General features: G+C 36.2%; 3 protein-coding genes and 1 long non-coding RNA gene across 4 annotated transcripts in view; 2 read left to right on the forward strand and 2 right to left on the reverse strand.

The window, feature by feature from the left end:
• LOC133784487 (uncharacterized) overlaps window positions 1-421 on the forward strand; it is a 798-nt gene extending 377 nt beyond the window's left edge. The window contains exons 2-3 of the mRNA XM_062223813.1: window positions 1-65; window positions 153-421. The exon at window positions 1-65 is cut by the window's left edge and continues 104 nt beyond it. Of these exons, the coding sequence (XP_062079797.1) occupies window positions 1-65; window positions 153-245 (158 nt within the window). The 3' untranslated portion in view covers window positions 246-421. The remainder of the gene's footprint in view (window positions 66-152) is intronic.
• A 133-nt stretch (window positions 422-554) lies between these two features.
• On the reverse strand, window positions 555-7,385 carry LOC133786027 (uncharacterized). The gene is made up of 3 exons (XM_062225240.1): window positions 7,327-7,385; window positions 6,361-6,930; window positions 555-570 (listed from the first exon to the last, which is right to left on the reverse strand). The coding sequence occupies exons 2-3, from the start codon at window positions 6,921-6,923 to the stop codon at window positions 555-557; spliced, it is 579 nt and encodes a 192-aa protein (XP_062081224.1). The 5' UTR covers window positions 6,924-6,930; window positions 7,327-7,385.
• A 32,006-nt stretch (window positions 7,386-39,391) lies between these two features.
• On the forward strand, window positions 39,392-42,664 carry LOC133783204 (cytochrome P450 71D9-like). The gene is made up of 2 exons (XM_062222754.1): window positions 39,392-40,434; window positions 42,039-42,664. The coding sequence occupies exons 1-2, from the start codon at window positions 39,523-39,525 to the stop codon at window positions 42,651-42,653; spliced, it is 1,527 nt and encodes a 508-aa protein (XP_062078738.1). The 5' UTR covers window positions 39,392-39,522; the 3' UTR covers window positions 42,654-42,664.
• A 636-nt stretch (window positions 42,665-43,300) lies between these two features.
• On the reverse strand, window positions 43,301-48,704 carry LOC133783205 (uncharacterized). Its single transcript, XR_009870825.1, has 8 exons — window positions 48,301-48,704; window positions 44,842-45,746; window positions 44,644-44,739; window positions 44,318-44,559; window positions 44,023-44,238; window positions 43,865-43,957; window positions 43,678-43,772; window positions 43,301-43,595 (listed from the first exon to the last, which is right to left on the reverse strand). It is a non-coding gene; the product is annotated as an uncharacterized LOC133783205 (long non-coding RNA).
• Window positions 48,705-72,089: the final 23,385 nt, after the last annotated feature.

Below are 72,089 nucleotides of genomic sequence, written 5' to 3' on the forward strand. Positions count from 1 at the left end.
ATGTTATGAGAATGATGAAGGACTTCGTGACAAATGAATTTTCAATGCGATGGCTAACTAGTAACGTAAGTGAAAATATTCATTATTAAAGTTCTAGCTTTACCTTAAGATTAAGTATATTAATTCAACTCATGCAATGAATTTTGTTTTAGTGTGGCGGGAAGAACTATTACACAAAGGATGAGATCAATGAAGTACGTGAAGAATGGGCACAATGCATCATGGATTTGATGAGTACTACATAGGTCCACCCACTTTTGTTAACTTAGACTTTTAATGAGATATACTTACAATGTTAACTTAAACTTTCTTGAAGATATACACACTTTTGTTGTCCAACTATAGTTTACAATGCTTATATGAGTCATTTTGTAATTAACTTAAGACTCGTTATTTTAGATACTTAGTTCAAATTCTAGTATTTCATATTATTGTGATATATGTTTTCTTTTGTTCAGTTTGTTTGTATAAAAAACATGATTTGTATTGGGCATAATACATTTTTTAAGAAAAAAACACCATAAGTCGGTTCTACTAAAACTGACAATAGATGTCTACACCATAAGTCGGCTATGAACCGACATATCATGTTTTACACCAGAGGTCAGTGTACAACCGACCTACCATGTCTTACACTAGAGGTCGGTTTGTAACCGCGTACCATGTCTTACACCAGATATCGGTTTTCCACCGACGTACCATGTCTTACACCAGATGTCGGTTTGGCGCCAACTGACCTACCACGTTTTTACATCATAAGTCACTGCATGGGAAGTCAGTTCCCAACCGACTTATGAACATTCAGATGTCAGTTTTTAACCGACTTATCATGTAATTTTTGTAGTAGTGTCATTTGGAAAACAATTTCACTTATTACAATCAAAAGTAAATAAAACAAACATTAAAAACTTCTAATCTAAAAATCGGGATCTTCTACATCCGATCCGTCATCTAACATATCATCATCTATTGCCTCATAGTCATCATTATCATGAGCATCAAAACGTCCTATAGGAAGGTTGGTGAGAATCCTATTCTTTTGCTCATTGCTGAATTGAAACTCAGATTTAGCGGTAAACCTAACTAAGAGGAAATAATATCTCATTGCTAAAGGCAATTCATCCTCCTCACGCATTTCTTCCCATATTTCTTCTAAGGATGCTATTACAGAATGAAAATCTTTAAACAACCTAATTACTAATACATATTGCTCGGTTGATCTTAGCATTATTTGTTTAGCCTCTTGAAGGCCACCTATCGCTTGGTGAAACAAAAGCAACCTTCGAGTAATCTTTTCTAGGGCTCCTACGGTGTTTCTTGGCTCCCTTATTCTTTTTAAGGCCTTAATGGCTCGGATATCTTGGTAGGTTAAGGCTCCGTTCATTCTTAACTGAAACATAAACACTAAAGTTGTTAGCTATACACATAGACAAAGTAACTTGTAACTTGTAACTTAAACACTTACTTGGAAGTCCGATTCGGAGCTTTGAGCATGTGTATCGAGGAGAACTTCATGCGAAGGAACCGTTTCTCTGATACCAACTGTAATGACCCACTACTCTAGACTAATTGGACCTGTTATACCTAAAAATTGGAGAATGCATCCTAGGAGGCTAAGGAGAATGCATCTAGGAGAGTGCCTCCTAGGAGGGCTAAGAGGGTGGTCCTAGGAGACCCCAAGGAGGGTGTGGTCCTAGGAGACCCCAAGGAGGGTGTGGTCCTAGGAGACCCCAAGGGTGTGTAGGAGGCAAGCCTCCCAAGGTTTTCTAAGTGTTGGCTCGAACGTGTCCAAGAAAATGAAGGGGAGGTATGAATTTTGGTTCAAGATATAAAAACAGTAGGTCCGATCGGACCTAAGCTTAGGGGACCTCTTGTTAAGCTTGGCTCGAATAAGTTCAAAAAGAATAAGGCTCAATTTTTACTCAAAAGGGGAAAGCCACATAGTGGCCGATCGAGCATACACATAGGAGGTACCTTCGACCATTCAGGTCCAAGGAGGAGTAGATGGTGGCTCGGACCACCTTGGTCCGAGGAGAGAAACCTAATGCCCGATCGAGCATTTGGTTGAGCGAAGGGGTTCAAACCTAGTTGGCCCAAGGAGAAGGGTGTGTGCCCGATCGAACGTGGTCTTGTGGGTACCTTGGACCATTTTGATCCAAGGAGAGGTGGTGGCTCGGACCACCTTGGTCCGAGGAGAGAAGCCTAATGCCCGATCGAGCATTTGGTTGAGCGAAGGGGTTCAAACCTAGTTGGCCCAAGGAGAACGGTGTGTGCCCGATCGAACGTGGTCTTGTGGGTACCTTGGACCATTTTGATCCAAGGAGAGGTGGTGGCTCGGACCACCTAGGTCCGAAGAGAGAGGACCAAGGTCCGATCGGACCTTGGTTAGGCGAAGGAAGCTTGGACCATTTAGGTCCAAGTAAAGGGGCATTATGCCCGATCGCACAAGATCTCCCCCGATCGCACATGACCTCCCCCGATCGTGCAAGACGCCTGCAGGAGCGCTTGGACCATGTTGGTACGAGGATATGCTAGGAAGAAGATGGCTCGGACCATCTTGGTCCGAGGAGCAAAGTGTAAGGTCATTTTGGACCTTGATTGAAGGAGTCAAATAAGGTGGTTTGAACCACCTTAAGCCAAAGAGGACAACCATTGTGTCCGATCGGACACAATGGAGGAGTATACCTCGAGTGTAGTTGACCTTTGGTCCAAGGAGAGCCATGCGTATGCTACCTTTGACCTACGTGAAGCTTGAAGAATAGTCAACATGCATGAGAAGCTACGTCAAACCGCCCGAAAACTACTTCAGTGAGAATTGGTCTAAGCATCCGGGAATCACTCAATCCTCACTCGAAATTAGGGATCAGTTATATTTTGAATGTTTATTTTGTAATATAAATATTAGGTAAATAATAGAATATCCCGATCAAAAGGGGATATCAGTTGAGAACCCAGGTCTATAAATAGGGACTTGGGAGGATCGTAAAAGGACTTTTGGCAAAATCAAGAGTGAATCTGTATTCTAGAGAGAGAAAGTGTGTTGTTCTTGAGAGAAACCCATTTTTGCGTTCTAGAATATCTCACACTGAAGAAACTCAGTTGACACGGTTCATCTGATCTTGAGTGCGAATACAGTAATAAAATCTCTAAGTGGATTAGGCTATTACCGATCATCGGGGCTGAACCACTATAAAAACCTCGTGTTATTTACTTTCGTTCATAAAAAACTGTCTGTTGTCGTTTATAATTCTCTTGAAGGTTGTCGTAGTTGACGTTCTCACGTCGTTGGCTAAATTCACAGTCAACAGGACCATTAACGAAACTACACATAAAATCCTTAAAAGAACTTACATTTGCGAAAATACCATAATTTATTGAGTAACTTGCAAAATAAGAGTTATTTACAAAGTAAATACCAAAACGGATATGGGATCCCATTGTCTTTAAAACAAAAACATACTATAAAATAATAAGACATTACATAATTAGTGCGGAAAATACATGTAAAAAGACATAAAACCGAAATTACATCCTCGAATCGAATAACGCTCGGCCCCTTGACTCCATTCACCATCGATACACATCCTCCAAGCGTCACGAATCTTACCGCCTCTAAGCTTATTTTCCTGCACATAAACAGAAAGGAGTGAGCCTAATGCCCAGCAAGGAAAATCTAACACAAAGTCATATACATAATTTCATAAGAAAACATAAAGACTTAACATAATACATATAACATACACTTATTATAATGGCCATTATTACTTGGGGTCCCATAGACTAAACAAGCATATGCCCATGGGATTAGTGGGGTCCTACTAGCTAAGTAGGTCATATGCCCATAACCCATTTGGGGTCTTGTTAGCCATATGGGTCATATGCCCAAGCCTACAAACATACATACATATCATAACAAATTTAATAACATAAAACATATAGATAACATAAGCACATAACATATTGATTCTAGCCTATTTTCCTTACCAAAGTTACCGGGATATAATGGACTGAGTTGGGACTTTTGGAACACTCCTAAAACCATAATGAAAGAGTGAGTCTAAAGAAAGGAGATGAAATGAAAGAGATGGAAAGACTAAACCATAAAAACATACTTACCAACTTCTATGCTTAAGAACTTGGATTCCCTAACCAAAATAAGAATGAGGTTTGGGGACTGAGTAGAAGGTTTTGAGAAAGGAAATAACATGAAATAAATGAAACAAAGTTTCGGGTTTACCTCAAAGATTTGCAAGATCAATCTAACCTCCACCGAAATACTATAGAACTCCCTTCCCAAAGTGTTTGATAAGCTTATAGTTTTTCCCCAAACCAGGTGTTTACACTCTCACACTCACTTAACACTAGCAACTTCTGAACTTAGAGCAAATGGTGAATAATGGCTGGGTACGAGGTCCTATTTATAGAGTTTGGGAATGAAATTATCTTGATTTTACTTAAATAAAAATAATGGCTTTTTAGGTGAAAATCATTTGAATAATCGTTCAGCAGAGGCTGAAGACTCATTCAAAAGATGCTGGACTGTTGAAGGAGTTTGAATGGCTGAAAGGAAATGAATTCAAAAGAGTTTGAATCCATGCTGAAGGAGGCGATATATCGCCCCCTGTAGGCGATATATCGCCTGGGCCAGTATGCCCGAGGCGACCGTGCATCGTTTCGTGTTTTCCGTATCTACGTGCTGCGACATATCGCCCCCTATAGCTGCGATATATCGGCACATGCTGAATATTTAAACACGAAATTACACATTTTTAGCTAAGTTTGAATGGAGTAAACAGCCTTGACTAAGCCCTCAACGTACTCAAAGCTGCTGACTGACCCTATAATATTCAAACTTTACTCCTTATTATATTTAATCCTAAAAAATCTTTAATCCTTAATCACCATTCATAACATGTGCTTAAAATCCTATTGGTTGATGTCTAAACCTTATAATATAGTAAATATAATCCTTAATATCAGTCACATTAATCAAATCTTAGGTTATACTTAATATTATTAAACTATAGGTTAAACTTAGAAAATCTATAAGTACTACTATGAGTGTCCAAATAATTCCCGGTTTGAACCAAAAATCCATAGTAACAAAGATAACACTAAACATACTATAATACTACTAAACAATTAGCTAAGTAAAGTTCTTGGACTCTTCAAGTGAGTTGAAAGAAGAAGAAGAAATGAAAAGGATGGAAAGACTAAACCATAAAAAAACATACTTACCGACTTATATGCTTAAGAACTTGGATTCCCTAACCAAAATAAGAATGAGGTTAGGGGACTGAGTAGAAGGTTTTGAGAAAGGAAATAACATGAAATAAATGAAGTAGAGTTTCGGGTTTACCTCAAAGATTTGCAAGATCAATCTAACCTCCACCGAAATACTATAGAACTCCCTTCCCAAAGTGTTTGATAAGCTTATGATGTTTAAGCTTATAGTTTTTCCCCAAACCAGGTGTTTACACTCTCACACTCACTTAACACTAGCAACTTCTGAACTTAGAGCAAATGGTGAATAATGGCTGGGTACTAGGTCCTATTTATAGAGTATGGGAATGAAAATATCTTGAATTTACTTGAATAAAAATAATGGCTTTTTAAGTGAAAATCATTTGAATAATCGTTCAGCAGAGGCTGAAGACTCGTTCAAAAGATGCTGGACTGTTGAAGGAGTTTGAATGGCTGAAAGGAAATGAATTCAAAAGAGTTTGAATCCATGCTGAAGGAGGCGATATATCACCCCCTGTAGGCGATATATCGCCTGGGCCAGTATGCCCGAGGCGACCGTGCATCGTTTCGTGTTTTCCGTATCTATGTGCTGCGACATATCGCCCCCTATAGCTGCGATATATCGGCACACGCTGAATATTTAAACACGAAATTACACATTTTTAGCTTAGTTTGAATGGAGTAAACAGCCTTGACTAAGCCCTCAACGTACTCAAAGCTGCTGACTGACCCTATAACATTCAAACTTTACTCCTTATTATATTTAATCCTCAAAAATCTTTAATCCTTAATCACCATTCATAACATGTGCTTAAAATCCTATTGGTTGATGTCTAAACCTTATAATATAGTAAATATAATCCTTAATATCAGTCACATTAATCAAACCTTAGGTTATACTTAATATTCTTAAACTATAGGTTAAACTTAGAAAATCTATAAGTACTACTATGAGTGTCCAAATAATTCTCGGTCTGAACCAAAAATCCATAGTAACAAAGATAACACTAAACATACTATAATACTACTAAACAATTAGCTAAGTAAAGTTCTTGGACTCTACAGCAATCATTAGGACAAGCATGTATTTTTTCATATAGCAAGCCTATTGAGCACATAGTTTTCTTAGCCTCGTAAAATGATACGGGCATCTCGTTTTCTTCAGGCAGTAAATCTTTCAAAAAAACTAACAATTCCGTGAAACTCTTATCACTCCATCCATTTTTGGATTTTATATTGTACAATCTAAGAAGGGCTGACAATTTTGTAAATTTAGTGCAACCAGAGTAAATCGGCTTTTCAGCATCATTAAGAAGATTTTCAAACTTAACGGGATCTACTTCTGATTCATAATATGCATCGTCAATCATTTCATCTAAATTATCCTCACGATCCAATTGCCTATAATTCCGATCTTCATTCATCATAGGAGGGTCCGGAGTAACATGAAGCTCTTCACCATGCCAATACCATAGTTTATAACTTTTGTCTATCCCGTGGAAATATAAGTGCTCTTTTATTATTGTGGCAGTCATCTTTTTCATATTTCCACACTTACTACAAGGACAACAAATATATTTTGGATCTTTGGCATGATCCAAACTAAATTTAAGAAACTCATTGGCCCCTTTTATATATTCTACTGACATCCTATCAGCTGACATCCATTCTTTGTCCATATTGCGCCTATTTGTTTTAATAAAAAATTAAAATTAAGAAAATAAAATAAAATAAACATACAAAACAAAACTAAGTACAAAAAAATCTATAGAAAATCGGGCAGCATATCCTCTAATTTACTAGCCTAGCCATCTGTCCCAATCAACACCAATATGTCAAACAAATCAAACAACACACAGGTTTTCATCCATATATCACCGCAGCGCACAAAATTCTCAGAACCTACTTCACTAAGACATGCAAGTTCTCAATCTTCCGTTATCACCATAGCACACAGAATTCCCAGAACCTACTTCACTACAGATGAATATCTAAGATATTCAAACTCCACTAAAGTAGTACAGTTATCATTCAAAATTGTAAAATATTGAATTTTTAAAAACTAAATCAAATGCAACATACCTCTTGCAATTAGCTACCAATCCAATGCTTTAAAACCAATAAAAATATTAACCTATTCATTTTAATCAACATTATAAAACAAGAAAAAGGTCAGATGTTGACATGCTCTTTTAAAAAAGTTAAAATCAACACAACAAATATATGCATACATACTTGTATATTCTTTTACAAGTCACACTTGTATCACCAGCTATTATTTGTCTAATGAACACTTTAAGAGCTTTTTTTATTTAGTCATAAAAGCAGCATCATCACTTTTATCAATTATACATATACAACACACAGGCAAGACACTTTTATCAGAGCTCTCATAGATTGTTGTTAACAGGAACTCCACTACAGGCAAGACACTTTTTTATTCTTCTCTTATTTTTTTTGTACCTGCAATGTACTAACACATTTAAAAGTTAATTGTCGTTATTATTATTTTCATTATGATGTTGGCTTTTATTGCTGTGATCATTGCTGCTAATATTATTATTTGATAAATCGATGATGATTACTCTTCTAGTTATTATTATTGTGGTGACGATGATAAGTTGATAACAATGTTCACCATTTTTATTGCTCTTCTTTATTTATTTATTTATTATGATAAGGATAATGATGATGTTGGTTTTTATTACTACCGTTTAAGAATGTGCCTTTTTCGGATTTATGTAGAGATTGGCAATGCTTTGTGTAAATATTCTTATACTTAAAGTTCTTAGTTCTGTGTTCTAGGGACTTTATATTTTGTTTTCTGTTTGTTTGATTATATATGGGTAGTAAGGTTCTTGTACTCCCATACCTCTTGTATTTTTTTTTCTATTAATTATAGGAGCACTGATGTTTTGAATAAAAAAAAGGAATCATAATAATTATATTATTATTATTTTTTCTTATGGGAGTTAAGTGATGCTGAAAAAATCTATCTTTCCTCTATTATGCAGAACAATCATGATGAGTTATGGGCACTATTAAACTTCTTTTGTGTAGCAGTACAATTTCCAACTTTATAATCTACACATTCCTTTGTAACTTTAATTAGCATAGAGCTGTATAATATAGTTTAAACTATAGTTAAGACCTTACGGTCCTTACCTAGTTAGTGGTTATCAATGAATTGGTCTTATTTATCAATAGATTTGAAGCATGCTTCTTTCGGAAAGAAGTTTTTGATACTTTAGGTGGTGTTTTCACCTAGCTATTAGGTTTGACTTGTTACGTAGCATTGCATTTTGGTATTTCTGTAATATGTAGCAAACAGCTATTATGAGAATATTATTGTTTTCAATTGCAAGTTTGTACTCAATAAGTTATTGGACTTAAATTACGGAGTTTTGGAAGTCAATTATCTTGTTTGACCACAAAAACTCTTAATTTTTTTGGCAGGTTGAAAATGAGTTGCTTGAGAAGATTGAGAGACTTATAAGATGTGAGGCTTCTGCTTATCAGAAACTTTTGATGAAGAGGGTGGAAGAAAATCTGGGATCTATTGGAAGTACAAAGGTTTTTATTACTCAAACTTATGTTTGTTTTCCTAAAAGAGAAGAATTTATAGTCAAGCTATCTGTGGGATGGCCACTATTCTATTATCTGACCTCAATGGCATGTTTTCAGGCTCACTCAGTGCACAACTCTGTTATGGAACTAGTGTACTATACTGTATATATATATAAGGGATTACGCCAGTATAAAATGGTTCCTTGAGTAATGGCTAAAAGATTGCTATGATATTTATCTCCCATAATGATAAAATGGTTTTTTGAATAATAGCTAAGCAGCTGTGCTTCTACTCACAATGAATTGAACCACATGTAAGACCGCACCAACATGAGACTCAAAACAGAGAGCTTTAACAAACATAGGACTAAACTTTAAGTGACCCAAAATTTATTTTTCCTTGTTTCGAATAGCACTAATATTATATATATATAAACAACTATAATAGATTATATACTACCTCAGCTTTAATACTAATACTCAAATTCCATATATAATTGAAAGAAATTGGTTGTTTCAATCACATGTGTGTCTGAAATTCCGTTTTTAATAATTACCAGATTAATTAAAACAATGAATTAATTAAAATGCGGAATGATAATTAGATGTTTACACAGAAAGCAATTCTGTCGAGACAGAATCCGAACTTGTCACGACAGAACTGAACACAATAAATAGACAGTACAAAAATTAAAGAACACAGCGAATTTTTACAAGGTTCAGAAACCCTTTCGGATAACCTACTCCTTGGGGCCACGCCCAGAGAATAAACCAATTAGTAAAGAAACAAAGTGTACAAAAGCATTGACTTAAACAATGTAAGACTCCCTCTTAAACTATTGTCGCAATCTTGTTGTACTCTTCTCTACAAATCTGGTTTGATGAAACGCTGATTCTCTTGAACTCCCTTCAAAGAATAGCGAGTGCACACTTCCTCCCGAAGTGAGACTTAGATAGAATCATCTCCCGAAGATCCTTATGAACACGTTCAAAATAGACACTATTTGATTACAATGGACTAGATAGATATCCACAAGTACACTCAGCACTCTCACAAAGATTAAGGTGAACAAACTTAATCTCTACAAATAAAGACACTCTTCAAAATAATGTTTACAAATATTGAAAATGGAAGAGGTGTGAAAATCCAAAGGCCTTGGCAAGGTATTTATAGGAAGGGAAATCGTCCAAGGCCATGATTTTCTGGAATCTTTGAAATCAATTTGCGAATTCCTTTGATTTAGGAAAACAGCCAGCCAGATGAATTCTGTGTCGACAGAAAAGGAAATTGATGAGTCAGCAACGTGATCCGTTTGATCTGGCAGAACGAACATGGTCATTTCTCTTGACCATGTTCATTTTCGACACCTTCTTTATTTCCAGGATAACCATAATCCCTGAAAATAATCTCAAGATATTTGCACAAATATATTGTTACCAAAAATTGATTATTTGAGATAAAAAAGGTAACAAATATATTCACATGTAGAGATCTTTTCACATTACAAAATCAGCTGAGAATATTGCCAAATAAAACCGAAAATCAATATGGAGATACTACTGATTTTCCTTAATAACTTTAAAATATTTTGTCTAAAATAAAGTTAGCCAAAAAAGGACTTTACAGTGTCAATCATCACATGTGTGTCAGTTAATATATAAATTCGGTGACATGTATAAACGTTTTCAATATGAAACATTTAGTCTCACCTAACAAGAATAAATGCTTCTCGACCTTATATAAATTGCAGTGGCCATGAAGAGCAAATTATAAGAATATAGAACAAACATATAAGATTTTTATTTCTAAAAAAGGAAGGATAGAATGAAGAAGATATATATATATATATAAGCAAAGATGTTTGTTTGTCGTTGCAAAGATGTGTGGTAAATATATATATATATATATATAAAAGCAAAGAAATATATACTTGGAAACCACCGAAGCACGCCGAGAGACGGAACACCTGCTGGAACCGTGAGTAACCAGCACCCCTCGCCAAGAAGCACGCCGCCGGCGAGACTGCTGAAGCCGAGAACCCAGCTGCCGTTGATGTCGTTAACCACCGTCACTGCCGTTCACCTACAGCCGCCGTTCACCTCTCTACCAGCCCTAAATGTTGTGATTTTGAATAAATCCCCAAATGTATTGCTGATGAGTTCTCTATTTGTTTAACCCGATAATTTCAAAAATTTTGATAGCTTTTTTAAGTGTTTTATATAATAATTTTAAGGACTCCCAAAGCAAGTCTTTAAAATTATTAAGTAGCACACTTATTTTTTAGCCTATATTTTTTTAGGACTCGCATATTCTTTTAGGACACTCATTGCGAGTCCTAAAAGAGTATTAAGGACTCCCAGAGCAAGTCCTCAAAATTATTAAATAAAACAATTATTTTTTTAGCCCAGATTTTTTTAGGACTCTCAATAAGTGTCCTAAAAACTCTATAAATATTTTTAAGGACTTGCATTTAGGTGCGTGTCCTAAAAAAGTGTCCCATAAAGGGTATTTTGTAGTAGTGGTGGATGTATCCCATTGAACATTCGATGGCGGTTTATAAACAGTATGTAAGAAATCGTGCACGTCTGGAAGGTTCAATCGCAGAAGCTTACATGGTGAACGAGGCCTTAACCTTTTGCTCAATGTACCTCCGGGGGGTTGAGACTTGATTCAATCAACCTGAGAGGAATGTCGATCGCGTTAAATCCCAACCAAATCGGGAAAATTCTATTTATAAGGTTGTTGGTCGTCCATTTGGTAAGAAATCAAGTATGCTCCTGAATTCGCAGTTAAAGCAAAAGGTTGAGTGGTATATCTTGAACAATTGTGCCGAAATTAAGGAGTACCTTAGGTGTGTTTTCTAGTCTTTTTTCAATAAATTTGTTTGGTTTATATACCGAGTAAAGACAAAAATCATAATATTGTTGTCCGTTTGTAGTGAGCATATGGATGAATTAAGAAGATGGGGGGCTCGAATCTTGAAGTTCAACAAGAAGCTGATTTTCCTCAGTGGTTCAAAGAAAGAGTATGTATATTAGTCAATTTTTTTCCCAAACCCCACTTAATCAATCCAAAACTAACTTTCAATGTTAATGTTGATAGGTGAACAGTTTGCATGAGTCAACACCTACTGAAGTGAATAATGAATTGTATGCTCTCGCAAGCAAATCAAGTGGCACCGTGTTCTCATATCCAGAGATGATAGTGAATGATGTGAAATTTGTGATTCATGTTGGTGATATGAAGCTTAAAACAAAAAATTGCAGTGTATGGTGCCAAGTGAGGAAGGAGTGAACTACTATGGAGTTCTGGAAGAAGCAATTGAATTGTCCTACTTGATGGGTTATAGTGTTGTTCTATTCAAGTGTAGATGGTTCAATACAAGTAGAATTAAAGTTGCACTACTACAAAATTGTACTTAGACGACATGCATGAGATGACGTTTGTAGTAGAACCGTTGTGTCATGTTAAAAATATACATGATACAACAGTCGCTCACAAACTATTGTGCCATGCAAATTAAAACTCACAAGAAACGACAGTTCGAATGAGACTGTTGTAACATGCGTATTTTTAACATGAGACAACATTTCTACTTAAACTGTTGTCTAATACAATACAAATTTTCTAATCAATACCAATTTTGAGACTATAAAGAAATATTTCCCTCTAAATTTATATGATCATTTATTTGGATAAATAATAATATATATCCAATTGGATGAAAGGTTTATCCTAAAAATTTTTAGATTTAAAATAAATTATGATTTAATTATAATATTTGGGATTAAAAGAAAGAGTTTTGATTAGTCAAGATTATTGGATTAAAATATTATTTAATTAAAAATGGGATTTTTAAAAAATAAAATGAATTTAGTAAAGGACTTAATAGAGATGATTTTTGAAATTTGGGGCCAAAAGGAAATTAAAGAAATTGATTTTATAATAAGATTTTATTTAATAAAAGTAAAAAACTAAAGATATTATTTTATTTTTCCTCTGACCTTGTTTCTCTTTTCTGATTTCTTCTTCTTCTTTTTTCCCCCAATTTCTTTTGCTGCTGCTCGCTGTCCCTGTCAATGAAGCGTTGAACGGGACAAACATTGTTGTCTCTGCATCCGAGCATCTCATTAATTTTCTGAGCACGGCAAAGGCGTAACTTTTGGGCAGATTTGGGGAAGCAAGAACTTCCGGTGTTTGGGAAAATCTGGGTAAGCATCTCTTTCAAACGACATTCTTTTAGATTTGGTGATTTCCGGCATTAGCATATTTGGGGAAGCACGCCAAAGGTGTAATTTTCTGAGCACGACAAAGGCGTAACTTTTGGGCAGATTTGGGGAAGCAAGAACTTCGGGTGTCTGAGAAAATCTGGGTAAGCATCTCTTTCAAACGACATTCTTTCAGATTTGGTGATTTCCGGCATTAGCATATTTGGTTGTTCTTTGTGGTGAATTTATTATATGTGGGAAATAGTTAAGTTCTGTTCTGGGTTTGATAATAGGTTTGGTTATTTGGGGCTTCTTCTCTGTACATGCGAATTTGTAAGGGTATCGACTCATGTTGTACCATTGTATGTCTTTGTATTGTAAAGAAAGAAGAAGAAGAAATTACGGTAAAGCTGTGGACAGAAATCAAGATCGTAATTTCTATTAAGTATCTTCCATTTGTGTTTCTTTCATTCTTTTTTCTTTTTTAGCATCTCTGTATATATCTTTTTGTTATTCTATAAAATTTCAAAGTAAAGTACTAAGGTGCTTACTCTCAAAATTCCCAGATTTTATTTTTGTTCATAGATAATTTGTTCTACTTTTGTCTACAATTTGACTGATTTTAAGATGAATTGTTTTTGGGTATTTCTCTGTTTTGTTATTATTTGTAAGTAGCTTTTTATGGGCTGGTGTGTTGAGTAAGGTTAATAAGACAAATATATGTTATAAAACAAGTATAAATATAGTTTGGTGAAGTTTTAATCTTACCCTTAGTGGAATGAAAGGTAGCCAGTAATGGTTGTAAAACACTGCAAAAACAGGTCATGAAGACACAATATTACCAGTTCAATATATAAGCATATATATAGTACTTACACAGTAATAATGTTGACTAAAAAATTCGTCTTACCATGGGAACAAATAGAGGAATGCAGAGGTGATATACCTGGCAGAGAAAGAAGGAAAGTGCAATGGACAGATACTTGTGGGAGTGAGCTTGCTGAAATCAAGGAATTTGAGCCCAGGTATGGCATTCTTATAATTCACTCAAGGTTTTGATTCTTTCCCTTTATAATTTATGCTTTACATAATAGCAGATGATAAAATTCTGTATTTTTTCTTTTCTCTTTCTCTCCCTTTATTTATTTAGTTTTAATATGTTTGTTTTCGTCCTTGTTTAGTTGATCAGACTTATAATTTATTACTTCTGGATATGAAATAAATTTCTATTAGATTATTTATGTATAATACTTGATTGTATGTGTGACTCGTTGTTGGTTCTCTGAGTATCATTGGACTTTGTTTACCTTTACCAAACTGATGATTGCTTATCTATAATTAAGCATGTTGTGTATGACTTGTAAATATAATGAAGGAAATGATCAAAGCAAGGAAATGAGAATTTAGGACTGAAAGATAATTTCATCTTATATTTCATGGTGGTTATGTGTTTTCATATGTGAGACAAATATAAAATTTCACGAGTTTTTACACAAAAAGGAAAATTGATTGGAATTCTAATACGTGTCTGTCCTTCTATGTTAAGTTTGTCTTTAAATGTTATTGGTAGTTAAGATTTAAGAAAACAAGTTATTAAAACTTGTGAAAATCTGCAAAAGTAAGCTGGGCCAATCAATAATTGGTTTGTTTGTGTTAGAGATTATGCACCAGTGGCTGAGAAATTCATATGCCACCTCAATTAATTAAGTATATTATTTATTGTGTCATATATATATAAGTTGAATATAGTTTTTGTGCATGCTAAACAAAGTATATATATTGTAGTTATCAGTCCCTTTAAGTTGATTAATCTCTTAGACAGCTCTCTAGGCCATTTTCATTGGATTATGACCAATGAGACAATTGAAACTTAATGCTCAGCTGCAACTATGTGTTTTCATCTATACATGCTAGATTATTTCAGTGTTCGATTTCGATTTCATCGTTGACAATTAAATTAATCCTACACACACATATATACATATTATTTAGTTTCACATCCTTTTATTATTATTATTAATTGTATTTTTCTTAACCATGCATATATGTAACCCATGGTGTAAGCTTTTGTACCCTGTTATTCTAGCTAGCTAGTTATAATGTTATTTCTTGCTAATGTACTGAATAATATAAGAGTGTGTATCTATCAATATATAGGAGTAGATTTTGCATCCCGTCCACCCCATAACTGTTAGATCAATGGTTGAGTTAATCCAATGATTATTAATCATTGGAACTCCTCAAAGTTCATCAAATTAAATTTAGAGTACATGCAGTGCATTCTCTGTTTCTTTCCTTTCCTTTTTTGTTTTTGTTTAATTTTTTTTTTTTTTGGATAAGATTCTTTTTTGATCTGATTACTATAAAGATATATATCTAAAATGGTATGCATGATGATACAACTTTGATGTATTGATGCCTGTCAGTTTGTGCTTGCCCTTCCAGAAGAGTATAATATTAATATAGCATATTTAAGAGAGATAATTGGAATTTTGGTGAAGGTGGGGGAAATGATAATAATATATATGATATTGGTCAAGAAATATATCAATCCATATACAAAATAAAAGTATAGTTGAGACATAGTTTTCATATGGAGTGGCCGGACTAGGCCGCTACTTATTGTTCTACAACTTAAAAACTATACAAAGATTCTTAATTGGTGTAACACATCAACTTCCTCAATAGTACTTTCGAATTCCACATCTTTTTCAATTAGGTTTTCCTAATGAGCTCCTCGTGTTTCACACTATCCCTATGTGTGCCCTATATATATATTATAGTTTATAATAATATTTTTCTGTATATATATATATTGATTGATCAATTCAAATAACTTAAAAGCAATCAATAAGACAAAAATCTTCCACTTGTTAACATTTTATTATTAAATTTAAGATCATTCATCCCTATCAAATTATTTTACTTGGTAAAATATTTTGAATTATTGTATACGGATAGAGAAGCTTCTGTTTGACCCCTATACATTTCATTCAGAAAATGACAAAATCATTAGTCCCACGGTAATAAGCAAATAAGTAACTAAGTCATTCTATCACTCGTTTAGTACCTGCATCTACCTTTAGCTATCATAATTGCATTTTTTTTCCTTTTACAATAGTAATACAAAAATTGATTGGATATTAGACCTATTTTGTTATAAATTTCGATTAACATCGCAAGTATAGATAGCTAGGTTTATATAATATGCATGTAATGACCCACTACTCTAGACTAATTGGACCATTAACGAAACTATACATAAAATCCTTAAAAGAACTTACATTTGCGAAAATACCATAATTTATTGAGTAACTTGCAAAATAAGAGTTATTTACAAAGTAAATACCAAAACGGATATGGGATCCCATTGTCTTTAAAACAAAAACATAATTTAAAATAATAAGACATTACATAATTAGTGCGGAAAATACATGTAAAAAGACATAAAACCGAAACTACATCCTCGAATCGAATAACGCTCGGCCCCTTGACTCCATTCACCATCGATACACATCCTCCAAGCGTCACGAATCTTACCGCCTCTAAAGCTTATTTTCCTGCACATAAACAGAAAGGAGTGAGCCTAATGCCCAGCAAGGAAAATCTAACACAAAGTCATATACATAATTTCATAAGAAAACATAAAGACTTAACATAATACATATAACATACACTTATTATAATGGCCATTATTCTTGGGGTCCCATAGACTAAACAAGCATATGCCCATGGAGTTAGTGGGGTCCTACTAGCTAAGTAGGTCATATGCCCATAACCCATTTGGGGTCTTGTTAGCCATATGGGTCATATGCCCAAGCCTACAAACATACATACATATCATAACACATTTAATAACATAAAACATATAGATAACATAAGCACATAACATATTGATTCTAGCCTATTTTCCTTACCAAAGTTACCGTGATATAATGGATTGAGTTGGGACTTTTGGAACACTCCTAAAACCATAATGAAAGAGTGAGTCTAAAGAAAGGAGATGAAATGAAAGAGATGGAAAGACTAAACCATAAAAACATACTTACCAACTTCTATGCTTAAGAACTTGGATTCCCTAACCAAAATAAGAATGAGGTTAGGGGACTGAGTAGAAGGTTTTGAGAAAGGAAATAACATGAAATAAATGAAACAAAGTTTCGGGTTTACCTCAAAGATTTGCAAGATCAATCTAACCTCCACCGAAATACTATAGAACTCCCTTCCCAAAGTGTTTGATAAGCTTATGATGTTTAAGCTTATAGTTTTTTTCCCAAACCAGGTGTTTACACTCTCACACTCACTTAACACTAGCAGCTTCTGAACTTAGAGAAAATGGTGAATAATGGCTGGGTACTAGGTCCTATTTATAGAGTTTGGGAATGAAAATATCTTGATTTTACTTGAATAAAAATAATGGCTTTTTAGGTGAAAGTCATTTGAACAATCGTTCAGCAGAGGCTGAAGACTCGTTCAAAAGATGCTGGACTGTTGAAGGAGTTTGAATGGCTGAAAGGAAATGAATTCAAAAGAGTTTGAATCCATGCTGAAGGAGGCGATATATCGCCCCCTGTAGGCGATATATCGCCTGGGCCAGTATGCCCGAGGCGACCGTGCATCGTTTCGTGTTTTCCGTATCTACGTGCTGCGACATATCGCCCCCTATAGCTGCGATATATCGGCACACGCTGAATATTTAAACACGAAATTACACATTTTTAGCTAAGTTTGAATGGAGTAAACAGCCTTGACTAAGCCCTCAACGTACTCAAAGTTGCTGACTGACCCTATAACATTCAAACTTTACTCCTTATTATATTTAATCCTCAAAAATCTTTAATCCTTAATCACCATTCATAACATGTGCTTAAAATCCTATTGGTTGATGTCTAAACCTTATAATATAGTAAATATAATCCTTAATATCAGTCACGTTAATCAAACCTTAGGTTATACTTAATATTCTTAAACTATAGGTTAAACTTAGAAAATCTATAAGTACTACTATGAGTGTCCAAATAATTCCCGGTCTGAACCAAAAATCCATAGTAACAAAGATAACACTAAACATACTATAATACTACTAAACAATTAGCTAAGTAAAGTTCTTGGACTCTACAATGCATAACATCCTTAGATCTAATCCATTATATTGAAAATTTTCTATTTAAAGCAATTATTCATCACTTGGCAAGCGATGTGTCATCATCATGCGGGCGATTATCAAGTACATTTGTTGGCAGTAGTATTATTATTCTTTTATTCTTGTTAATATTATACATGTGTATTTTAGAGGAGTTTGAATATCTTAAATATTTATCCATAGTGAAGTAGGTTCTGGGATTATAATTGTGTGCTGCAGTGATAACGGAAGGTTGAAAACTTGCATGTATCAATGAAGTAGGTTCTGAAAATTTTGTGTGCTGCCGTGATATATGGATGAAAACATGTGTGTTGTTTGATTTGTTTATGTTGATTGTGATAGATGGCTAGGCTAGTAAATTAGGGTATTTGCTGTCCGATTTTATGTTTGATTTACTTTTATACTTTAATGTTTTCTCTTCAAAATTTTAATGACAATACTCCTATAAATGATATCGCAATGAATATGTTGTCACACTTGGACTGATACATTGGTAGCAAGTTGTAGAGTCCAAGAACTTTACTTAGCTAGTTAGATAGTAGTATTATAGTAATTATAGTATTATCTTTATAACTGTGGATTTTGGTTCAGACCGGGATTTATTTGGACACTCATAGTAGTACTTGTAGATTTTCTAAGTTTAACCTATAGTTTAAGAATATTGATGTTAACCTAAGGTTTGATTAATATGGCTGATATTGAGGATAATATTTATTATACTATAAGGTTTAGATAAGAACCAATAGGATTTTAAGCACATGTTATGTATGGGTGATTAAGGATTAAGTATTTTGAGGATTAAATTTAATAAGGGTAAAATTTGAATGCTCTAAGGTCAGTCAGCAACTTTGAATACGTTTGAGGGCTTAATCAAGGTTGTTTACTCAATTTGAATTAAGCTAAAAATGTGTAATTTCGTGTTTAAATAATCAGCGTATGCCGATATATCGCAGCTATAGGGGGCGATATATCACAACATATAGATATGGAAAACACGAAACGATGCACGGTTGCATCGGGCATAATGGACCAGGCGATATATCGCCTATAGGGGGCGATATATCGCCTTCTTCAGCATATTTTGAATGTTTTTTAAATCATTTTCCATTCAACCCTTCAACCTCTTGATAAGTCCAGCACCTTTCTGAACGAGTCTTCAGCCTCTGCTGAACAATAATGCAAATTAGTTTCACCTAAAAAGCCATTATTTTTATTCAAGTAAAATTAAGATCCTTTCATTCCTAAACTCTATAAATAAGACCTAGTACCCAACCATTATTCATCTTTTTCACTAAGTTCAGAGGCTGCAAGTTGCTAGGTGAGTGTAAACACTTGGGTTGGGAATCATAAGCTTATCAAACACTTGGGGAAGTAAGGTTTTATAGTATTTCGGTTCGAGGTTTAGATTGGTCTTACAAGTCTTCAAGGTATTTCCACACTTTAGTTCATTTGTATTATTTTATTTTAAGTTCTCATAGTCTTCTACTCAGCCTTCTAACCTTAATCTTTATTTTGGTTAGGAAATCTAAGAACTTGCACATAATTTTTTGGTAAGTATTTTCTCAATGGTTTAGTCCTTCCATTCCTTTCATTTCTCTTCTTCACTATACTCACTCTTTTTCAAATGGTTCTTAGGAGTGTTCCAAAGTCCCAATTCTGTCCTCTTATCCCGGTAATTTTGGTAAGGAAAATAGGATAGAATTTATATGTTATATGCTTTTATATGTTATCTTATGTTTTCTTATGTTATGTATGTTTGTAGGCTTGGGCATATGACCCATTTGACTAACAAGCCCCAAATAGATTATGGGCATATGACCTGCTTAGCTAGTAGGACCCCACTAATCTAATGGCCATATGACTTGTTTAGTCTATGGGACCCCAAGTAATAAGGGCCATTATAGTATGTGTATGATATAAGTGTTATGTTATGCTTTTATGTTTCTTATGAAATTTATGTATATGAACTATGTGGTAGATTTTCCTTGCTGGGCATTAGGCTCATTCCTTTTTGTTTATATGTGCAGGAAAATAGCTATAGTGGCGGGTAAGGTTCGTGGATGCTTGGGGAATGTGTATCGGTGATGAATGGATTCAAGGAGTCGAGAGTTTGATTTCGAGGATGTAGTCTTTATTTATGGTTTATGTGTATTTTTCCGCACCTATTTATGTAATCTCTTTTCATTTCAATTAAGATATGTTTTCTTTTTAAAAAAATGGGATCCCATATCCTGCTTTGAGTTATGTAAGTTTAAACATTGGTTTTTACAAGTTTTTAATAAAGTATGATCTTTTTCACTTGTAAATTCTATTAAAGATTAGGGTCTATGTATAGTTTTCGTTAATGGTCCAAAGTCTAGAGTAGTTGGGTCATTACACAAGCAATGTTTAAAATACCGCTAATACGCCTCAAGGCGTTTTGTTTTTGTGAGTGGCGTATGCCTCACATATTTAATTAAAAAAATAATTTTATAACATTTAAAGATATAAAGTAAGATCAATGTGTCTTATAAAACTCAAACATAGAGTAAGAAATGTCATAAAACTCAAACATACCATAAAATGTATCATAAAATGTATATTTTGATCTTGTAATTTTTAGATTTGGAACATACTGAGTTCTATTTCTGCCTGTTGATTCTGTCTAAACTATGTTGTAATTACACAGGAAATTATGAATGAATATAGTGGTTGAAAATAGATAAATGAAAAAATTCTCATATTCTACATGGGACGTCGGTCTCCACAAAACTGTCGTATTATGTATTGCGGGGGACGATGCTTGCACATAAATTGTCATCTCATGTACTGTAGGAGGATGACGCTTGAGTAGGAACTGTTGTCTGATTTACTGCAGTTGATGACGCTTGCACAGAAATTGTCGTCTCATGTACCACAAGAGACAATGCTTGTATAGGAACCATCGTCTCATTTATGACAAGAGATGACGCTTTTATTTAAACCGTCATGTCATGATTTACATGGCATGACATTACATGGGATGATGGTATTAGAACGGACGTACGAGAGTCCATACGACGATTTAAAACCATCGTCCCATGTCAATTTTGTAGTAATGTGGAATCCAATTTTACGAGCGTATATGTGAAGGAAGAATATTATAAAGATGATCCTTTCGTTCTCGCATCTCAAGCGAAGTTGGTGTATTATCTTCGAGATTTGAAAAATGGGGATGATTGGAGGCTCGTTAATGAATACATTCCGAGGAATGTATGGGATTTCTCAAATTCCGATGTTGATGATACTGAGACCACAAATGATATATCAATATTGCAAGAAGTTAATTCTTCCTCATTTCAGTTGTTGGTAGAACTTCCAATTTTTGATAATCTTCAGTATGATCGGGTTGATGTCAATGCCACTGAAGTGTGCAATGTTGATGATTTGGTTGGCGAAGGTTCAGATGAATTTGTTGTCGATGATGAAGTTGAATTTGAAGACGACACGTTGGCCGACTATGAAGACGATGAGGATGACGACAATGTTCTAGTCGATAGTGATAGTGATAGTGATGTTCATAATGATGTTGTAGTTAGTGATGATGAGGACAATGATATGTAATTTAAACAAGTATATGTAACTTTTTATTTAATTCAATGAAAACTTTATTTATTATCATTAATTAATGATAGTATCAGATATAGGTACACATGCACCTATTGGAGGCCTTGGGGATAATCAATGTATTCATGTACTGGTTCTCATTTTTTCAAGTTATTTGATGAAATATCTTGAAGAAATGAGAATTACTACATGACTGCTTACTATCTCCAAGGGATCCACTAGGTCGGAATATGGTAGGTTGGGAAAGACAATAAGAAATAAAATGTTAATTTTATAATAAAAAAACAATAGTGATACACCTAGTGGATGCCTTGAGGATAGCCAATGTATTCATGTACTGTTACTCATTTTTTCAAGATGTTTCAAAAACATTTTGAAAAAATGTGGAGAACTACATGACTGCTTACTATCTCCAAGGGATCCACTAGGTCGGAATAGGGTAGGTTTGGAAATACCATAAGTAATAAAATGTTAATTATATATATATAAAGTAATAGACATGCACCTAGTGTCATGTACTATTCCTCATTTTTTCAAGATGTTTGAGAAACATCTTAAAAAAATGTGGAAAAATACATGACTGCTTACTATCTCCAAGGGATCCACTAGGTTGGAATAGGGTAGGTTGGGAAAGACCATAACGAATAAAATGTTAATTTTATAACAAAAAACAACAGACATACATAATTTGAATTAGTTAATTAATGAATATTTTAATGTAGAATGGCCGAACCAAATAATGACACAGATGGCGGTTCCAAGAGGGGTAGGAGAGCTTATTACGGTGCCAATATCGAGAAGGAGCTGGCCACCAAAAAAGTTAGCCATTTAAAAGTAGAGTTTGATGCACAAACTGGAAAAGCTATTCAAACGTACGGCAAGTGGTTCAACAATTCCATGACTCGTTATTTGCGTAACACCGTACCCCCAACTACTCTAGCTTGGGAACAAGTAAAACCAGCTGATATCCAAGTTATTCGAAAGAGGCTATCTGTAAGCATTTTTTTTAACTTTTAATAACTCACTATTAAATATTTTGTCTATCTTCATAATATTTTAACAAATTCCAAATTTAATTGTGATTTTAGGACAAATTCATTTATCCACAAGACATTCCATTAATCAATGATGCCATGGTAAGACAAATGTAAAAACATCTGACTGATTGGCGCCACGCCATGAAGAAACAATGGGTAGAGGTTGGAGGAGAGGTGGACAACGAGAGAGCAAAGTCAAAACCTTTTGGGTCGATTACTTCTTCTGATTGGGCAATTCTATGCGATTTTTGGGTTTCTGATTCTCAGCAGGTATGCCATAGATTTTACATTAATTTTTAATTATAAAATTACAATCTAGATTAATGAGTACTATTTTCTGTTTGAAGCATATATCGAAGAAAAATAAAGAAGCTCGAGCAAAAATGACCATACCAGTAGGACACGGTTCCAAATCCATCGTTGCCCATGTTTATGATCACGTAAATTATAATAACCTATATCCTTACATTTACGAAAATATTATAAAGGTCACAATATTTAAATAATTTTCTTTTTTAGATGGACCCATCTACTGGCGAGCTCCCGAGCACGATCGACACATTCGAGCACCTCCACAAGAAGAAGGATAAGTGGATTAGTGATGTAGCGGCGACAAAACATGTAAGTTGCATAACCTTAACTAATTTATGATCATTTAACTTTAAAAAGGTTTAGTAAATAATTAATAAATATTAATTATTAATTGGTTTTTGTCAATTAATAATTATTTATTAAATATTAATTAAATTTTTAACGATTAAATCTTTATAATCTATGTGCCAATATTTTTATGATTAATGATTATGGACTAAGATAAAAAAAAAAGAATGTAACTAATGCTGTCCCCGTATTAGGGAGCTTGTGGGCTAAAGTAAATTTGGTCATGAAAATCCATATCTAAATAAAAAACATGCAATTATAGTTGATGTATATGTTTAGAGACGTAAATTCCCCATTAATGGAATAAACTGCACTTACTATATATATCAACAACATCTTCATGATTTTAATTTAGATATGGATTTTCATGATCAAATTTACTTTAGCCCACTTGCTCCCTGATACAGGAACAAAATTAATTACATTCTTTTTCAATCACTGGTCTGCAGTCATTAATGATAGGATGTTGGCAGATAGATAATAAAGTTATATTTTATATGTTGTTATATTAAAAATTTATAAGTTAGATTTTCAAATAATGTTATATTGGAATCCGAGGTACATGCTTTTTATTGTGCAGACTGAGATGACCAAGCATCGAGAATCGAAGATTACGGCCCCTGTATCATCTGCTGCTTCTTGTGTCGGCGATAATGTCGACGGTCAGTTCCCGCCTGATATGGATATTGTCACGGATGTCCTTGGACCTTGCTCGCGTTATAAGAAAGGGTTTGGGGGGTTGCCTAGGTTGAAGACAATTGGCGCAAAGAGGGCAGCATCTTCGTCAACTTCTCAAATGTTCGGGCAATTACCACCTGAAGTGGACACCATTTTGCAGCAAACTCGGGACATTATGCTAGAAAATCATAACCTAAAGAAGTATACAACTAAACTTGAGAGTCGTCAATGGCGTCAAGATGTCCTGCTCAGTACTTTGTTGAAGCAGGTTTGTGAATTTGCTCCTGGTTTTATTGTTGACTTACCAGAACAGAATCCAGACGAGGACGATGATGCTGACGGGGGCGGGGATGATGAGGAGGGTAGTACTCATTTCTAGAACTTTTTATTTATTTATTTAAAGTTTAATTTATTAGACATTTAATTTACTAGACTACTTTTAAATTTTCATGTTTAGTGAAAACAATTAATATTAATAGTTGTAATTTTTTTATTTATTTATACAATTTTAATTTTAATTTTATTTCTAATTAAATGATATTACTAAAAATCTAAATAATTATTAATATATTAAAATCAAAATTTATTAATTAATATTAATATATTGAAAATAAAATTAGTAATATAATCAAAAAAATTATTTAAAAAATACTTTTACCAGCGCAAAATTACGTCGGCAAAAGTCTCAACCCACACTGCATATACACACCTTTCCCGGCGCAAAAACGCCCCACTAAAAGACACATCTTTTACCGGCGCAATTTTCCACCACTAAAAGAGTCATCTTTTGCCGGCGCATTTTTGCGCCTCTAAAAGTGTTTTCCACAACAATGTGACAAAAAAATTTCCCGGCGCATCCTTTTTTTTCCTGGCGCATTTTTTCGTCGCCAAAAGATACCATTGTCGGCGCATTACTTTTGCCGATGCAAATTTGCGTCGGCAAAACCCATAGGGCTTTTGCCGGCGCAAAACCTTACTTTTTCTTTTTGTAGTGTACCAAGAAGAAGCTTACCGAAAAGAAACCTTAAGTTCAAAGAACTTAAATACCTAACCAAGAATTTAAAACAATGAGTTAGGATCTGAATGAAAACTAAGAAAATTAAATAAAACTAAAGAATTAAACTGAAATGAACTTAAGAATAGGAATACCTTTGGATGTACTAGAACCGGACTACACCTCGATATTGAAAACAAACTCTATATCTCACTTCCCAAGTGTTTATAAAGCTTAAGATGATAAAGCTTTTATCCCAACCCAAGTGTTTATCACTCTAAAGTAAACCTAGCAGCTTGAAGGCTCTGAACACAGCTTGAAGAATGAGAAAAATGGCTGGGCACTAGGTCTTATTTATAGAGTTCAAGGAGTGAAACTACCTCCTTTTATCTTGAATAATATAATGAATATTAATTGAAAAATATTTGAATATTCGTTCAACAGATTCTTAAGACTCGGTCAAAACGTTCAGAGGCTAGTCAAGAGGTTAAGGCTATTTTTTTAAAATTGAAAAACCACGCTTTCAAAATAAATAGGTGGGGCCGATATATCGCCCCCTATAGGTGATATATCGCCTCTCCCAGTATTCCCGAGGCTGGTTCGATCGTTCGTGCAAAGTCGACATGTTTTTCGTATCTCCCGTGTGACGATATATCGCCCCTATAGCTGCGATATATCAACCTACGCTGAAATATTAGACACGTAATTGCACTTTTTCAGCTCAATTTGAATTGGATAAACAACTTTGACTGAGTCATAATACGGTTTTAAAGCTGCTGGCAGGTGCTAGAGTTTTTAAATATATCTTTGATAAAACTATTCATTAAAAATACTTAATTCCTTAATAAACATGCACACAACAAGTGTCATGATCTTATTAGTTCTATCTAAACCTTATAGTATAGTAAATGACATTTTTATAATCAGCTATATTAATCAACCCTTATGTTATAATTAATATTCTTAAACAATAGGTTAAACTTATAAAATCTATTGGTGTTGCTACGAGTGTTCAACTAAGTCCCGGTTTGAACCAAAATCCACAATAACTATCATACTATAACTACTACTAGCTACTACTTACTACTACTACTAGTATCTAACTAGCTAAGTAAAATTCAGGGACTCTACAGTGGTACATGCTCCCATATGTTGTACTCTTGGTAGGCGATATCATCCGTTGACTGGCCCTGCTCCAAAAGGTTGTAGGCTCGAAGCTTATCTTCATGAAGAAGGTAAGACAGGGAGCACCTACCATATGGCAGATGGAGTAGAACTTCCTTGTGCTCCTTCATTGCGTGCGTTGGGGTAGAACAATGGTAATTGGCTGAAGAGTCAAATACACAATAATTATTTCGTTCCTAAACGTTAGAGGAGCATGAAAGGAAAGGGGGTCATATACTCAAAAATCTTCTTCTCTGTGGGATAGCTCGACAAGTAATAGAAGCCATCCCCTCCCCGAGCTCGGAAGGGGTAGCTTTTCAAGCAAAAGAGATACATGATCTCCCTCGCCGAAGGTCTTTCCCACTTTAGTTCATGGTATAGTGACCTCATGGCTAACAAGACCCTGTAAGAGTTGGTCTGGAGTTGAAAGGGCGCGAGCCTGACAAAATCTAGATAGTCCTTAAAATAGTACTTCAAGGGCAGTAGGGCCCCTGCCTTCATGTGCTCGCGACTCCAGGCCGCGAGTTTAAGCTTATTGTTAGGGCGACCATCGCCCGGAGCGAAGCAGCTTCGATCGTTGGAGGTAGAAGTTCGACACCTCAGCGAGCCCGATAATCCAAGACCATGTGAATGTATTTATTGTTGTAAAATCCCTATGTTTAAGGGATATGATGTAATTAGTTATCCCATCCCACATTCTATGGGATATTATCATACACGTAGAAAATAATGCATTAAGTGGCATTATATCATTTGATTCACAGAATATTTTCCCGATATATGTGGGAATGAATTCTGAAACATTCTATATAAATAGAGAAGAAAACCCTATTTGTAAAAGACCAAAATCTTGAGATTTGGAGAGAAAAATCTAGGCAACTATTCTTTGAAAGTTTCCAGGAAACTCCAAAGAACTAATAATATAGACTCGTGGACTAGGCAGACTTTTAACTTCTGAACCACGTAAAAAGATCATGTTTTCATCTTCTTATTTCATTTCCTCTGATATATTCTTGTTTAATTGCTCTCCTTTTTAAGTTGACGAAAAACGGCGTCAACATAAATAATAAATTATTTTAAGAAAAATTATTAATTTTTTTATTAAATAATATTATCTAATATTAACTAGTATTAAATTATTTGAATATAGAAATTGATAATTTTATTTAATAAAAGTTTTAAAATTAATAATGATTAATTAAATAAATAATAAATTATTTTAAGAAAAATTATTAATTTGTTTATTAAATAACATTATCTAATATTAACTATTATTAAATTATTTGAATATAGAAATTGATAATTTTATTTAATAAAAGTTTTTAAAATTAATAATGATTAATTAAATAAATAATAAATTATTTTGAAAAAATTATTAATTTTTTTATTAAATAACATTATCTAATAAAACATCATAAAATAACATAAGATATTATAATATTGCATAAGATTTCAAAAATGATGACAAATTTTTTTTTGTTATCCATTCCTATATTCACATTACTAAAACTAAGAGACTCTTATGACACTTTAGATGGCGATCGACAAGACTTGGAAAACATTGAGAAATCGTGCTTGTCAAGGATATTGGAATGGTCTACAATCTTTTTTGATGATGGCCTTGGAACATAAGGATTCTGATGGAATAATTAGGTGTCCGTGTGTCAAATGCGTAAATAATAGGCTTGAAATTTTACCTGTTGTCGAAGCACACATATTCGATAGGGGTTTTTATCAAGGTTATGAGAGGTAATTTATCATGGGGAAGCGGAACTAGGTGTTGTTGATGAGGTGGTTGATGAGGATGGAGTTGATGAGATGATTCCCATAGTGGGGGACTTCCTCTTACCGACAACTGAGCAAGTAGACAATAATTAGGGCGATAGTCATTATTATGACGAGTTGTTTGAGGAGATTGAAGCTCAGTTGTATCCTGGTTGTGATTGGATTTGTTCTCTTAACTTTTTAGCTAAGCTATTACATTTGAAAGTTAGAGGGAAGATCCCTAACAACATATTTGATGAATTATTGAAGTTGTTAAAGCTTTCCTTTCTATCCCTGCAGGATCTCAGATGTCACACCCTAGGCATCGTGACATTGGGGATTCATCGCAGCAGCAACAACCGCAGCAGAGATATGGTCAATTTGTGAGTTCGTCGCAGCATTAGAGGTATAGTCAATGTGAGAGTTTATTGCATCAGTCTCCCTCGGTACTACCACACACTCGAAAATTTGGATCATCTTCGCAGTAGTATCCACAAACTTATTGCCCTTCACCACCAGCACCACAATTTGCTTCACCACCATTGCCACGCCCTAACATTGGTGAAGATATTGACCTGAATGTTAATGAATATTTCTCGCCTGGTTGGCTCGATCCAAACAATAATAATTAGTTTACGTTTTTCAATTAAATTAAGATAATTGATATTTTATGATTAGTTTATATGAAATTAAATTAAGACAATTGATATGTTTATTATGTTAATTTTATGATTAGTTTATATGTAATTTTGTTTGATGAATATTAATTGTGTTATTAATAATTAATTTTAATTTATGTTAAATTTTATTATCTTTAAATAAGTTTTATATGTATATTTATTATTAAATAAAATCAAATTGTTACACACAGATTTCGAGAATGAGAATTTTGATCTTGAAACTCAGGTTCGTAAGGCATATGCTCGAGATTAGCAGTCGTCATGTGACCCGCAAGTCAGGGACAATCTCGCTAAGGCAGCAAGTGGAAACCTCGAATTAGTGAGCTCGGAAACTACGTAGTCTCAGAGGTGCTCCAAGGTTATAAGTTAGGCTCGCAACTCATAGTAGCAATGGTTCAGCACTTGTATAAACTTCTTGATTCATTTCCTACCCTCAGACAAGACGGTTCGAGCTCGAGAGTTGTAAGCTTAAAGAAGATGGTTTCGTCAATAATCACTTGATGGGAGCATAGGTGAACCAAGATAATGAGCTCGTAGTAGGCAAACGGTCTCGAAGGCACGTGAATCTAGCGTCCAAGCTCGTCGGCTTTGTGTGAACATATTTATTGTTATAAATTCCCTATGTGTTAAGGGATCTGATGTAATTTTTTATTAAATCCCACATATTATGGGATATTACCGCGTACGTGACAACTGTATGCATATAATGGAATAATTTTATTTGATTTGTAGAATAACTTCCCGAAATATGTGGGAAGCGATTCAGAAAATCCCTCTATAAATAGAGTGGGATAATTCATTTGTATGGATCGAAACATAGATATTGGTAAAAACTCTGTACAATTGCTTCCAGAAAGCTATCAGAGAATTTCAAAGAGTTAATAACATAGACTCGTGGACTAGGCAGATTTTAACTGCTGAACCATGTAAAAAATCATGTCTATATTTTCTGTTTCCTCTGGTATATTTTGTTTAATTGCTCATCTTCTTTAAGTTGACAAAAAATGGCGTCAATAGTTTGGTGGTTTCATTGAGAGATATTAAACAAGACGTGAGCCTGTTTAGTCAGAGAGCCTCTCAAATCATCAATGGCCGCAGCAAGTAACCCCAATACAGGTGAGCGACCAATGCCCAATATACCTGAAGAGGAAATTCCTCATGCTGAGTGTTGACGCCGTTTTTCGTCAACAGATAAAAGAAGAGAGCACGTAAACAATTAAAGACAATGGCCAAAAGAAACAAACAAATCAAACACACGGTTTTTTACGTGGTTCAGCAGTTAAATCTGCCTAGTCCACGAGTCTCTGTTATTAATCTCAAGATTGTCTCTGAACAATTCTTTAGCATGAATTCTCCAGAGTTTTCTCTCAAGAATCAGAATTTCGATCCTTTACAATGGTGCATCACTTCTCTATTTATAGAGAAGGATGCAGAATACTATCCCACATATTTTGGGTAGTTACTCTTTTGTGAATAAAAATAAATGGCTTTAAATGCCAATAATCAGATATAAAAGGAAACGTCCCCCAAAGATCAGGAAACGCATAACTGACTAAAATAATATCCCACAATTCTTGGGGATTTACATCAATAAATGAGGATTACATCTCATAGTTACAATACTTGTAGATATTCAAGGTGGTCATATCGTATCTCCAAGGCTTCAGCATCTCAGGTTTCATGTCATTGTGCGAGCCACTGACATCTCCCGAGCTAACATTGCTTTCGAGATAGTACATCGAGCTCAATATCCCTGCTCCGAAGTTGTTCCCGAAGATGAGGGGCTCTCAGGGCTATCTTTCGAGATCGAGATCATTTCGAGGTCAGTACATTCGAGGTCATGTATCATACTTTGCAGGCTCGATTTACAATCGTAGAGCATACCCTAACCCTCACGAGACCATTTAATGCGAACTCAGCTTTCGAGGTCATATTTACTATGGCTCGAAATCTGGGTATAACACTGAGGATTACCCATGATGGCCTGGAAAGCAGCCCATGGTCGATCCAGATCCTGAAGAAAGGAGTGATTCATCCAACTCTCGAGGGCCGCCTGCCCCCAGGCCTGACAAGGATATGTATTACAATCCTGAAAGGTATGTTCCAATTGTGGAACTTGAAAATCACAAACTACGCAAACAATTGGCAAAAGCAACGAAACACAATGAAGAGTTAGCCAGACTGGCTGCTGGCACCCAGGCCCCTCGTCGGAGGCATAGGGAACGTCCCTGTGGGAGCATGGCCGCCAGGAGGGCAGAGGAGGTGCCACCACCAACATCCTAGCCTATTCAGTCGAGGCCCCGGAGGAGTAACCGGGCTGCAAATAATCGAGCCCCCTCAGTGGCTCGGAACCCAAATCCTGATGCTACACAAAAGAGCCTGACCAGGCCAATTCGGGACCATCTAGGCCCAATAATGGGAGACAATCTCCCATAAGACACCCATCATCACCAATAAGGCACCCCTCGCCATTCCAGGAAGTTCCACGACCTACACATCGAGATTAAAATTGACGGGCTAGGCATGGACAGGGGAGTGACAGAGAAACTGCCCGAGATCGTAGGGTTCCTCAGCCTACAGGAAGCCAAATGTCATGATCACAAACTGCTGGGACAGGGAGGCCAGCAGGGGTCCCACCTCGTAATAATCGAGCTACGAGCTATGTAAGTGAAAGCTCAGATTACACTAGGCCATGGTGGTCAAGTGGCCGCATATGTACACATCGCCACCTAAGCTCTCCACTCAAGGTTGGTTGAGCTTTTCTTTCCCTTTACTTGTACCACATAGCACCCATGAGCCAAGGCTCAGTAAGAAAACTCATTACTGCATGTATACAATATCAGATGATGATGATGATGATGATGATAATCATACAAAGCTTATAGCCCTAAATAGATGAGTGAATATCACTTCAAGATTCTAGTAACCATGCTGGGGCTTGTAGCCCTAATCAGATGATATCGAGATTCTGATAATAAAGCTAGGGCGTGTAGCCCTAATCAGATGAGTGACTGATGAGCAAGTCACTAACTTAAACCAGATGAGTAACTGATGAGTAAGTCACTAACTTAAACCAGATGAGTGATTAATGAGTAAGTCACTAACTTAAACCAGATGAGTGACTGATGAGTAAGTCACTAACTTAAACAAAATGAGTGAGTCACTAAATTGAACCAAATGAGTGACTGATGAGTGAGTCACTAACTTGGGCTTTGCACCCTTAGCCATGTGATGATGCAGTCATCTGGGCCTTCTGGCCTTGGCTCTAAGTAACTAGCCTTTAGGCTAGACAAGCGCTTTTGTTTTCATCAAACTTAAGGTCGGTCAAGCATTTCATGCTCATGACAATAATGCTTATGTCGATTAGATCTAATCATTTCGACTTGCGTTAAACACACTAATACTGTTCTAATACCATACGACCAATGCTAAGTACTACTGCCCTACTTGACTAACAAGTCACAGCTTCACAGTCAATACTGACACCATTGTCGATTCTGACTAATGAGTCAGTGCCATTCACAAGTAAGCAAGATTTTCTAAGCATTTGATATGCAATCAATGTCCACATATAGAGCACTCAACATGCTTCATTAATAACCATGCATGTCACATATGGGGTGCAGTTTTCTTACCTTTGGTTCTAGGGAGAAACAAGTTAAAAGAGCGACCCTTGACAAAGATCGGTCCTTTGATTCCTTAGCGGTCACCTATTCATAACTAAATATAACTTCCATCAATGAAAATAAGCAATGAAAGGTTCTTGACCTAAACCTCACTCTCGGGACCTCAAATCGTACCCAAACGGTTAGTAGATTCGATCCTGAGCCTTAGGAATTGAAACCCCAAGCCAAAAACCCTCAAAAGTGCCCAAAAAAGGAATCAAGAAAGACAGGGTAGCACTGTGTCGCTTCCCCCTAGCGCCATAGCGCTACAGACAGGGAAGTTTGCCCTGGCTAGCATTGTAGCGCCCTCATTTGGGCGTTGTAGCTTTGCCCTGGTTTTCCCTCAAATTTCTCCACTTTCAACCTTCAAGAATTTATCCCAAACTCCCAAATGAAGCCAAATATTCACTCTACAAGTCCGAGGCATCATAACCCAATCAATCATAGCCAAAAAACTCCCATCAATTCTCAACTATCAAATCTAGAATTCAAGCTGAAAACCAAATGAAATTTGAGCAAAAACCCAGAGTTTCAATGGCTAGAAACTTACCTCAAGCTCAGTATGGAACCTCTTCAATGGTGGAACACAACCCTAGACCCTCAAGGTTCACTTCCTTAGCTTGCTTCCTTAAATGAAGCTAAAAAATTCAAAGAGAAATGGAGAAGAAAAAGTATCGGGAGAAGAAGGAAACTATGCTCAACTTTTGCAAGGTTTCTACAACGTTCAATGGTTTATATCTATCCTTAGGTGAAAAGACCATATTTCCCCTAGACTTGAATAAAACCCTAACAGCCACCAAGGGCAAAATTGTCTTTTACTGCCTATCTCGTTAATCATAATTAACGCCCTCCAATTCCTGTTATTCCCAATATTCTCAAATGCTAATAAATCATATCCCACTACCCTTTAATGTTTGATAATGTTCTAATCATCAAATTACCCCGAGATTCACCCCGAGCCCCGAAATCAACCCCGTTATGACCAAACCGCTCACTTGCATTCAAAGATCGTCTCATGCCGAATGGCTCGAACAAATCAACATTGTAATGTGGCCTCATCACTAGTTCACCAACATGCATCAAAATATACAATTATTCCCTCAACGGGCCAAATTACCAAAATGCCCTTATAATGAAATGTGGACCCACATGCATGCATTTATCATCATATAATAATAACATTCACATAATCATTTAATGGCATAATAAATTAATTATAGCCCTCCCGGCCTACTAATCTGACCATTAAAACTCATTAGGGATTTTGGGGCATTACACTTAACTTTTGGGTTCCCGAGCCAAAAATCTTCAAACAACATATATCTTAAATTTGAGTTGTGACCTAGGCCCTTAAGGGCCGCGACACGCTAAATTCAGAGGCAAAATGTCTCTCTGATGAGGGACACGGGCCACAACGCTCCAAACCTTGGGCTGCAGCGCGCCTGGGCAGGTAGAGGCTTCCAGCCTCTTCGACACACACGGGTTGCGGCGCCTGAAGAACAGGGTCGCAACTCTAGCTTCCAAACCCAAAAAACCACCATTTTTCCTACATTTTCTTCGAGCCTAAACCCCAATTCTCATAATTCAAACATCAATTAAACTCATAATTGAAAATGGATTCCTTATTCACATACCCTAGACAACACAACAAGCCCATAAACAACCCCATATACCCAGAAAACATCCATGATCATACTTTAAAACCCATCCTCATGCAAGCTTATATTTTTAGGAGAATTCAACAACCAAATCAATAAAATAAGTTAGATTAACCCTTACCTCTATGGTATCTCCTCTCCTGAATTGTTTCCCTTAAGCACAGCAAGCAAGATCCCTCAACTCTTCAGCCTAAGACTCCCAAATTCCTTCAAAATTCTTAAACACCAAAGAGTGAGAGTGGGAACCGACTTTGTGAGAGAAAGAGTGAGAGTTTAGTTTATAAGACAGGGGGTTTTGTTTGTGATTGTTGAAAATTTCCATCTCCTGGAGCATGGTAGCTTCGCTCATGGGAGCACGGGGCTCGGCACCTTAGCGAGCCTGATAATCCCATACCATGAAAGGCTAAGATATCAGTTATTTGGCCTAATGACATAATCGAGCTCCAATAATGCTCGGCCTCGAAAAATTCCCTCCTCGGCTGTGAGGTAGAGGGTTCCCCCATCAGTGAAAACAGCAGATCACTTGGCTTGAAGGTGACTGTCACTTTAAGTGAAGGGTCGAGGGGAATCGGTCTAGGCTCGGTATCCAGATTTGGATGAAGGGCGACTCTTAGTCTTTTCCTTTTCCCTTCTTCGACCTCGTCTATCTGACGTTGGAAGTGATCTTGAGTGTCCTCTTGCTCACGCCTCAGTTTGTGTTCCCAAAGTAGACGTTGATTCCGAGTGAAAGGAGATTTCGGGCTCGGCATTACTGGCGAATAGGGAATTGCGAACTTTGACCCCCACCACTTTCCTGAATTTTGCGGCATCTAACAGGAAAGTAAAAGGGTGAGGGCCAAGCAAGCACTACAAAAAATTTGATATACAATGACTCCCTACAATGTCTTACACCATTGGTCTAAGACATTAAAACTTATCAGGGGTTTTAAATGTCTAATGGTGGAAGACATTGAAAGTTTATATTAATAGCTACAACTGGAAGACATTAAAAATGGTGGAAGATGTTGGAAATATGTTGGGGAAGTGGTCATGGGTACATCCAACGTCTCCCACTAGGAGACGTGCCACGTGTCCCACGTCTCCCAGTGGGAGACGTTGGATGTCCCCTGCCCATTTAAACCAAATTTCCTTCTTCTTCCTCTCTCATTCGAACCATTATACACAGATTGCAAACCAGAGAGCAAAACCGAGAAGGAAGGGGGCTGTGTTTTTTAGGGTTTTAAAGGTAAGTTTTTTTAATTTTCTTGCTTTTTAGTTAATTATTTGGTAAAAAAAAATCATAGGTTTAGTATTAGGATGAGTAATATACATGAGTTTGTGTTAATTTTTTATTTTTATGCATTATTTTATATACATTGTAGGATTAGTTTTTCATGGAAGTTTTTTTTTTTATATATATTTATGTCTTTTTAGTTTTTTTTTTTTTAATTTAACCTATCACATTGTATAGATTTCATTAGAGTATATTTGTTCATGATTTTTTTAAATTTTTATAATTTTTTATTTTGAAATTTAGATATATTTTTTTATATATATTTAAACTTTTTATTTTGTAAATTGTAACTATTTTGTTATTAATATAGTTATGTTAAAATACATTTATTAAATAATTTATAAAATATAAATATATGAAATTTTTTATGTTTTTATTGATTATTAAGTTTTTAGGTTATGAAATTTTTTATTGATTTGTTGTTTAGGTTATAATTAGTGGCGCATTGGGTTTTTTTTATTTGTTTACCAATATCATTTACTATTATTAGATATTTAGTGATATTTGTTTAGTAATGTTTAACATAATTAATTAATTTAATTTCATAGGTTGTGATTTTGGTGGTGAGATTTTAGAGAGTATTTTGCATCAAAATTCCTATATCAATCACACATTTGAGGTAATTAAGTTTCTAAAATTACAATAATACGTTATATATTGCTAGATATTTAGTGATATTTTATTTATTATTTATTAATTTAATTTTATTGGTTTGTGGATTTAATAGCGAATTTGATTACTAAATGAAGTTATTTTGCTAGCTTTTGGATTATTAATTGCAAGAGGTACATATATACTCTCTTACTTCTACTTTTAATATTATTAAACAAATGTTAGAGGAGTTTGAATATCTTAAATATTCATCCATAGTGAAGTAGGTTCTGAGATTAAAATTGTGTGTTGCGATGATAATGGAAGGTTGAGAACTTGTGTGTTTTAGTGAAGCAGGTTCTGAGAAATTTGGTTGTGTGCTGCGGAGCTATAAGGAAGAAACTTATTGTATGCTATTTGAATTGTTTGTTTTGCTATTCACATGCAAATGGTTAGCTTACTATTATAGGGGAAATGCTGCCCGATTTTATCTAGGATAATAAATAATTAGTTTAATATAGACATCCTATAAGGAAGAAACTTATTGTATGTTTTTTGAATTGTTTGTTTTGTTATTCACATGCAGATGGTTAGGTCACTATTATAGGGGAAATGCTGCCTGATTTTAACTAGGATAATAAACAATTAGTTTTATATAGACATACAAATTTATCACGTGCTTATTTAGTGTTGTTTCTTTTATTTTCCATAGACATAGGAGAATTTTTGGATAAAAAGTGTATGTCAGCGAATAGGTTATCTGCGGAATATAGGAACGGGGTCGATTTGTTCTTAAGGTTTTGTTCGGAAATGTGAAAGACCCAAATTTTACTTATTGTCCATGTCTTAAGTGTGGAAATGTTAAAAAGATTAATGAACACTTATATTTCAATGGGATGGACAAGAGTTACACAATTTGATATTACCATGGGGAGATAGCTCCGATTGCTCCAACTCTGCCAAGCAGACCAAAAGGAGTGAGGACGAATATAGTGGAGGAGAACTGGGATCCATTAGATTAAATGATTGACGACGCACATTATGGATCAGGAGTAGACCCAAATAAGTTTGAGACACTCCTTAATGATGCCGAGAAACCAATTTACCCTGGTTGTACAAGATTTACAAAATTATCTGCGCTTCTTAGGTTGTACAATCTAAAAGCTAAACATGGCTTGTAGAGTCCAAGAGCTTTACTTAGCTAAGTTAGATAGTAGTATAATAGTAATAATAGTATTATCTTTATGACTGTGGATTTTTGGTTCAGACCGAGATTTATTTGGACACTCATAGTAGTACTTGTAGATTTTCTAAGTTTAACCTATATTTTAGGAATATTAATTTTAACCTAAGGTTTGATTAATATGACTGATATTGAGGATAATATTTATTATACTATAAGGTTTAGATAAGAACCAATTAGATAATAGCACATGTTATGTATGGGTTTATTAATGATTAAGTATTTTGAGGATTTAATTTATTAAGGTTAAAATTTGAATACTCTAAGGTCAGTCAGCAGCTTTGAAAACGTTAGAGGGCTTAGTCAAGGCTGTTTACTCAATTTAAATTAAGCTAAAAATGTGTAATTTCGTGTTTAAATAATCAGCGTATGCCGATATATCGCAGCTATAGGGGGCGATATATCGCAGCACGAAGATACGAAAAACACGAAACGTTGCACGATTGCCTCGCGCATACTGGCCCAGACGATATATAGCCTACAGGGGGCGATATATCGCCCCTCTCAGCATATTTTGAAAGTTTTCAAAAATGTTCTCCATTCAAACCTTCAACCTCTTGATGAGTCTAGCATCTGTTTGAACGAGTCTTCAGCCTCAGCTGAACCATAATTTAAATTATTTTCACTTTCATCCATTTTCTTCAATATACTCACCATATATTACAAATGGTTTTTAGGAGTGTTCCAAGGTCCCTAATCAGCTCTCATATCCCGGTTATTTTGGTAAGGAAAATAGGATAGGATTTATGTGTTATATGCTTTTATATGTTATCTTATGATTTTATGTTATGCAATATGTTATGATAAGTATGATTGTAGACTTGGGCATATGACCTATATAACTAACAAGCCCCAAATAGATTATGGGCATATGACTTGCTTAGTTTAAGGGACCCCAAGTAATAATGGCCATTATAGTATGTATGTGACATAAGTGTTATGGTATGTTTTTATGTTGCATTATGAATTTTTATGTATATGGCTATATGTTAGATTTTTCCTTGCTGGGCATTAGGCTCATTCCTTTTATGTTTATATGTGCAGGAAAATAGCTATAGTGGCGGGAAAGGTTCGTGGATGCTTGGGGAATGTGTATTGAAGCGGAATGGATTCAAGGAGTCGAGAGTTTCGATTTCGAGGATGAAGTCTTTGTTTTATGGTTTATGTGTATTTTTCCGCACCTATTTATGTAATCTCCTTTTTCTTACAATTAAGTTATGTTTTCCTTTTTAAAACAATGGAATCCCATATCTTGCTTTGATTTTATGTAAGTTTAACATTTGTTTTTACAAGTTTTAATAAAGTTATGATCTTTTCACTTGTAAGTTTTGTTAAAGATTAGTGTCTATGTATAGTTTTCGTTAATGGTCCAAGGTCTAGAGTAGTTGGGTCATTACATGGCTGGAGTGATAAAAGCATTACTGATTTATTTAGTTTTTTGAAGGAGTTATTTCTTGAAGATAATGAAATTCCAATTTCATTTTATGAGGCCACATTATTCAATTTAATTATTATTATAGGATATCATCGCTAACCAATTAGAGCGTCACACCTCTTGTATTGTTAGACAACTTAAAATACTAAATAACATCACTATACTATAATAGTAATTTTCTCTATTTCACCGTATAATTATAATTTTTTTAATCAAATTAATTTATCAGGTAAATATCTCTATACATAACTTGTGAATGATGCAAGAAATATTATGACTTCACTGCATATAAAATCTTCCATTCCAATATGTTTATACTTTTGACATATGTCGAAAATATATAATATATATTTATAAAACCAAGCGTCAATTTGTTTTACAAGATTAAAATTATTAGAAGGTCTCAACACAAATTATATAGATAAATGCTGTAGATAAGTTGTCTCCCTCGACTCCGGGAAACGTCGTCCTTATCAGGCGACTGTTTAGCTAGCCTGGGTCGACTTTTTGAAGCCAATCTCCACCATTTTCATCGTTCCTGAAGGTCCCTGCACTGGTTTTTTTCTCAGCTTTTTGGTGGTCGTGAGTCCCTCAGTCTGCTTTTTAGGTTGAAATCAGTAGCTTCATTTTTTTTTTAATGGCTGTAGCTTCTTATTTTTATTTTTTAAAAAAAAATTATATATGCTGCACCCCACCACATAACAATGTGGTCTACTATTAGAACCAATGAGCTTTCAAAATTTATGGGTGCATGTCCAAGAAGTCTCTCGACAATAATATACTGCTCATTTGAGTGCTATGTCTAGCTAACTACGAATCTCCCACATCTCGACAATAGATGAGACGTATTCTTCTATATATACATGTGTAAAGGGAAGAAACTAAGTACAACATACTCTTTCCCAATCCAAGGAAAGCACTAATTAATCTCCATGGAGATCCAACTACCCTCTTTCCCAATCCTCTTGATCTCCTTCCTCTTTTTGTTTATGGTGCTTACCAAACTACTGAAAACAACAAAAACCAGCTCATTAAACCTTCCCCCAGGACCATGGAAATTACCCCTTGTAGGAAACATACCCCACCTTCTTGGCTCTTCACTACTCCATCATAAACTCAGAGACTTAGCCAAGAAACATGGGCCCCCGATGTACCTAAGAGTTGGAGCAGTTCCCACCATAATAGCTTCATCTGCAGACTATGCCAAAGAGATCATGAGAACCCATGACAACGTTTTCGCATCTAGGCCACAGATTCTTTATTCCCAGATCATACTATATGATTACTCAAGCATTGGTTTTGCTCCATATGGTGAATATTGGAGGCAAGTGAGGAAGATGTTTGTGCATGAGATTTTCAGCCCAGCAAGACTTGAGTCCCTTTTCAAGCCTATTAGAAAAGAAGGGTTACTTAGTTTTGTCGAATGGATTGGTTTGAATGATGGGTTGGCTATCAATCTCACTGACAAGGTCAATTTGGCGTTGTGTAGCATCTTTTCTAGGGTTACTTGTGGTCAGTCAAAGGTGGATGATGAAGAGATCTTGTCTGTGTTGATGGGGACTATGGAGGTGTCATTAGGATTTGAGCTTGCAGATTATTTTCCCTCAGTGAGTTTGTTTGGCCATATTAGTCGATCTAAGCCAAAACTCATGAAGCTGCGAGAAAGGTCATCGAGGATATTTGATAAAGTCATTCAAGAACACCAAGAGAAAAAGCTAACGGAGTTAAGTGCTGGTAAGCGTGGCGATGAGGAAGAAGATATGATTGATGTTCTTCTCAAGCATTACAACAATGGTGACCGTGGATATTCCTTGACGTTGGACAATCTTAAAGCACTAATTTGGGTAAGTTACTTGTTTATTTCAAATCTCAGTTCGAAAAGTTATTTTAGAATTAACTTTATTATTAAATGCATTAACTGTTTATTCGTTGATAAATATATATATATCTCTTCTCTATATATCAATAATTTTTTGTTTTAATTTTTTTTTATAACTTTAACCTAATATTCTTATATTTAACAAAATATTCTTATATTTAACTATAAATTATAAAACATAACTTAAACTTAAATAAATAATTAATTAAACAAATTAAAATAAGATATTTTTTAGATTTCTTATACATATATATATATCATGTAGTCATGCAAATATATATATATATATATTGACGACATTGTGCTTAGATATTATATATAGAGAAATTATTGATATAAATATTTATATATATTATAGAATTATAATTCTTCTATTATATATATTTTTTATTAAAATTATAAACAATGTTTATAATGTTGAAACTAAGCAAACGTGCAATGCATGTTACTTCTACCTAGTATATATATTATATACAAGCAACACGCAATTCACGTTTGCTTAGTTTTATTTATATAATTTATTAATTATATTTATTAAATTTGAATCGTTATCATATAAATATTTCAAATAAATAAATAATATTATATATAAAAGAATATCATAAATATATTAAATGAAAAATTAAACCAAAATACTATTTTTTTTAAATATATATAATATGATAATTTTTTTAAACATAAATAATAAGCTTTTAATAAAAGATAAGATTATGTATTATATTATTATTATTATTATATTTTATAATATTAAAATTTATATCGATATAAGTATTAAATATTTAGTCTTGTATTAAATATTATTATAATATATATAATATTTTATAATAATATTTAAATTCATATTAATATAATTAGTAAAAAATTAGGATTATATATTATTATCATAATATTATTTAAATTTATATTAATATAGTTATTAAATATTTACTTTTGTATTATATATTATTATAATAATGATATTTTATAATAAATTTAAATTTATATTAATATAATTATTATATATGTAGTCTTATATTAAATATTATTATAATAATGATGTTTTATAATATTTAAATTTATATAATATAATTTATAAATATTTATTTTTAAATTAATTTTAAAAGTTAATTCCGTAATATTTAACAAAATAGTTAAATCCAATCACTTTTTTTATCCGGACAATTATTATATAAAAGATCGTGCCATTATTGTCTAGTAGTGTACAGTCTTGTCTTTTCAAACTTTCCAAAAGTTAATATATATGTAAATATTTGGTGTTGCCTCTAGTGTTGAAAAATTAATCAATTTCATAGTTACACTGCTATATATTAGAATATAATATTTTTTAAATCCGTTAATTATAAATAAGATATAAATTCTACATATATTATTGTAATGATTTATAAATTTCTTAATTTTCCAAACTAAAAAGAAAATTGTCTTTATTACCTAATAATAATTATTTGAAAATTATAATAATATATTATGTTATATCTTAAAAGTTGTAAGATAATTTGAAATATTTATATATGTAAGATTTAATTCTATAAATAATAATACAGAAGGTTTTAATGTATAATAATCTTTCAGGGCATCTATAGTGCTGGAATTGAGACTTCATCCACAACAATCGAATGGGCAATGTCTGAAATGATGAAGAATGCAACGATAATGAAAAAAGCACAAGATGAGATTAGAGAAGTCTTTAGCAAGAAAGGGTCATCCATTGATGAAACAAGGCTTAGTGAAATGACATACTTGAAATCAATTGTTAAAGAAACCATGAGATTACACCCTTCTCTTCCTTTGTTAGTTCCAAGAGAAAGTCAACATGGGTGTGAAATTAATGGGTTTCAGATACCTACCAAAACCAGAGCCATAGTTAATGTATGGGCAATTGCAAGAGATCCTAAGTATTGGACTGAGCCTGAGAGTTTTATACCAGAAAGGTGGCTAAGTAGCTCAATTGACTCAAAGGGTAACCATTTTGAGTATCTTCCATTCGGTGCTGGGAGGAGAATATGTCCAGGTTTATCAATTGGTCTCGTGAATGTGGAGTTTACTCTTGCATTGTTGCTATACCATTTCAATTGGAAACTCCCAAATGGAATGAAACATGAAGATATTGACATGACTGAGTCGTTTGGTGCAACACTGAAAAGAAAAAATCGTCTAAACTTGATTCCTTTTGCTTATATATCATGAATGTTTTACTAGTTTGATTGTGTTGGTTTTTTATTATTGTTAAATATTTTCTTGCTATTTCTTAGTATATCACCTGTTTAATTAGTAGCAATTGAAAAAGTAGCAATTATCACTACAAAAAATAAGGCCTATACCGAGAACAAATGTCATCGGTATAAGCCTAAATGTTCTCGGTAGAGCTTATACCGAGAATATGTCGTCGGCAGTAAGTCCTCGGTACAGCCGCATTGGTAGAGGTAAACTTTTACCGACGACAATCAACATGTTATCGGTATAGGTTGTACCGAGGACAATGTCATCGGTATAGAGTGCAAAATGTCCTCGGCACAACCAACCCAAATTTGTCATATTAATTGGATATACAGAGGACAATGTCCTCGGTATAGACTAAACCAGAATTTTTTTTATATTTGTAATGTTTATTCACTTATTTATTTAATTATTTAATTTGAATTAAATATAAAACAATAGAATAAAATTAAAACACTTATATTAAACATATAAATAAAAACATAAGAGTATGTTTGCTGAATCAAAATAAAGAGTTGTCCCAAACATGATAATGTAATAGTCCATAGTAATAAAATTCATACATAAGTCCTACTGAGTCGGTGCTCCAACATCGGGATCATCGGATCATGGTGGGGCACATTGAGATCCCGGGGTTATAAAATGAGTCTGGAAATGCTCCTCTAATTGTCGAATACGCTCTCTCATCTCAGACATCTCTTCATCTCTAGTTTGTGAATGATGAAAATCAGATGGAGTTCATTCCCTTATGTTAAGGATACGTCCATATTCTTTCTGGTGGCCCCGTCGTTTTCCGAAGACAGTTTGTACCAAAGATATGTCTTCATCTTCAGGCGCACTCGAAACTAGTGTGGAACTCTCAGTATCAGTTGTCTGTGTCTGCTGTATGTCACGATATGCACACAATTCCTCCTATGATACAAAGTATAATGTAATTATGTATTGTAAACAAACAATTAAAATTTTGAAAAATGTTTAAAAAAACTTAACGTACCCAAGTATTTTTGGCTGTCTCTGTCACCCACCCTTTGCCTGAATTATGGTGAGTATCCATCCAGCTATCCGGGATGGGCTCAAGTTGCCCAGTCTCTAAATTGCGGTGTCACGTACATATATTTTTATAAAATTAATAATTAAACGTAAATAAGAAAAACAAACTAAAAAATAATTAATTAACTAACTTTTTTATAGCGCAACACTAGGATTGACTGAGAACCTCCATAGCTAAGCTCTTTCAGTTTTTTCCTTTTTTCCTTGTTGACCACAGAACGTTTCTGCAAAAAATTATCGTTAGTAATATATTTAATTAGGATAGTTAAGTTTAGCAAGAAATTAATACCGTAATTTCTGGGCGTTGAAAAAATTCAATGGCATTATGCCACTGTGTATCTGTGCAACCACCATAACAATTTTGTGGCCCATTAATCGTTAAATGCTCTTTAATATCATACTTCCAGTCAGAATACTTTTTAGCACACGATGTATCAATGCCTCTCAAGATCTCAGGCATGTGCCCTTGTCCATATCTAGTACGCCCAATATCAAACAAATCATCCTAATTTACAAACATTTATTAGTAAATATGATATATAACATAAAATTAGAATTAACATAAAAATACATAAACTACTTACCTCCAGATGTGCAAGTATTCTTTGTTTCGAGACATTTGGTACTTTTGACCATTGAGGACAGTCCGGATCTGTGTACTGTCGAACAAGTAATCCGAGCTCTCTTGAGAAATTTGAGCTGTAATCTCCGATCTCTTTATATGTTCTCCCTTGCACATCCCACTCGAGAGGGAGAGGACGCCCCAACTGTTCCTTTTTTTCCCGCGTGTTCAATCATTTATGGCGTCCACGTTTGTTTGGAGGCACTATTGTATGCAAATTCAATGTTTTAAAATTAATATGGATTAATTGTTAAAATTTAAGGAGTATATCAATGTGCAAAGTATTACCTCGTTCACAATCAGCTGGGATATCTGATGGTCCACGTGGAGGATTGCATCCTCCACCATCACCCCCGTGAGATTGAGCAATAACATCAGTCATATCTGTCAAATTAATCGATATTAAAATTAGATTTATTGGTTAAAAATAACTATATAAAATTAATTATTGTTAAAAATAATTACTTCAACATATTATAAAATTACCACTTAATAATCACTATAATAATCTTCACTATCATCATCGGTTTCTATGTGTTCATCTTCCTCTTCATCATCTTCATATTCAACTTCCTCCTCCTCCTCCAATCCTCCTCCTCCTCCTCCTCTTCCTCTTCCATTTACTCCTCCCTATCCTCCTAAATTGCAACATTATCTATCTCAACAAATTGTAATGGAGCCCTCGTACGTTCAAAGCAGACACTACTACAAAAAAAGGATTTTTAGGACTAGCATTGCGAGTCCTAAAAAAGATTTTAGGACTCGCGGGGTACGAGTTCTCTATTTGAGAGCCTTAAAAACTAAGGTTTTTTATGACTCGCGTTGCGAGTCCTAAAATATTTGGTTGAGTGCCTTTAATTAAGTTTTTAGGACTCGCATTGCCAGTCCTAAAAGAACATTTTTAGGACTTGCAACACGAGTCCTAAAAAATCTGGTTGAGTGCTTTTAATTAAGTTTTTAGGACTCCCATTGCGAGTCCTAAAAAATCTGGTTGAGTGCTTTAAGTAATTTTTTAGGACTCGCTTTGCATGCCCTTAAAAGTAATTTTTTTTTAAAAAAAAAATGCAGCTACAATTTTCATTTTGATTTAGAAAAAATATATCCCTATGAGTGTCCAAAATGTATTATATATGTTAGATTTCTAAAATTTCAAAAGAAAATACAACAAAATAATTTTTTATTAATTACTCAAAAATATCATTTCAGTATTTAGTTTACTCGGCTTACAAAATCATATTACATGATAGTTTATACTACAATCAAATTTTATCATCACCAAATATTAACACAAGAAATGTATACAATGTTAGTGAAATATATTTTTTATTCTAAAAACTTCAACTGTCAATGTTGTCTAGTATTGCGCCAAAGAAATGCATCTCAATATAGACCTGCACATTATTAAAAAATTATTTAATTATAAATATATTTTAATCCAAACCTATAAATAAGTAGACACACAACAATTATAAATATATATATAATAAATGCGAGAATTAAACTATCATTATCATTATAGGTATTCATATAGTCAAGGAGCAAACAATATCTTGTTAGATAGTACTATTTCATAAAATGTTATTCATCCCGTACATAGATGTATTTCAAAACAGTAGCAAACTACACCAAAATCAGCAACAAAATAGACCATAAATCTACCATATTAATCCATTCAAAACAGTGGCAGTCATCTTTTTCATATTTCCACACAAAACTAAGTACAAGAAAATCTATAGAAAATTGGACAGCATATCCCCTAATTTACTAGCCTAGTCATCTGTCACAATCAACACAAACATGTCAAACAAATCAAACAACACACAGGTTTTCATCCATATATCACCGCAGCACACAAAATTCTCAGAACCTACTTCACTAAGACATGCAAGTTCTCAATCTTCCGTTATCACCGCAGCACACAGAATTCCCAGAACCTACTTCACTACGGATGAATATCTAAGATATTCAAACTCCACTAAAGTGTAATACTAAAGCAATAAGAGAATAAACACATACACATTCCTTCGTTTGATCAAAGAGAAACATAATTACCAAATCAATTACTAGTTCTATTGTTAAGAGACAAACTCAGAATAAGACATTATCCACTCTAAGTTTAAAAATAGATATCAAGAGCTACGTTAGATTTGAATAAATATTTTGATAAATGCCATGTAACTCATAAATCATGGATGATTAACTAGACTAGGGGTCAATTTTTATTGAAATGGTTTTAAAAATCCTTAATGGAAAAAATTGTCTAATAGAAAGCAACACCTCATTTATTTGAACAACATTTCCCTAAACAACTTCTTAATCATATGTAATTGGAACTTATGATGGAAAAAGATATTAAAACTATTATATTGCACATCAAATTCTTTGTTTATTTGTAATAACTGATGTTGGTTTTTTTTTTATCTTTTTATCTTTTAGCTAGGGACATTTTATGAAACAATTTTTTCGCATTGTAAATACGATCAATTTTAACATATAACTTAATCAAAATCCTCCCCACAATGACACCTATTTCACGAAACGGAACCTATAATTACTAATAAGAAGAAACAAACTCAATCCACAAAAACACATTTACATAACCACACTCAGTAACACTGTTATGTCATGTCAAACCTTAACAGGTTTCTAATATCTCAATCTAAGCATTTGCTTCAATTCATAAAAACAATATCAATTTTAATGAGACTCTTGTTTGAAAGTGTTACCACATCAGTTGATCACATTTATCTAATCATGTTTTTAGCTATAATATAAATAAATAGAACATATTTTAGGTAATACATAGATACAATTAAATAAATGATTAGATAGCTACTTCATTAATGCTATAAAATTGATTTGCTAAATTCGATAATATGCACAAAACAGCGGCAATGATCTCTGGCAGAGCTTTGAAAATTCAATAATCCATGGACACTTTAAATATGTACAAGATAAGTAATCTAAATATAACAATATTTCTACTAGGTGCTAAGATCATCAAAACGACATCAAAACGACTGGTGGTGCTACAGATAAAAGCTTGCGCAGGGGCTGCATATAAGTCATGATAATAAAGCAATAATGATATGCATACGTTTTATATACACAAAACATATACATTGATATAACGAAAGGACTATAATGACAAAAGCCACGAGTTAAAGTAATTATCATTCAATAAGTTTGTCCATTGCAAGTTTGCACCTTGTTCAATTTTCCTGCATATGATACAATCATGTTACTAAAATTTAACACAAAATTAAAATTTGTGTCATATAATGCAGATATAGAAAACAAGAAAACAGTCAGTAGCAATGTTTGGGGTTGATGAAAGTTCGAAAGCACTATGAATCTTTCACATCACTTCCTTTCTGAATAGCTTTATCAATCATCTCTATGATTCTCTTTTTTCGCTAGCAATCTATTAGTGAACTCAAGAAGAGAAGCATGCTTAAATATGAATAATAATCATATATATATATATATACATATATAGAATAGAACTCTTCATGAATTTTATTAACGTGACTTTAAGTACTACGTATTTTTTAATAAGGAATGAACTAACTTGATAATAAATGAAAATGTTTAAATGACTACACTGACCATGTGAGGCAGTCTGGCTTCAAATATAGACAACGAAACTGCTTGGAAAAATTAAAATCCATAAATGAAATCAAGCATCCAAACAGAGCAAAATGCTCAAAGCACAAGTTTACTTTCTACCTTGCCTCTGAATATTTTATAGCAGAATTCATTGAAGACTTTTATCAAACATATGGAAGTCACTCTTAGTTTTTTCTTTATATGTATAAATATACACAAGTGTGAGAAAGAGTGTAGAATAAACACTTTGTTCATGTGTTTATACGAACAACACTACATACCAATACACTACAAAATTTTTAGTTTCTTTGATTAGAGAAAAAGAAGAACGCATACCTATCGAGCCTTTGAGTCGTCCAGCCCCAACGAGCCACCAAGCCTCCGCGTCGTCCAGCCCCAACGAGCCCCCAAGCCTCCATGTCGTCCAGCCCCAACGAGCCCCTAAGCCTCCGCGTCGTCCAGCCCCAGAGCCCGCGCCGTCCAGCCCCTCGCAACCCCCGAGCCTCTGTCGATCCAGCCCCTCGTAACCCCCGAGCCTCTGTCGGTCCAGCCCCTCACAACCCCCAAGCCTCCGCATCGTCCAGCCCGTTGCAGACCCGAGCCTTTGTTGATCGGTGAGAGAGAGTGGGGCTAAGGGAGTTCGTTGAGGCTGAGGCTGAGAGAGAAGAGAGATAGGTTGAGGCTAAGAGAGAAGAGAGAAGAAGCGGCTGAGAGAAGTGGGAGTATGTTAATGTTTTAGGGTTTTTAATTTTAAAAATAAAAATTGTCTTTAAAAATATTTAAAAAAATTAATAAGTAGTTTTTTTTACTTGAATAAGTAGTTTTTATTAGTTTAATAGATATATTATATATTTTTGTATTGGTTAATAGATTTTTCAGTTAAAAAAACATTTAATTAATTATATGATATAATAGATATTTTATTAATAGCTAATATTATATAATATTAATAAATTGAGAAAATTATTTAAATAACTTATTGTTAACTTATTACAAATTATTAGGACTCACAAAACAAGTCTTTAAAAGTCTTTTAGGACTCACAAAATGAGTCTTTAAAAGTCACCATTCTTAATTTTTTAGTCCAGGTGTTTTTAGGACTCGCAAAGCTAGTCCTTAAAATTGTTAAGTAAAACACTAATTTTTTTGTCCAGATTATTTTAGGACTCGCATTTTTTTTAGGACACTCATTGCGAGTCCTAAATTGTGTTTTTTCAAGACTCTCAATGAGTGTCCCAAAATCTCCATAAATATTTTTAAGAACTTGCATTTATGTGCGTGTCCTAAAAAAGTGTCCCGTAAAGGGTATTTTGTAGTAGTGAGATTTGTGGCAACGGTCCAAGATCAACGAATAATTGAAAATTAGAGGAACTAGTGTCGTGCATAACATCTACTTCTACATCCTCCGCTTGTTCTTCAACTAGTGGCATGTCCCACACATTTCTGTGATGCACTTCTTGGACGACTTTCCAATGAAATTTATTTTTAAGGTCATCAATGTAGAAAACTTGGTTAGCCTGAGTGGCTAAGATAAATTTATCATCTTTGAAGGCCTCTGAACTGGTTTTGATACTCGTTATGTTTTGCTCAAACTTTAATCTTGAAGACCGATTAGTGTCAAACCATTTGCACTTAAATAATACAACAGAACAACCAAAAAGATATGACATCACTAAAACTTCTTCCAACTGGTCGTAATAAGTATTATTTTCGACTCCCGCTACAGAGACTCCAGTATTTTGAGTTTTGCGATTCTTGTCCCTGTCATAACACAAAAATCTTACTCCATTTACAACACACCCAGGGTACGACGCAACGTGAGTTGAAGAACCGTTTGCTAAAGAGATTAATTCTTCATGTACTTCCAAGAAACCTGTTTGTCGAAGATGATAAATCTTATTATAAAACCAATTAAGAAATTCCTCTCTATGTAATTGGTCTAGGTTTTCAACACCTCTAGTCTGTAGAATTTCCCTATGCTCTCTGCAACAAACAAAAACAACCAATTTAAGAGCTACTAATAAGTGTTATAATAAACATTCAATGAAATGATGAACTACTTTAATTACTTACTGAAAATATGGCAAGATCTCATTGCAGTTATTTAGAATATACTAATCTGTTGTTTTCTTCACTTCATCTTCCAAAATTTTCAAGGATTTCTTACCAATTGGACGACCCTGAGATCGAAAGACCGACATCTTTTTAAGTGATGGACCAACATCTACATTTCGTTGTGGACGATTGAAATTTATCTCAACACCTTTCAAGTCCATGGAGCAAAATGTTAGTGCCTCATCAACCACATATCCTTCTGCTATTGACCCCTCTGAACTTGCTTTATTACAGACTAAACTGTCGCACGCATTTTTCTCAGCATGCATAAAATCTAGATTGTGTCGCAACATTATGTTGGCCCAATATGGGAGCTCAAAAAATATATTTTTTTTCCGCCAACCTACTTGCTCTTTTGTACGCTTTCTTTTTTGGCCGCCATAACTGACATGCTTACCAGGAAGAGAATCGGGTATAAAACCCATTTGTGTGAACATTTCTTGCATGGTTAATGGCTTTGGTGGTAGTCTTTTTTCAACGACACCATATGTCTTCTTGTCCCTTCTAATGGCATGTTTGATTGGTAAAAAATGTCTATGGCCATAAAAAGCAACATTCTTTTGTAAACGAATAGATGGTGTTGCCACATTGCAAGTAGAGCAAGCATGATAACCTTGGCTAGTCCATCCAGAAAGGCTACTCCTTGTTGGGTAATCGTTTATAGTCCACATCAAAGTTGCCCAAAGATTGAAGAAACTACCATCGACTGCATCTCGAGTCTGTACACCGGTCACCCATAATTCTTTTAACTCATAAATCAACGGTCTTAAGAAAACATCAAAATCTAGACACATACGTCGACGACATAATACCGTTAGACAACTGTTCTTAACTGGAGTTATCTCGATTGATTATGTGAAATCAAAAGATAACATTGCGGATCCGCTAACCAAAGGGTTAAACAGAGATCAAGTTGAAAAGACATCAGAAGGAATGGGACTTAAGCCCAAAGGAAATTAAGGTCGATATAAAGGAAACCCAACCTAGTTCACTGGAGATCCCAAGATCTAGGTTCAATGGGACAACCTAGTTATTGAGATCGAGTAGGATCACTGTGGGGGATTACCCCTACCCATTCCAATGCTGAAACAATGATGCCCATTGTAAAAGAGGCTAAGCTCAAGTTTTTAATGATCCTTACACATCGGAAGTCTGAGCAGAGTAATGCGGGATTGCTCTTAGATAAGAGGTCACCTAAGTGAGAGAGAAGTGGGGCCGCTTTGAAGGAGAATTGTGGGGGCTCAGGACTCTAAAACCTCTCACAGAACCAGGCAGATGTTCACAGCCAAAATGAACATAATCATGAGAACCGAAACTATGTCGGAAAGATATCTGTGTGAGATATTTCATCGTTTACACAAATGAAAGAACAATTCAAAGACATCGCGTCTATTGATCAGTTAGTAAAGTAAATATATTCTCACAAGGGAAGGTTCAAAGGCTAACACCCACCTATCCTATGCATGTATCAATCAGAGAACTCTATCACCTTGTTGTGTCGAGTCGGGTCGAGTCTTTGTTTCTTAATGTTGATCAATTTCATTCATGTGGGGGATTGTTGGAAAAAAATGAGTGAATGAGAAATTGATGCCTAAAATGGTAATGATATTATCTGAATATTGTGTGATTTATTCTGATTGATTTTGGAAAATCACTTTGGTCAAAATTAAGATATCAGAATATTGTGTAATTAATTTTGATTGACTGTCAGAAAATCACTTTGGGTAACAACTGATATTACTAGAATAAGTGTGATTAATTCTGATTGATTTTCATATATTAAGATACCAATTTGTTGGATATTTGGGCATTAATGCACTTGATTCACACATTTTTCAACTCTTCATGAAGCCTATAAAAGGTGGCTTCTCCTCTCATTCTAGGACATAGATACAGAATATCACACACTTAGTCTTTTTCTCTCTTTAGTCTCTATAGTATTTTCTGGTAATAGAGGGAAGGATTGTTTCGAGTTTGCCTAAGCAGACGCAGTGGTGCATTCGTCCTGCTTGATAGCTGTTGTATCCTGGGAAGTGGTTGCTCACGAATTCTCTATCACCGTTCAGGTAGAGGGGCAAATCTGCTTTAAGAAAAGCGTGTTTCGCGTGCCTCGGCTTTGGTTTATTCTTCCTATTGTATTGTTTTTCATTTCTACTCTTCAATTAAATATATTAATGTATATTTTGTTCTTCTCCGCTATATTATTTCTAACACTAAATACATAAATATATTAACAAAAAAGTTATTTTAAAGGCTAAAATAGATACAAATTGGGTTTAGATTACCTAAACTTGGAAGAAATGGTCCCAAAATGGACTGTGGAGCGTTGGATCGGCGATGGGGCGGCAGAGGGATTCTAGTTTTGCAGAGAAAGGAGAAGAAAAACTAAAGAAGAAGAAGAAGAAGAAGAAGGCTCGGGTTGAGGGATTTATGCCATGTCTTTGCTATAGGAAATAAGAACGTTGTCGCTGAAGAGGGCACGCATCGTTTCATTTAACTTATAACGATGACATGTCATTGCTGAAGGGTTCCTGGACTTTGGAGGTGCCTGGTGGCGTGATGTTTGCTACCCTACAGCGTTGTAGCTAATTTATTTCAATATATTTTAAAATTAGATTTTTTCGTAGAATTCGACTACAAGTAGCAACGACTTTATTGTCGTTGCAATAGACGTCGTTGTAGAGTCATTTTCTTGTAGTTTATTGAGAAAGCTAAAAAAATAAAAATAATTACACCCTAATGTAATGAAAGATTTTTATTAAAACTAATATTTATTTATTTATATAAAAAACAAAACAAAAGTCCTAAAGCATGTACACAAAACAACAACTTTTATATAACTATATAAAAAACTAATAAAATTGGGAAAAAAAAACCTACAAAACAAAAAAATTAAAAACAAATTACCCTTGAAGTTTGAAATGGCAGGCCAACTTGAAATCCACGGCTGGAAGGAGAAAAATCCCACCAAGAAAACCTTCGAATACAAAATCTCCAAAACAAAATAATGTTATACATATATTAAAATATATATATAAGTGAAAGAAATAGACTTTACCTTCTAAAATAGAGAGAAAAATTGAATTTATTGTGAGATTCGAACCTAGAAATGGAGATTTTAATGAGAGACAGCTGGAGTTTTTTTGGTGTGAGATGGGGATTCCAGAGGAGAGAGAAACATCTCTGTGAAAATGAGGGAAACGGGAAGAAGAAGAAGGGGTTGTGACGCCCCACGTCACTATGGCTGCTTTCGGGAATGACGACTGGCCCTACAAACCAACACAAGTCTGTTCAGCGTGTTTTGTCCTCACTCACATTCTTCCTAGGAAAACTTCACAGGAGGTCACCCATCCCTAGATTACCCCAAGTCAAGCACGCTTAACTTTGGAGTTCTCAAGTGATGGGCCACCGAAAAGAAGATGCATCTTGTTGATATAGGTAGTACCCATCAATCCATTTAAGCCCTCTTCAACTGTGTAGTCCCATACCTACACAGTCTTAGAATCATCACATTTGACCTTCCCCAGGCGGTGTGGGATTGCACTGCTTACCCGGTCTTTCCCCTTACGGATCACGGGATTATGACTATCACAATCACCCCCCTTACGGGCCCGACGTCCCCGTCGGCCATACTTCCGGCTGGGTCAAGGCTCTGATACCATTTGTGACGCCCCACATCACTATGGTTGCTTTCTAGAATGACGACTAGCCCTGCAAACCAAGACAAGTCTTTCCAGCGTGCTTTGTCCTCACTCACACACTTCCTAGGAAAACTTCCCAGGAGGTCACCCATCCCTAGATTACTCCAGGCCAAGCATGCTTAACCATGGAGTTCTCAAGTGATGGGCTACCGAAAAGAAGATGCACCTTCCTGATATAGGTAGTACCCATCAATCCATTTAAGCTATCTTCAACTGTGTAGTCACATACCTACACAGTCTTAGAATCATCACACTTAACATTCCCCAGGCGGTGTGGGATTGCACAGCTTACCCGGTCTTTCCCCTTACGGATCACGGGATTATGACTATCACAGGGGTTGTGCGGCTGGGATATGTAATGACCCTATTTCGAGGACATGTTCTTGGAATAGGAACTTAATAATTTTCAAACCCGCAAATGACTCACACCTTTCCCAAAACACATCTACGAAGAACTTGTTCTCGGTATATAGGGTCCTTGGTACAAACAACATTTTTTGTAGTGGTACGTACAACGACTACAATGGAAAATGAGGGGGAAAATTAAAAAAATCGAGAAAAAAAAACAAAAAAGAAAAATTATTACCAAGAGGAGTTGTGCACCTCTGTTTGCTTTTGTAGACACCAAAGAGAGCAATAAAATCACTACAAACAAACAAAATCACTACGAATTCAGATTCAAATTGAAACAAATTTTTTTAAAAATTCATAGAAAAATAAAAACAAACCATGAAATATGAGGAGAGTCAAAATATGAGAAAGCGAAATATGCGAAATTAGGGGTAAAAGAGTTTTCAGTGAGAAATTAGAGTTTTTTAAAAACACAAATGATGAAAATTGGGGCTATTATAGAATGAGATTGAAGTTTTTTCACGTTTGAAAAAAGAAGAAAGAATTATAGCATTTTAATTAGGGTTTATACATTTTGGATCCTGTGTTTTGACAAATTAATTTTTGAACCCTATGTTTTGTAAAATTGTTAAAATAGAACCCTAAACCCGATTTTGGTCAATGATTTCTCAACTACAATCACAAATAATTTACCAAACTAACAATTCCGAACAAAAATAAAATCATTCTCCTTAAAAACTGTGTTGTTATATTCAATTTTTTCTTCATCAAAATTGAGTTTATGGTTCTATTTTAATCATTTTACAAAACATAGGGTCCAAAAAGTAATTTTTCAAAACACAGGGTCCAAAAAGGTATAAACCCTCTTAATTATCTTGCAGACTTCCAGTAGAAAAAAAAAACGCGAATATTTAGCGCTTTAAAAAAAAAAACCCTTTACAATCAATAATTGATTTCACCTTATTTCTAATCAATTAATCGTTTAGTTTTATATGGACAATAATTCACCATTTGTAATATTGGTTTTTCTATTACTTAATATTATAACCAATGTGACAAAGTTCGTACAATAATTGCAGTTACCTTGTTCAATGGTTATCTTTTCAAATTGATGATTCCATAAGATTTTAATTGTTTTATTAAAATAATACGATTTTCTCTGTCTTATACTTATAACTTTTCTTTGGATAAGTACTCTTACCGAAATCCAAATATATACATTTATATATATTATTCCCACTACTATAACTTTATTATTATTTTACTTAAGGAGAGCTATATAACTTTGTAACTTAATTGAAGTGCGAATCAATATAAGGTTTGGAAAGATAGAAAAAAACTATATAAATATACATGGGAATTCTCCTATAGGGGTTTCACTTTAAGCCCTATCGGTGGGGCTCTCAGTATTCTCGACTCGCAAACAGTTTTTGATGCGACTTTTTTTATGACCGTGTATATTGTAGCTATTTAGAGCATCCTGCCAATTTTCAGAAAATTCCGAATAGTTTACAGTACCGAAAACTAAGTTCATATATGTTGTTGTACGCGTGACTAATTTTTTTTTATGCGCGTGAAAATCAAGATGTTTGAACCTAGTTTTCGGTACTGTAAACTATTCAGAATTTTCTGAAAGTTTGTAGGATACTCTAAACAACTACAATATACACGGTCATAAAAAAAAAAATCTCGCCGAAAACTGTTTACGGGTCGAGAAATACTGAGAGCCCTACCGGTAGTGCTTAAAGTGAAACCCCTATAGAAGAATTGTTCTAAATATATATATAAGAAGTCAGCACACCACGTAAGGGGAAAATGGTCCAACAGAATCACTTTAATGAAAAAATTATTTTGACTTTTGTTTGATAAATATATATTTAGCATTTTAAATGAAATATATATTTTTTGTAATATAAATAAATTCATTTTTGATCTGACATAAAAATATAAATTTAGATACAAAACATGCAAGGACTACATTTATTGTTACAAATGAATTTTTTTTTTTTTTTTGTCAAAAATATGTAATGTGACTCAAATCTGCTCTCAAAATTGGTATCCCAAATTATAGTGTCAAAACAATGATGCATTGAAACTTGTAATTTTAATTATATAATTAGAAATAATTATAATGTTAATCATATTTTTGTTTTTGACCAAATTATTTTAAATTTTTTACATAAGAAAGATGAGACTTTTCCGTTTCTTATATTCTACATATATAATTATTAATTATTTTTTATTTAATAATGTATATTTGCTTAATTATATTTTAAAAAATTATTAATTATTTTTTTAAAGTTTGTATGATTGTCATATAAATTTTAAATAAATAAACAACATTATATATAAAAAAAAATGACATAAACATATTAAAAGAAAAACTAAACCAAAATATTATTTTATGATTTTTTAAAAATAATACGATAACATTTTAGATCACAGATTACCATGTTTAACATACAAAATATTAATGAAATTATTCAAATCAAACCTCAATGATTGGAGAAGAAACTTATTTATTCTTGATAGAAGATAAATGTTAATATAATTTCCTATTTAGTTACATATTCATATTATTTGTATAGACACGACATTTATATATAATGTATTTGTTATATTATATATTATTGTAATAGTAATATTTTATAACATGTGAATTTATATTAATATAATTATTAAATATCTAGTTATATTATTATAATAATATTTAAATTTATATTAATACAATTACTAAATATTTATTCTAGCAAATTTTTTATAAAAATTAGGATTATATATTATAATAATAATAATAATAATTTCTAACATTTGAATTTATATTAATATAACTAATAAATATCTAGTCTAGTATTATATATAATAATTGTTACACCCAGATTTCGAGGATGAATAAACGAGCCTCGAAATGTAGGCTCGTAAAGTATAAGCTCGAAAATAACAAACAGTGGTTGAACACTTGTATGAATATGCATGATCCCTGACCTGTCGGCGATTTAGCACAAGATTAAAGGCTCGAGCTTAGGTTTCAAGCTCGAAAGAAAGAATCTTCTCTGAGGCATGTGGGTATTATTCGAGCCTTAGTTTCCAACTCGAGGGCATTGGACTCCGACGATTAAGTCCGATGAAATCACCATCTAAGGAGGAGGCTGACCGAAATAACAAGCTCGAATTTATGTCGATCTCGAAAGCGCGTTGACCTTGCATTCGAGGTCAGCAACACGTTTCACATACAACAGCTGTTAGGAGATCCCTATTCTTGAGGGATTCGTTGTTATCTGATAATTAATCACAATTATCATGGGATATTATGTATTTAATGGATTTATTTACATTTATTTCAAATTTGAATAATTGGTTGTAACTTCCCTAAATCAAGGAAAGATATTCTCCCAACTAGGTCTATAAATAGTATGGTATTTATCATTTGTAGATAGACACAATCTGGTACGGAGAATACTCTGTTGAATTGCTTTGAAAAAGATTTGAGAGTATATTACGAATCAATAATATTGACTCGTAGACTAGGCAGATTTTAACTGCTGAACCACATAGAAATCATATTGTTCTTTTATTCTAATCTGAATCATTGTTTAGTGCTCTTCAAATTTAAGTTGATGAAAAACAATGTCAACAATAATATTTTATAACATTTGAATTTATATTAATATAATTAATAAATATCTAATGATATTTTATAATATTTGAATTTATATTAATATAATTAATAAAAATTTATTCTTAATTAGTTTTGAAAGTATATTCCGTTAAAATACAAAATAAAAAACCGTTAAAACCAAAAAAGAATTATTATCTACACACTTTTGATATGGAAGAGATATACGATTTTTTCTGAATTTCATATACAATAATTAAAACTAAAAAAAAAATCAAAAGAACTTCCAATCATAAACAAATTCAAAGGAACTTCTCCACATAAATTATCTTTCATTGGCTGTTTCAAATTCAAAGTTAAAATTTTTGTTGACGTCGTTTTTCGTCAAACAATAAAAGAAGAGCACGTAAACAATGAATGACAATAGCCAAATGAAATAAAACAAATCAAACACACGATTTTTACGTGGTTCAGCAGTTAAATCTGCCTAGTCCACGAGTCTCTGTTATTAATCTTAAGATTATCTCTGAAAATTCTTTAGCATGAATTCTTCAGAGTTTTCTCTCAAGGATCAGAATTTCGGTCCCTTACAATTATTTATAGAGAATGCTGTAGAATACTATCCCACATATTTTGGGTAGTTACTCGTTTGTTAATAAAATAAATGGCTTTAAATGCCTATAATCAGATATAAAAGGAAACGTCCCTGAAGACCAGGAAACGCATAACTGACCAAATAATATCCCACGATTCTTGGGGATTTACATTAATAAATGAGGATTACATCTCATATTTATAATACTTGTAGATATTCAAGGTGGTGATCGCGTATCTCTAAGGCTTTAGCATCCCAGGTTCACGTCATCGTGCGAGCTAATGACATCTCCCGAGATCACGTGTCTTTCGAGATCATACGTACATCGAGCTCGAGACCCCTGATCCGAAGTCGTCCCCGAAGATGAGTGTGTTCTCAGGGCTACCTTTCGAGATCGAGACGGTTTCGAGGTCACCATATTCGAGGTCATATATCGTACTTTGCAGGCTCGATATACAATCCTGGAGCATACTCTAATCCTTACGAGACCATTTGTTGCGAATCCAACTTTTGAGGTGACATTTACCATGGCTCGAAATCTGGGTATAACATCTTGCCCCCCTCAAAAGTATTTGTTTGAATATCCTAAGAGAAGGAAACTTTTGAACTACTTTCTTTGGGGATCGTACCGTCATATACTCTTGAAAATGGACACGCGTCAGCTGGGTAGTGCTCACTCTAGGTACTTGAGTACCTTGGAAACACGCCCACGATCGTCCGTCTGACAACTTTTCGGCGCCTTCTTGTCATTGATCCCCATCCGTTCGATCTAGTGAGGATTTCATTCAACGCTCCTGATTAATTCCTTTTTCCCACCTATATGTACAAAACCCCACTCTTCATCTTCTTCTTCACTTTTACCTTCATTCGCCATAAGCAAGAAAAGAAGAAAAACAAACCCAGAGATCTCTTTGCAAAGTTTCTATTATGTGCATGTTTTCTCGACCAAAGAAACAAAGGAATCCTAGTCTGTTCGAGTCAGTGAGTTCTTTCCTGAAACCTCTTCTTCAATCGACAATCTCTCTGCAATCGACATTACTGTGTAAGTATCTCTACAATCTCTCTCTTCATTCGCCATTTTTGTTTTCCATTTTTCCAGTTTTTATTTAAACTGTTCTTGCTGTGTATACTAGTTCACGTTCTTAGCATAATACGATAGGAGGTTTTGATCCGATAGGCTTTTATGCTTTCTAGATTTTCATTCTGGATCTTCGTCTCTGGTTTATACCCACTTTTGACGTTTGAGTGTGGTTCCCATTTTCTGGGTTTTGAAATTTTTAGGCAACGTTTCTTGTACACTAAGTTTTCAGGTAAAAACATGGGCCTTGACAAATGCACGAAACCCAAAGACGCCTTTCCTGGTTAACTGCCATTCTTCTTTCCCTTAAATTTCGGGATTTTCAAAAAATTATCCACGCTCCTTTTCTCTTTCGTGGAATACACGCCCATGACTCTTCAATAAGGGTCTTAGTATTTAGTCTCGTTCCTAAATTTCCGAGCTCATTCCATCGAGCTCGTGATTCTTGCATGCATGGCCCTCACCATTTTTTCTTTCTCGTTAGATGTCACAGAATCTGGAAAGACGGTGGGGGTCATTGCGGGCCAAAATCTCCGAGCCCAGAATCGCTCTTCGCTCAGAACCAACGTCGGATAAGAGAATACGAGCTTGCACGCGAGCAAGAGGACATTCGAGCTCACTACCGCCGCCAGATAGACGAAGTCATAGAAAAGAAGAGAAGAGTTCTTCGGGAGGCCCTCTATCCGGAATCTAATTCAGGCCCTAGGCCGATTCCTCTCGATCCTGTTTTAACGGTTACTGTCGCCTATCTTCCAGGAGAGCTCCAGTTTTCATTAATGGGGGAAACTTCATCCTCGCAGCCGAGGAAGGAGATGTTCGAGGCCGAGCTCTACTGGAGCACGGTTACCACAACCAGTCAAATATCTGAAATCCTGGCTTTCCATGGCCTTAGCTCGTCAGACGCCTTTAAGTGTCGAGTTCCAACCAGCCATGAACGGAGCTGTTTCGCCCCTGGCGGCCACGACGCCACAGTGATATACGCGGCATGGAGCCTGGAGCACATGAGGGCAGGAGCTTTGCTACCCTTGAAGTCTTTTTTCAAAGACTTTACTGATTTCGTTGGGTTGGCACCGTTCCAACTCAACACCAATTCGTACAGGGTGCTGTCTGCCCTGAGGTCCTTGTATCACGAGATGGGGTGGGAAGGACCTTCACCTCAAGAGATTTTATATCTCTTTTGTTTAAAAAGTAACCCCTCCCGAGCTCGGGGAGGGGATGGCTTTTACTACCTCTCGAGCTACCCCAAGGAGACGAAGGTTTTTGGGGACCTTCCCAACCACCCACCTGATTTCAAGAGAGCTTTCTTTTGGACAGATGGTCTGTCCCCGTCTCGACATTATTCGTTCAGGCGGATTCGTAAGTATTCTCGTTACTTTTATTCCTGAGCTCGAGACTTTAGTTCTTAAATCCATATTTAGTTGAAATGTGTTTTGCTTTTCAGCTAATTTTAAGCGTCACACCCCTAATGAAGCGATGACGAGGCACAGAGAGGCCTTGCTCCAACTCCCTTATGGTAAGAGGTCTCTCTCGTACCTATTACATGAGGGCAAGCTCCGAGCTTGTGGGCTGTTGGGAGAGGGTCAGTCAACCTCTGACTGGTCCAGTAACAAATATGAACGCTGGGAGGAAGTGCCACTGCCCACAGGCGCCCTTCGTCCGAGGAGAGAAAGGAGACCATCGCTCCCAGTTCGCCTAAGGAGTCCACGATCTGGGAATGAGGCCAATGACGAAGCCTCGAGCTCGAACTCATATGAAGGTAAAGTCCTCCCTACCTCGAGACTGTGGTCCCCCACTTTACTAAAACACAGGCCCAATAGGTTAGTCTCGTGCCCACAGGATAGATACCACTTCTACATATGGAGTTGGGTAGATGACTGTGTCCATAGTTTCGATAGTGGGCTCGGGAAATACGATACCATGTACACCACAGACGAGGTGTGGAATGGGATAGCTTTGCAGTACGGGACCAACGATTATAGGGACCTTTCGAGGTTATCACCTACCTATAGGGAAGGCACTCCCCCCGCCTCCTCTGAAGACGGGGGAATTTCATGGTCCCCAAGCTCGAGCTCGGGGGAGAGTTCCAGTTAGGTTTCTTCTATCATCACTCTATATGTCTGTGATACTGAAATAACTTGATGTACACTTCTCTTTTACTGACTCACTGTGTTGTGACTTGTGCAGGCGAGATGGACTCCAACCTTGACACCCTTATCGACAATGCAGGCGCCAAGAGGAGAAAACGCCCTAGGGCGGGGTCACTGAAGATCGGCCAGCCGGGCAAAGGCTCCAAGAGATCCAAGAAGACACCTCCCCTTGCCCCGCCGGTTTCGAGCTATGTTGCTGCGTCGGCTGTCCAGGCCAGTGCCTCCACGACAATGCCATCCTCGCAGGCCGTCGTCTCCGCCGTTGCACCGACTTCGCTGGTTGGTGCCCCTGCCATTGTTGAGTCCCAACCTCCTGTGGTGGGTGAAACGTCTTCTGCTCAACTTTCCAGAAGACCTTCTGCTTCTCGAGTTCAGAAGCTAACAATCTCCACCCATATGGACTCATATGTGGTGGACAATGCTGCTGGACCTCACGGATCTACGCTGATCTCGGATGTCATGTCCCGGATCGGCCAGAGCTATGGCAGTTTCGAAGCTCCCCAGTGGCAGTGCTTAACCGGCACCCGAGACCGCACTGTTCTTTACGAGAAGAGTATCGAGCACACTGCTGCGGTAAGTATTCCTCTATATTCCTTTTTCTTACATTCATTCTGACCTGAGGCTAATGGTGGTTTCTTCCTTTTTTCAGGCTCTTGCCTTCACTGCCCAGCTCAATTACGAGCTGAACAACGAGATCCATTCGAGCAGGACTCATGCTCAAGAGGCGAAGGACCTCCACCTTAGAGCGAACGACGATCTGAAGGCGGCGAATGCTAAGCTCGAGGCAGTGGTTAAGGAGCGTGAGGACATGGCCAAGGAGCTCGGAAAGCTGAGAGCTGAACTCGAGGAGCAAAAGAAAGATAACACCCAGCTTCGGGAGACCAATAAGAAGCTCGAAGAGGACAAGGCCACCACCTTCGACATCATAGAGGATGCCAAAACTCGCCTTTTTGCTGAGTACAAAGAAAAAAAGGAAAAGGCGGTCGACTCAGCCATGTACCGGATGTGGGCTTATAATGAAGATCTGGACACCAGCTTCTTAGGTCCCCACGAGGCGCCGCTTCTTGAACGATGGAATGCTCGGCTCGAGAAGGAAGAGGCTGAATAGCTTGAGAAGGAGAAGGCTGAGCAGCTCGAGAAGGAAAAGGCTGCTCCGGGCACCGTTTCGGAGGAAGCTCCGGAGGATAGCTATGCTAGTCGTCCTGGGGGGTCCGGTGCCACTGATGCTGAGAAGGCCAAGGAGACTCCTCTTCCTTGAATCTGACCTCGGGGAGATCAGTTATCGGGGCTGCGTCCCCTTATTTCTGTAATTATTTTAATATATGCCCACGGGGCTGATACAATTTCTTTTCCCATTCTTTTATATGCTTTACATTTCTTGGCTCAAAATATTTTGCATATTTTTATATTGATGAACCAGTTATGTTTATTTATTCATACAAACATAGTTTGGATTTAGGCTCAAAATTCGACGCATTCATGCATAGTTTATTCGAATTATCCGCTTCCGACCTCGTTATTTATCAAGGTCGGATATTACTTTAACCATGAACTCAAAAGTACTTATATGGTATGTAATGTGAATGATCTGGTTATATCTTTTTTGTTTAGTCACTTTTTCTCATCCTCAGTTTTTTGCTCCGAGGTTAAGAGTTCGAAACTATTTTTCTTTAAGATATTCCAGCCTCGATCTCGACTTATTTCGTGATAGGTTTAGGCTCCTACTTATCATCGATCAATTTTTTGGCTGGTTTGTTCCAGACCTGTTAAGTTTGCACATCTGGTTAACTCCAAATATTTTAGGTTTTTGATGATTCGGTTATGTCCGAACTATCTAAGGTCGCGTACTTGGTTACATCCAAAAACTTTATATATATATTTTTTATTTTTTAAGCTGATGGTATGTATACCAATGATGCCCCCTTAATATCCTATGAGTGTGACCATAGGTTATTAAATTAAGAGAGATTGCAAAAATAAAAAGAAATTACATGTTGAACAAAATAGACCTTTTATTTGATGAAATTCAAAAACAAACAAAGTAACACAGATAGAAAATCATGGTTACAGGCAACACTTTTCCTACACTATTGATAGTAAGGTCTAAGGTGTTCGCCATTCCATGCTCGCGGTATCAGGCTCCCGTCTAATCTCGCAAGTTTGTATACGCTAGGTCGGATGACTGACTCTATCTGGTATGGTCCTTCCCAGTTCGGCCCGAGCACTCCAGCTGCTGAATCTCGGGTTGCTAAGAATACGCGTCTCAAAATCAAGTCTCCTACTCCGAACTTTCAATATCGAACCCTCTTGTTGAAATATCTTGTGGTTCGTTGCTGGTAAGCAGCATTTCTCAGCTGAGCCTCTTCTCTTTTTTCTTCGATCAAGTCTAGGGTTTCTTTGAGCTGAGTATGATTTGAATCCTGATCGTAAATTTGAGTTCGGATCGTCGGGATTTCGACCTCGATGGGCAACATTGCCTCGCAGCCGTACGCTAGAGAGAACGGGGTATGTCCTGTTGATGTCCGAGTTGTAGTCCTATATCCCCAAAGGACTTGAGGCAATTCCTCGGGCCATCGTCCCTTTGCCTCCTCCAACTTTTTCTTTAGAGAACTCTTGAGAGTTTTGTTAACGGCTTCAACCTGACCATTCGCTTGAGGGTGAGCCACTGATGAAAAAATATTTATTATGTCGTTCTTTTCACAAAAGTTGGTGAATAAGTCGCAATCGAACTGGGTTCCGTTATCGGATACAATCTTTCTCGGTACTCCGTATCGGCATACGATGTTCTTTACCACGAAATCAAGGATCTTTTTCGAAGTTATGGTTGCCAATGGTTCAGCCTCCGTCCATTTTGTGAAGTAATTAACGGCGACTACAGCATATTTCACTCCGCCTTTTCCAGTTGGGAGAGCCTATGAGGTCGATGCCCCATACTGCGAAAGGCCATGGGGATGTCAACATGGTCAGTTCGGAAGGTGGAGCTCGGGGTATCGTTGTGAATCTCTGGCATTTGTCGCACTTTTTCACATACTCGAAAGAATCTGTTTTAATGGTTGGCCAGAAATATCCTTGGCGTATGATCTTCTTGGACAGGCTATGCCCCCCGGTGTGGTCTCCGCAGAACCCTTCATGAATTTCTTCAATGATCTTCTTTGCCTCGGGAGGGGTTACACATCTAAGCAGCGGCATGGAATACCCTCTCCTGTATAGCTTTCCGTCCAGAATGGTGTAACAAGGAAGTTGATACATCAACTTTCGAGCTTGATTTCAATCTTTTGGAAGAATTCCATTTTCGAGATAGTCGACTATTGGACTCATCCAGGTCGACTCTGTTTCAATCATACACACATCTTCCTCGTCTGGCTCAGTAATGCTGGGTGCTGATAGGTGTTCTACGGGTACAACATTCAGCTCTTCATTTTCGGCGGAAGTGGCGAGTCGAGCTAAGGCATCTGCATTTGAGTTTTGTTCTTAGGGAACCTGTTCGATTGCATAAAATTCGAAATACTCCAATGCGAATTTTGCCTTCTCCAGATAAGCTGCCATTCTTGTGCCATGAGCCTGGTATTCTCCCAAGATTTGATTAACCACGAGCTGGGAGTCGTTGTAGCAATGTATAGCTTTGGCCTTGAGATCTTTTGCTATTCGTAGTCCCACGAGCAGAGCCTCGTACTCAGCTTCATTATTAGATGCTTTAAAGCCAAATCTGAAAGCAGAGTGAAATTTTCTCCCTGCAGGAGTGATCAGAATAACTCCTGCCCCCGCTCCATTTTCATTGGACGAGCCATCGACGTAAAGTTTCCACAGCTCGTGGGCCGTGGTTATTACCTCGTCGTCGGCTATACCAGTGCACTCCACTATAAAGTCCGCCAATGCTTGTGCCTTAATGGTCGTTCTTGGATGGTAGGTGATCTCGAACTGTCCGAGCTCAACAGCCCATTTAAGGAGTCGACCTGACGCCTCTGGTTTAGACAGGACTTGCCTAAGTGGTTGATCTGTCAGTACATGGATGGGATGTGCCTGAAAGTAGGGGCGGAGCTTGCGAGATGAGTGGATTAGACTGAGGGCGAGTTTCTCTATCAATGGATATCTTGACTCTGCCCCCAGTAATCTTTTACTGATGTAGTAGACGGGTTTCTGCACTTTCTTTTCTTCTCGAACGAGACGGGTTACAAGCATGTCATCAACATAAACCTCCATGTTGTTCCCTATTTGCTCTGAAAACATCATGTTTACGAGCCGCTGATATGTAGCTCCAGCATTCTTGAGCCCAAACGGCATAACATTATAGCAGTATAGCCCTTTATCTGTGATGAAGCTCGTATGTTCTTGGTCGGGGGCATGCATGGGAATCTGGTTGTATCCAGAATACGCATCCATGAATGACATCAGGCCATGCCCCGCCATGGCATCCACGAGCTGATCAATTCTTGGCAGCGGAAAACAGTTTTTTGGGCAAGCTTTGTTGAGATCCGAGTAGTCAATATAGGTTCTCCACGTCCCATTGGGCTTTGGGACCAACACTGGATTGGCTACCCAGTCAGGGTAAAAGGCATCCCTAATGAAATGGTTTGCTTTTAACCTGTCAAATTCCTCCTTTAATGCTTTCTTTCTGTCTTCGTCCAGCTGTCTTCGCTTTTGTTGCTTCGGGGGAAAGCTTTTGTCTATGTTCAATGCGTGGCTCGCTACATTCGGGCTTATCCCCACCATGTCTGAGTGTGACCATGCGAAGACATCCTGGTTTTTCTTTAGAAAGCTAATTAATTGCTATTTTGCTTCGTCTTGGAGATGTTTTCTGACCTTCACCTTCTTCGAGGGATCAACTTCCTCAAGTTGAACTTCTTCGAGCTCTTCCAATGGTTCGAGGTCAACTTTCTCCTCAATCCTTGGATCGATTTCCTCGTCAATTTCTAAAACCGTTCCATCTTTATTTTGTATGATAACGAGTGCTTGAGCGCTCGTTTGTTTCTTTCCCCTCAAAGAGATGCTATAGCACTCCCTCCCTGCCAATTGATCTCCTTTTAATGTTCCGACCCCGCTTGGAGTTGGGAACTTAAGGGCCAGATGCCTTACAGATGAAACTGCCCCCGGCCCGACCAGGGCGGGTCTCCCGAGCAGTACATTGTAGGCAGATGGTAAATCTACTACCACGAACTCCATTATCTTGGTCACCGAGACTGGATAGTCTCCCAAGGTCACAGGGAGTTCAATGGATCCCATACAGGCAGTTCCTTCTCCTGAAAAGCCATACAAAGTAGTTGCACAAGCCTTCAGGTCGCGAAGGGAGAGTCCCATTTTCTCGAGTGTTGCTTTATAAAGAATGTTGACTGAGCTCCCATTATCTATGAGAACTCGGCGCACTCTTTTGTTGGCAAGTTGAAGAGTAATGACCAGCGGATCATGATGAGGGAACTGGACATGGGAGGCGTCTTCCTCGGTGAAGGTTATAGGTTGCGATTCAACCCTTTGGCTTTTTGGTGCCCTAGGTTCGGGTTCATAAGGAGACCCGTCCCCTGTCTTCAGCTCGTTAACATATCTCTTTTGGGCATTTCTGCCCCCTTCTGCAAGATGAGGCCCTCCCGAGATGGTTATTACGTCCTCTCCATCTATCGGCGGGGGCCTGTCTTTTTCCCGAGATCGGGAGTTGTTATTTTGTGCCGTCGAAGGCGCGGCTACTCTCTGGCTCGCAGTAGTCTGTCCAGTACTCTGGTTTTTGACATACTGCCGGAAATAACCTCTCGAGATCAACCCTTCGATCTCGTCCTTCAGCTGTCGACATTCATCAGTTGTGTGTCCGGTGTCTCTGTGGAACCGGCAATACTTACTGGAATCCCTCTTGGATTTTTTATTTCTCATTGGGTCCGGACTCCTGAAGGGGACCTGGTTTTCCTTAGCCAGGTATATGTTTTCCCAGGACTCGTTGAGCTCGGTGTGCACTTTATACACGGAGAAATACCTCTCTCCTTTCTTTTTCTTTCCTCCCTCAGCTTCGGGGTTATTTCCCTCGCTCTTTTTCCTCTTGGAGGGATTCTCCGAGGTAGGCTGTGGAGCTGCTGGGTCAGCCAAGGTTGAGGCGGAGTTGATGTTTATCGTTGTAGTTTCGGTCTGGGAGGTCGCCTTGAGCGTTGACCTCGCCTCCTCTACATTGACAAACCTCTGCGCTCGTCTGTTAAACTCGGTTATTGACCTCACCGGTTTCCCTTGCATGTCATCCCAAAGGGAACTTCCGGGTAAAACACCAGCTCGGATAGCCATAAGGTGCCCACTGTCATCCACATCTCGAGCTCGGGCGACCTCTAGATTAAATCTTGTCAGGTATCTTTTCAATGTTTCGCCCGGCTGTTGTCGGACGTTAGTCAAAGTGGATGCCTCTGGTCTGACTCCCATCATAGCTCGGAATTGCTTCTTGAAGTCTCTAGACAACTGATCCCATGAAGTTATCGAGTGTCTCTTGTACTTTTCGAACCAACTCTTGGCAGGTCCTGCCAATGATGTTGGAAACAATATGCACCTGAGCTCGTAACCCACGTTACTAGCTCTCATAATAGTGTTGAATGTACTCAGGTGACTACATGGGTCGATTTTTCCTTCAAACGCTGGGACGTGAGGAATCCGGAACCCTTGAGGAAATTGAGTGTTAGAAATATGTGGAACAAACGGCTCGAGCTCCTCATCAGAGTCCTCATATCGACCATTCCCTCGTTCATTCTTTAAAAGCCTAAAGGCTTTTTCGAACTGATCGATCCTTTCTTGGACTGGGTCCGTAGGAGGTGTTGTCTGGAATTGACAGTCATTGATCATGATTCCAGGCTCGCGTCTCCGTGAGGGATCTCTATGCCCATTCAGGTGATTCCTCAGGTCCGGATTTGTCTGATCTCCCTTCCCCCTACTCTGATTCAGATGATTTCGCAGGTCAGGACGATTCTTGCGGCTTCCAGTACTTTTACGACCTCGGTCATGTTTACTGACGGACCTGGTCTCTCCGGACTCGTCACTGGTGAAACTCATTGATCGGTCATTTCGTGATGGATTCTTCCCATGTCGCCTCGTCTCCGCAGTGCGAGACCGGGACGTCTGACTTTTCTCAGATTGTGCGCCTCTCCGCTCCTAGAAAGTCTCCCTGTGTCCTTGTCTATCCCCCGTACACCCTTGATCCTGATCTCGAACAGGTTGAGCGTTTCTGCGGGGAGGTGAAGGATATCTTATGGGCGACGGAGGGAACCGTATAGGCGACGGTGGCTGCCGTCCTTGCCTCGGCCTTGAGGGTCCAGAATTTGCCCGAGATGGGTTAGTCGCGTTCGGTGCACTACCAGGAACCTGAGTCCGAGCCTCGGCAGGAGTTCAGTTATTCTCAGTTCCTGCAGGCACTTCCACAGGTGGATTAGGCGGGACCCGAGCTCGGGTACTCCTCTAGGGCCTAGGAGGAGCAGATGGCTCTGCTGGTGCTGGAGGCTGAGTCGGCCTCCTTGTGGCAGCATCTTTTCGTGGACATCCACGGGGCCTCCGGGGAGGAACATGCACGTCCCTTGGAGGAGGGACTTGGTTTTCGCGCAGAGGCGGGGGCTGAGCCACCTGCGCCTCTGCGGCCATCCTAGTCAACTCCTCATTCCGTTTGTTGGCCTCTGCCAACAACTGTTTCAGCTGTCGGTTTTCCAGTTCTACGATAGGAACGTAACGCTCAGGATTGTAGTACATATCCTCATTTCTCGGTGGAGGAGGTGGTCCCCGGGAATCAGTGGACCCACTCCTCTCTTCAACATCCGGGTTCTCCATTGGTTGCTTTCCAGGACGTCTTGGGTAATTTTCTTCAGGCGTGTTCTGATTGTTTGTGGCCATGAATCTCTCAGGGATGAATGTTTAAGGCTCTCAATGAAAGCACCAAACTGTTGACACCGTTTTTTCGTCAAATAATAAAAGAAGAGCACGTAAACAATGAATGACAATAGCCAAATGAAATAAAACAAATCAAACACACGATTTTTACGTGGTTCAGCAGTTAAATCTGCCTAGTCCACGAGTCTCTGTTATTAATCTTAAGATTATCTCTAAAAATTCTTTAGCATGAATTCTTCAGAGTTTTCTCTCAAGGATCAGAATTTCGGTCCCTTACAATGGTGCATGGCCTCTCTATTTATAGAAAAGGCTGTAGAATACTATCCCACATATTTTGGGTAGTTACTCGTTTGTGAATAAAATAAATGGCTTTAAATGCCTATAATCAGATATAAAAGGAAACGTCCCTGAAGACCAGGAAACGCATAACTGACCAAATAATATCCCACGATTCTTGGGGATTTACATTAATAAATGAGGATTACATCTCTTATTTATAATACTTGTAGATATTCAAGGTGGTGATCGCGTATCTCTAAGGCTTTAGCATCCCAGGTTCACGTCATCGTGCGAGCTAATGACATCTCCCGAGATCACGTGTCTTTCGAGATCATACGTACATTGAGCTCGAGACCCCTGATCCGAAGTCGTCCCCGAAGATGAGTGTGTTCTCGGGGATACCTTTCGAGATCGAGACGGTTTCGAGGTCACCATATTCGAGGTCATATATCGTACTTTGCAGGCTCGATATACAATCCTGGAGCATACTCTAATCCTTACGAGACCATTTGTTGCGAATCCAACTTTCGAGGTCACATTTACCATGGCTCGAAATCTGGGTATAACAATTTTAAATATTTTTTAACTGCTAATATTATTATTTTTGTGTTAATGTTTTAAATAAAAAATATTATATATTTTAATAATGATGCTTTATTTTTAGTGATCTCAAAATTTCTTATTTGTAATTTTAAGTTTGTTACACCCCAAACTTCGAGAGATAAAAAGCAACATCAAAATATAGGCTCGCAAGCAAGGAAATCAAATATGTAATAGGATATTCAGTGTGATTACTTGCGGAGATAGTTAATCACTTTAAGATGCCATGTCATTGGCACCCGAGCATGCAATGTGAGCTCGAAGGTAAAGGTTCCATCCGAAGGACAGCTTCGAAAGTCTGGCAGATGAGGATGCGACGTTATTTTTACGCTGAGCTCGAGACATCATGCTGGCTCGAAAATCCGTTGAAGCAATAACGTGTTTACGGTTATCAATCCATATAATTGTGGGCTTAGTTGAAACTGTGTAAACAACCATATTTTTAAGGGATATTTATTTAATTATACATTTAATTGTATTTTAATATATTCGGTTGTATTTCAAATTCAAATGAGATATCTTGTAACTTCCCTAGAATTAAGGGAAGTTGATAAAGTCATTTTTTGTATTAATATTTGTTAAGTTTTTCTATGCTTGGATGGTGTTATGATAGCATTTTTAATAGTTTTTACTAAGTTTCGTGATTCTACAACATATTTTCTACGTTGCATTTTATGATGATAAATCTGACATTTTGATGGCAAGTGTAGTTAAAATAAAGTTTTAGGAGTATTCAAAGCTTTCGGGATTGAAATGTGGAAGTGGTGGCAACGTGGATGCTATCTAAGATCAAGAATTGAAGAATTTGGAGGTATGCCGCGGCTCATAAATGTAACGCCCTGGCTACCCCAGAACAGTTACGGTGAACGGTGGACCGGAAATTTGACTCATTGCCTGAGTCCTTTGGTCAAAAACGTGCTCGAAGTATGATTAACAGGTTAAGGTACAAAACCAATAAAAAGGAAATGGAGATTTTATTACAAACTGCTCTGCAGAGCTAAGCAAAACATTTACAAGTGGTTCTCAGTACAAAATGGTCATTACAGTTTTAAATTTACAATCCCGCCGACCTAAGCGGCAAAATAGGGTAAACCCCCTAGTTCCTCTGAGAACGCCTTGGCCGTGGTGGTCAAGCGGCCGCATATGTACACAACACCACATCAGCTCTCCACTCAAGGCTAGGTGAGCTTTTCTTTCCCTTTACCTGCACCACATAGCACCCATGAGCCAAAGCCCGGCAAGAAAACATAACATTTCTCATAAACATTTTCGAATGATTATCATTATAATCATACTGAACATAAAGCTTTCAAACAAGCAAATGAACATCACATGATTTTAGCGGGAGAGTGGTTGTTAGGTAAGCCACTAGCCTCCAAGCTCTCTTTTCCAGCGGGAGAATGGCTGTTAAGTAAGCCACTAGCCTCCAGGCTCTGTTTGTTCATCGACCCTCAGGGTCGGACAGGCATTAATGCTCCTTGAGTCATTCAATGCTAATAATCGATTAGATCTAATCTCTGTTGGCTTGCGTGAACCACGCTAAGTCCATCCTTGACTAATAAGTCAGTGCCAAGTGACCAGTGTCTAGTATCACCGCCGAACTTGACTAATAAGTCACAGCTTCTCAGCTGACACTAACACCTTTGACAATTCTGACTGACAAGTCAGTGCAACGTGACCAGTGCCCAGTACCACTGCCGAACCTGACTAATCAGTCACAGCATCACAGCTGATACTAACACCTTTGCCAAACCTGACTAATTAGTCAGTGCTATGCTCAAGTGAACAACATATGCTAAGCATTCCATGT

The sequence above is a fragment of the Humulus lupulus genome, chromosome 6, assembly GCF_963169125.1.
Source record: "Humulus lupulus chromosome 6, drHumLupu1.1, whole genome shotgun sequence".
Taxonomy (NCBI): domain Eukaryota; kingdom Viridiplantae; phylum Streptophyta; class Magnoliopsida; order Rosales; family Cannabaceae; genus Humulus; species Humulus lupulus.

Bases quoted from the DNA above. Each gene is read 5' to 3' on its own strand.
- LOC133786027 (XM_062225240.1), bottom strand. From the start codon at position 6,923: ATGGACAAAGAATGGATGTCAGCTGATAGGATGTCAGTAGAATATATA.
- LOC133783204 (XM_062222754.1), top strand. From the start codon at position 39,523: ATGGAGATCCAACTACCCTCTTTCCCAATCCTCTTGATCTCCTTCCTC. The intron at 40,435-42,038 runs GTAAGTTACTTG...ATAATCTTTCAG, and splicing joins ATCTTAAAGCACTAATTTGG to GGCATCTATAGTGCTGGAAT.